General features: G+C 41.8%; 3 protein-coding genes and 1 long non-coding RNA gene across 7 annotated transcripts; 2 read left to right on the top strand and 2 right to left on the bottom strand.

Moving 5' to 3' along the window:
- Nucleotides 1-14,432: 14,432 nt before the first annotated feature.
- creld2 (cysteine-rich with EGF-like domains 2) lies at nucleotides 14,433-20,487 on the bottom strand. Of its 3 annotated transcripts, XM_023969590.2 has the most exons (11): nucleotides 20,137-20,487; nucleotides 19,648-19,730; nucleotides 19,331-19,441; nucleotides 19,013-19,104; nucleotides 18,748-18,924; nucleotides 18,488-18,586; nucleotides 18,291-18,374; nucleotides 18,022-18,117; nucleotides 15,280-15,420; nucleotides 14,947-15,018; nucleotides 14,433-14,747 (listed from the first exon to the last, which is right to left on the bottom strand). In XM_023969590.2, exons 1-11 carry the CDS (start codon nucleotides 20,266-20,268, stop codon nucleotides 14,689-14,691), a joined length of 1,146 nt encoding a protein of 381 aa, XP_023825358.1. In that variant the 5' UTR covers nucleotides 20,269-20,487; the 3' UTR covers nucleotides 14,433-14,688. The 3 variants fall into 3 exon arrangements, with proteins under 3 accessions (XP_023825358.1, XP_023825360.1, XP_023825359.1); XM_023969592.2 differs by lacking the exon at nucleotides 14,947-15,018 and having other exon boundaries at nucleotides 15,324-15,420; XM_023969591.2 differs by lacking the exon at nucleotides 14,947-15,018.
- A 163-nt stretch (nucleotides 20,488-20,650) lies between these two features.
- On the top strand, nucleotides 20,651-30,990 carry alg12 (ALG12 alpha-1,6-mannosyltransferase). Its single transcript, XM_070434735.1, has 9 exons — nucleotides 20,651-20,840; nucleotides 25,910-26,042; nucleotides 26,245-26,418; nucleotides 28,381-28,575; nucleotides 28,815-28,917; nucleotides 29,155-29,379; nucleotides 29,593-29,762; nucleotides 30,027-30,102; nucleotides 30,194-30,990. The coding sequence occupies exons 1-9, from the start codon at nucleotides 20,682-20,684 to the stop codon at nucleotides 30,432-30,434; spliced, it is 1,476 nt and encodes a 491-aa protein (XP_070290836.1). The 5' UTR covers nucleotides 20,651-20,681; the 3' UTR covers nucleotides 30,435-30,990.
- Nucleotides 30,991-31,208: 218 nt separating this feature from the next.
- On the bottom strand, nucleotides 31,209-38,320 carry zbed4 (zinc finger, BED-type containing 4). 2 transcript variants are annotated; one of them, XM_023969588.2, is made up of 3 exons: nucleotides 37,511-38,320; nucleotides 36,160-36,241; nucleotides 31,209-35,955 (listed from the first exon to the last, which is right to left on the bottom strand). In XM_023969588.2, the coding sequence occupies exon 3, from the start codon at nucleotides 35,770-35,772 to the stop codon at nucleotides 31,954-31,956; it is 3,819 nt and encodes a 1,272-aa protein (XP_023825356.1). In that variant the 5' UTR covers nucleotides 35,773-35,955; nucleotides 36,160-36,241; nucleotides 37,511-38,320; the 3' UTR covers nucleotides 31,209-31,953. The 2 variants fall into 2 exon arrangements, with proteins under 2 accessions (XP_023825356.1, XP_023825355.1); XM_023969587.2 differs by lacking the exon at nucleotides 36,160-36,241.
- Nucleotides 38,321-48,077: 9,757 nt separating this feature from the next.
- Nucleotides 48,078-50,447, top strand: LOC111951511 (uncharacterized). Its single transcript, XR_002875610.3, has 4 exons — nucleotides 48,078-48,657; nucleotides 48,766-48,798; nucleotides 49,148-49,202; nucleotides 49,323-50,447. It is a non-coding gene; the product is annotated as an uncharacterized lncRNA (long non-coding RNA).
- The last annotated feature ends 21,642 nt before the right edge of the window (nucleotides 50,448-72,089 follow it).

Consider the following 72,089-nt stretch of genomic DNA (forward strand, 5'->3'; position numbering starts at 1 on the left):
CTTCTCTGATAGAGTTCAGTGTGTCAAATCAGAGGGCCTGTTGTCCGGACCTCTGGCAGTCTCTATGGGGGTGCCACAGGGTTCAATTCTCGGGCCGACTCTCTTCTCTGTATACATCAATGATGTCGCTCTTGCTGCTGGTGATTCTCTGATCCACCTCTACGCAGACGACACTATCCTGTATACCTCTGGCCCTTCTTTGGACACTGTGCTAAAAAACCTCCAGACGAGCTTCAACGCCATACAACTCTCCTTCCATGGGCTCCAACTGCTCTTAAATGCAAGTAAAACTATATGCATGCTCTTCAACCGATCGCTGCCCGCACCTGCCCGCCCGTCCAGCATCACTACTCTGGAYGGTTCTGACTTAGAATATGTGGACAACTACAAATACCTAGATGTCTGGTTAGACTGTAAACTCTCCTTCCAGACTCACATTAAGCATCTACAATCCAAAGTTAAATCTAGAATCGGCTTCTTATTTCACAACAAAGCATCCTTCACTCATGCTGCCAAACATACCCTCGTAAAACTGACCATCCTACCGATCCTCTACTTTGGCGATGTCATTTACAAAATAGCCTCCAACCCTCTACTCAACAAATTGGATGCAGTCTATCACAGTGCCATCCGTTTCGTCACCAAAGCCCCATATACTACCCACCACTGCGATCTGTACGCTCTTGTTGGCTGGCCCTCGCTTCATATTCGCCGCCAAACCCACTGGCTACAGGTCATCTACAAGTCTCTGCTAGGTAAAGCCCTGCCTTATCTTAGCTCCCTGGTCACCATAGCAGCACCCACCCGTAGCACGCGCGCCAGCAGCTATATCTCACTGGTCACCCCCAAAGCCAATTCTTCCTTTGGATACCTTTCCTTACAGTTCTCTGTTGCCAATGACTGGAACAAACTGCAAAAATCACTGAAGCTGGAGACTCATATCCCTCACTAGCTTTAAGCACCAGCTGTCAGAGCAGCTCACAGATCACTGCACCTGTACACAGCCCATCCAACTATCTCATCCCCATACAGTATTTATTTATCTAGCTCCTTTGCACCCCAGTATCTCTACTTGCACATTAATCTTCTGCACATCTACCATTCCAGTGTTAAATTGCTATATTGTAATTACTTCGCCACCATGGCCTATTTATTGCCTTACCTCCCTTATCCTACCTCCTTTACACACACTGTATATAGACTTTTTCTACTGTATTATTGACTGTATGTTTGTTTATTCCATATGTAACTCTGTTGTTGTTTGTGTCGAACTGCTTTGCTTTATCTTGGGCAGGTCACAGTTGTAAATGAGAACTTGTTCTCAACTAGCCTAGCTGGTTAAATAAAGTTGAAATAAATAAAAATAAAATTGTAAATAAGAATTTGTTCTTAACTGACTTGCCTAGTTAAATAAAGGTTAAATAAATGAAATACATAAATATAGGTTGATGCTCCTTTTAATAAATATGGAGGGTCTTATTCTTGTGACATGATGATCGATGCTTGGCTGCAATTTGACAAATAAAAATAATATCACACTTTTGCCCATAATAATCTCATCATGTAATAAACTATACCTGCACTGTATATGCAAGCTGTTGGCTAGAGAGCACGTGCCAATAACAGAGTGGGCATATTGCTATACCTACTCAACATTTTTTTGTCACAAAACAATCAGTAGGCCTAGAGTACAAATGTGATGGAAACCCTTTTAACTTGTATTTTTTATTCAGTACATGGGAATTTCAGTTTTTCAGCGGCATGGACTGGGAGACTAGTCAGGATCGAGGGAAAGATGAACGGAGCAAAGTACAGAGAGACACTTGATGAAAGCCTGCTCCAGAATGCTCAGAACCTCAGACTGTGGCGAAGTTTCACCTTCCAACAGGACAACAACCCTAAGCACACAGCCAAGACAACACAGGAGGGGCTTCGGGACAAGTCTCTGAATGTCCTTGAGTGGCCCTGCCAGAGTCCGGACTTGAACCCGATCTAACATCTCTGGAGAGACCTGAAAATAGCTGTGCAGTGATGTTCCCCATCCAACCTGACAAAGCTTGAGGGGATCTGCAGAGAAGAATGGTAGAAACTCCCCAAGTAGAGGTGTGCCAAGCTTGTAGCATCATATCCAAGAAGACTCAACGATTTAATCGCTGCCAAAGGTGCTTCAACAAAGTACTGAGTAAAGGGTCTAATTACTTATGTAAATGTCAGAGGCAGCTGTTTGTCGTTGTCTCTGATTGGGGATCATATTTAGGCAGCCATTTCCCCTTTGTGCTTTGTGGGATCTTGACTATGGATAGTTGCATGTTAGCACTATTGTTAGCTTCACGTTTCGTTTAGAGATTTATTGTTTTTGGTTTTGGAGTTTCACTTAGAAATAAAAAATATGTGGAACCCAGATCATGCTGCGCTTTGGTTCAGTTATTATGACAATCGTGACAAGTAGAGATGGCTGTGTTTTCTGTTTGTCGAGATTGACAGTCTATTTATTGTGTTGAAAACGCAAACCATGAAATTGAAATGCCCGAAATCGGTATGTTTTGTTTATTAGTTGTGTGGCGCATTGGCATAAATACCTGTTGAAGGAAAATTTGTTGCATATATTTTTTATTATATATCTGGCATCAAAATGTTGAAAATCTGATTTCCCCCTAGCTGATGACGGATTGCAACTGGCTCTGATCATGAAGTAATAAAACAGGCAGGGAGAGTGAGCTCGTCTGTGGTGATCAGCAAACCTTCAACCTTCTGGTCGTAAAGATTATTTTGAGTTCATTCGTAAGCATTATTTTGAGTTAAATATATGAGGGGGGAAGGTGTTCAATTTATTTTACAGTACGAGGGTCATGTGAAAAAAGATATAAAAAAACCATGAAGTAGCAAGTTAAGTGAAGTTGCCATATACCTAATATGTTGACCTTTAGGATATTGGTTAGGCTACAGTGAAATGCTTGTGCTGTTAGATGATAGCCTATAAATACTGAAGCAGCTCAGATGTAGCCCAATGGCTTAATACTAGGTAGGTCAATCGATTGAGCATAAATGAAAGTGATGACAATATTTAGCTATTATAGAATTCAGTAATCTCGTTTTTTTTTTTTTAAGTCAATCCTTTGTGTCCGACTAGTTAAAGAAAAAAATATTCCAGTACGAGGTGAGTAATCGCTGTCCTGATATCTAGAGACGGTGGCAGAAACATTATGTACAAAATAAGTTGTGAAAAAAAACAATAGCACAATTGGTTAGGGGACCATAAAACTGCAGCCATCTCCTCCAGTGCCATTATCATGTGATCGTATACAAATGTAAGCAAGGTTTGAAATTATTATGTTTTAGTCAAATATTATATCCGTTTGGGTTTCTTTCAGTCAATTTGCAGTCTACAAATTATTTGTAATTATGTTCTAGCACCCGACCAGCCGCTCAAGAAAGAAATCTAGTTGATGATCCCTGGTGTAGTCTGTTGTTATTATTTTATTTGTTTCCTATTTATTTATGTTATCCAAAAGTGTCTAGTACGGTCATTTATCATCAAGATTGGGGGTAAAATATCACTGGACTGTCCATATTTTAAATATGTAAAGAAATCAAGCCAATTTGGGGTGGGATTTAATTATTAGTGCCAGAAGGACATGGACCAGAATTGAACCCATGCCAACCTGGTAGGCCTATATGTGCATGCTCAAGTCAGTGACCCTAACCACGAGTCCACCCCAGGCCACGAATTAACTGAGTTTTTACCTTAGGATACACTTGCATGCCGTAACCTAATGGCTATTTAAAATGACGGTTGTTGATGTGTATGGCTGCATTGCAGTAATAGGACCTAGGCATAACGTTTGAGCTTGCAAGAGTGAAAATGATTTTGATGGGAGCAAGCCATGATCCCAATGACTGCCCACTCATGGGGAGAAAGAGAACTGCTCATTTTCAGAGACTCACCAGGCTCATTTGAATTTCCTATGCAGCAGGTACATTTTCAGCAAAAAAGAGTGATCAAGTTAAGATCCGTACTAAGCAGGATCAATGAGTTGGCCAGCTAACTTTGATAAACAACCCAAATTATCTACTGATTTTCAAGAACATTAAGAAAGCCAGACTTCAATGTGTTTTTGGTTGTTAAGTCAAATAGACAATGTTCATTTCAAGCTATCCTTTCTAAAAAAAAGTAAAAAAGGATTTCTGAATATTTAGGCAAGTTAGCTGGCCAACTCATTGATTCTGCTTTGTAGTATACCCCTCAGATGTTGCGCCCCTATCTTATTGTGTGGCTGTTTTATTGTTGTTGTTATACCTGCCAGCTAACCAGGTGTAGAGTGGGGAGGAGAGAGGAGGGGAGCACGGAGAGCCAACTCTCGACCACTTGGTGCCCTGTGGTGAGGAAGTTCATGGTTTATCATGGACTCTGGATCAATGAGGGCACCAAAGGATTTTTCTCTCTGTATAACCGTGTTGTACCTCACGTGCTGTCCGCAGTCAAAGAGCAAATGTACTGCCAGGACCATGACAGAATGACATATAGGATTATAGTACCTAACAACTCAGAGCTTTTTCTGGTCAGGAAAATCTCCAGTCCCTGATAATAAGAGGTGAGAATTTGTGCGAGATGGCTGTCAATAGAGATACAGTACTTTTTTAGGAAAATGTAAGGAGGCCTGGTATAAAGAGGTCATTCAGGTCATATACTGTCACCCAGGATGTCACACACAGAGCAGGCCCTGTCCTGGCCCCACTTCGGCAGGAATGATAAGAATGGACATTTACATTCACTGTTGTGAATGGTGTTTTTTGTTCATTTGTTTGTTTTATCAATTGGACTCAGGCCAGGACCTTCAGAGGGTCTTTGTCATTGGTCAACACCAGTAGGCAGCCATTGTCATTGGTCAGAGCATGTTCTGTGAACTGTGAAAGAACCTATGAGCATCAGCAACATCATCAGCAGCTCTGCCATTATACTGGGCCAGGGCTACATTTCCTGCAACACGGCAGCTGCATTATCACACTTTACAATAACACAACACAGGGACATGAGTGGGTAAGCCATCAAATACAACCCTTCTCTTTCATACCATACTAATCTACCTTCAATAGGTACACTACACTCTTTCTGTTTCACTGAAAACCATGCCGTTCACCTTTGGTTCACCCACCAACCACTGAGTGTTTCCCCTGCTATAATGAAAACAGATAGCGATTGTTTGAAGCAGAGGTGCACTAGAAACACAGTTATTGACCAGGGGAGGGATGGTTGAATGGTTGAACGAACAAGAGCTCTGCTTCAGTTTTCACCAGTGCCGCCAATTACCACCCCATGTGTTCCTCTTTGAATGACAGGATCGACCAGGTGGAGATGTTTGTGAGAGAGGGGGGCATTTTGTGAAAGAGGTGGGTATTCCACTTCAGACAGAGCACAGAAGTTCCCTTCACAAAGACAGATCTTGTGCTTGACCTTGAAACGCAATTGGCAGTGGCAATATAACAAATAAAGGGGGGATTCATGCCAGCAAAGCCACTACACAAAACAACACTAAACAATACATGAATTGCACTATAACAGTGCCCACAAACTGTTAGGGCCTAAACAAAGCTGCTCAAAAGCAGAGCCTTCTTTTCAGCAGCATTTAGTGAATCCTTACCACTGCTACACCTCGCTATAAGCAGAGCCTTGTCTGGCGCCAAAACAGTTAATTCAGCCTTATTTACTGCTTTAAAAAAAAAAGCTAAAAATTAAGACAGCTGATATGGCTGACTTGCTTAAACAAAAGTGGTTTCTACTGACAATTGAGATGTACAAATTATGGCATAAGGGGACAACGAGAAGATAAGAGGCAATCTGTCATTTTGATTAAGACATTAATGAGAGAGCTAGGACGGACGTAGTCAATATAACCATTTGTTCAGGACTTTTGAAATGTACAGCGACAGAATTCAGAACATGGGCCGTTCTTACAGTATTATCCCTGTACACCAAGTTAGAACTGTAGGATAAATAAAGGGGCATATAAGCAGACAATGAAAGCTCTTACAATATGTGATAATAACATTTCTCTAAAACGGGCAATAGGCCACATGTGCACCATCAAGTCAGAACAGTAGGCTAAGTTATGAAGGGGAAAGGGACCAAATTATTAGGGTGAGGCACATGTGCTACTAATGGCTTCCTACACAACATACACTTAGTATTACTGTCTTAGCTACAGTATACATATCTCCCTGGCATATTACAATTTATGTGGTAGCATACAATACATTTTACGACTCACCTTGTTTTGCTGTGCTCACTTTTACAGGAAGGTGGCGCTGCGGTCCTTCTTGTGGGCAAATTTTGTCATCAAACTTTATCATCAAAGTCTGGCATTCTCTGGATTTATGGTGCTTTCAAGACAACTGGGAACTCTAAAAAAAACAAGGTTGAATCATGACATCAGTGATCTTCATGTCGGAGCCTTGGAATTCCGAGTTCGATGACTGTTCCAAACGTATTTTCCCAGTCAGGGTTCCCAGTTGTCTTGAACTCACTGAAGTCTGATATTTCCCAGTTCTGAGTTTCCAGTTCTTTTGAACACAGCATGCTGGATTGACAGCATGGCCAATGTATTCTAACTTTTCTGGCCCATGGTGTTGAATGTTTATCCTTTTAAGCTTAGAAAAGAGACCCTTAAATCCAGACATGGACCACACACTCACTCCACTGAATAGCAGGCTAGTGATTGCTTTGCAACACTTGCAGTTAGCCACTGATTCCTTTCAAACCACTCATTGTTGAATTTGTGATTTCCAACTTGTGTCAACATGTTTATGTCCAGTGGCCGATGAGCACCGATACATTTTATCTATAATTTCTCTTTATATGACAAGGATTTGACAGTAGATTGTTGACGTGATTCATGATGATGAATGCTTGTCTAGCTTTTTAGCTACGATTTTGAAAGTATGATCAGTCCAATCAGTCCAATCAAAGCTACGGTAGATATAACGTGATTTGATGTAATTTTATCTGTGGCCAATGACCTTGAGCCTTCTTGGATGTGCACTTCTAATGTAACTCTATGGCAGCACCAAAGGGGCTTGAACTTTCGAGCTCTCCCCATAGATTTTACAGTGACGTTGTGTCCCCATGAGTGACAGAACACTGAGCCAAACACGGTGTAACGAACGAACATTAAACCCCTACGCTCCATATTTTCCGCTGGCTGGCCCACCACCACAGAAAGCACTGAGCTAGGCGGAAACACCTGCATTTTAGAGCTAGTCAAGAAAGCAAAAAAAAGAGACCATGTTTGTATCCGGCTATATTAAACGCAAAGATTCTTCTTTTTTTACATTGTCACACATTGTCACAGTTTGCAAACACGTGTATTAAATTCCAAAATAACATGCAAAACAGGCAACAATACGTATGTATATTTTTAGCTAAACAGGTGGGGCAGAGCGGGTCGTCACTGCCCCCTGGCTGCAAGCAGGTTATTTGTTTGTGTGGGAGAGATGCTCGGTTCTCTCTGGTCAAGGTCATCAGGTCTACTCCATGTCTCCACCAGGCATATCTCTCTTTATTTATATTTGAGTAATGTATGTGTGTGAGAGTATCCATGACTGAGTGAAAGAGAACATTTGAACCTCAGCTCTCACACAAGCTCCCTCACTTGGCTCTGTTTGTCCAGGCCAGGTAGGCCAGGAGAACAGCCCAGGGAACAGGTCTGGGGCTCTGAGTGTGGAAACTGGGGCCTAGAGCAACAGAGCAAGGTGACACCAGGCACCACAGAGAGCCTGTTAGGCTCACTTAACACTGGGGAGAGCACGATTGTGTGTGGGCAAGAGCCGGATGGAGAGAGTGGGAAGTAAAAGAAAGCACCATTCAGTTCCACATTCAGTAACACACAGACAGAGAGCCATAGTGTTCCACCAGCACCGGCTGCAATGACACACTCATTGTTGAATCCATGCAGAGCCAGAAACAAACTAAATCTTGGCCAAGCAAACAAGCACAAATGCCATAAACAATGATATACATATCTATGATCAAGCTGACTGCTTATTGGCCACACGGACATTCCATTCAGGCATTTCTCTACAGATGATTGGAGGTAGTAAAAGTATTATGACCACCGTGATGCATGCTGAGGTCAGAGTGCAGGAAAAGGCTATGAGGACGTTGTGAAAACACTCACGCTGCCTCCCCAATATGCTCAACATCTTCGCTATTTCATTCACCGCTGACCAATCGCTGATCCCTTTTCCAAGTTGTCAAACAGACCATTGAGAAGGGTTTAGTTTAGGCAATAACATGTAACCACACAAAGGAGAAGAGGGAATGGAGTAGGCATGTGGAAAGGAAAAGCACTTGTTGACCGGACTGGAGGGAGGGGAGAGAGGGAGGGATAGAAGGGGGGAGCGGCTGGATGGCTTGTTCTTCTCCTACGAATTAGGCCTGTGTACACAGATAGCAGCGGTAGGTAAGGCTTGTCCTGTCTCTCCTCTGAGGATTGTAGACTCACAGGGCCCACCTCCTCCTCTTCTACCACTTTACTACTGGCTGGACACGATACACAGGCCAGGCACAGAACCATCCTACTCAGGTAGAGGAGATGAGAGGATGAAAGGAGGAGAAGGGGAAAGGAGAAGGTGAGAGGGGAAGAGGGGGAAATATAGGCATAAAAGAAGAGCAAAGGGGAGAGGAGGATAGGGGGAAATGAAATTAGGAGGGAACAGGGAGGAGAGGGTAAGAGGAGAGCGGTGGAGGGGAGAGAAGGACAGGAGGAGAGATGTGGGGAGGGGGAAAGAATGTTATCCCTGGGGGCAAAGATATGGACTGATACAGGTGTCTGAATGGGAGCTCAGCAGGGAGAAAATGAAGGGGTGTTGGTGACACACATCTCCCATTCGATCCTAGACACGGGTCAGTTTAGCATTTTTTTCTCTAATGGTTTTGGTTATTAAGCTGATCCTAGATCTTTGCCTAGAGGCAAATTCTACCTTGAGCGTTCCAAACGGGAAGCTCCCTCGTCGCTTACGTAAGAGCAGCTAGATCAATGGCTATAAGCTGGGCCACAAACCAAAGTGTTTGGTCCTGAAGCAAAAATCCCAACATAAAAAAACAACAATTCTGACAGTCTGACTAGGAAATGGTCCTTAAAGCGGCAATCAGCAGTTGAAACGATAACAAAGTGCCCTCCCCACCACAGTTTTGTTCGACGCTGAGGGATAGGGCTGGAGAAATGTAACCACTCTTAAATTCACAGAGCTATGGCTGCAGGGACTGATCACCCATGATATCAAAATATAGTTTTAACCAGTTTGGAGTAAAACAAGCTTATATTTAGGGTTCTGATGAGGTACGAACATTTTACGTAGCTCAAAAAGTTATTATCTTCAAAAATCAATGGGTACATATCAGTGGAGGCTGCTGAGGGGAGGACGGCTCATAATAATGGCTGGAACTGAGTATTATGGCTGGAATGGAGTGAATGGAATGGTAACACGTGTTTGATACCACTCCATTGACTTCATTCCAGCCATTATTATGAGTGGTCCTCCCCTCAGCAGCCTCCACTGGTACATATCATTAATTTATAAATAAATACAAATTATGTAATGACTGCAGATTGCCCCTTTAAGACCACTGCGGTCTACGGCTGGTTATAAATTGTTAATGTGCCCAGATTATATTAGTGACACTGACGTTTAACTCACTGGGTTACAGTATGTTTGTGTAAACAACTTTGCCACCTAGTGGAGAATAGGCACTTGAACAGGATCAATGCCAGCGTCAAATTAGTCCCGTCCACCAGCCGGATACTGTATCTCGCTGTCGAGAGTAATTAGCCTGGGCACAAGGTTAGGATCAAATAGCCTTGGAGAGAGAGAGAGTATAAGGATGATACTCAGATTAGCAATAGGATGACATGTTTAAACAAGTGTGCCCAAAAGAGCTGCTGATATATGCCCCGAATTGCTGACCTGTTAGAAGGCAGCTAGCTGACCCAGCATTGCTCCCTGCCTCCCTCTCTACCCGGCAGGAATGGGACTGCAGAGTCATCACTGTCTTTCTCTCTCTCTGCCCCCTAACCCACCCAACCCCACTCCAGTACACACATGCAACACACATGCGCATAAACACGTGTACAGTACATGCTCATAAAATGTGATTATTTTGTACATCACTTTCATTACAGCTGCTGATTAATTTGCAATGACAATACACCAACATGCATGGTGACATAGCAGTATGAAAAGTACCTTGAACTCTTGAAGTACTCTTCTGAAGGGAGAGGTAAGGTACACATGACATGGTGGAGTGGCTATACTACTATGTGACTAACAGCAACACAATACAAACCTACATACTATTTTCACAGGATTGCATGACAGTGAGTTGTCATAAACACAGTCCTTTGAAATCTCATTCAAATCTCATTTTGGGATTTCCGTTTCATCTTCTTTAAAAAAATGTAAACAGTCAAACGGTATGTGCTTTAAGTTAAGTAACATCCAGTAGTACATCAAGGTGGTCAGAATGACGATTGTGTGTGAATTACTCCGCTAAACCCTCTTATTCTCAATCTCACTCAGGGTCACTGTGGAGATAAAACCGAACCAGATGATATTGATATTGGTCAGGAAATGAAAGAGAAGGGATAACGCAGAAGCAAAAGGCTAAGTCCCAAATGGCACCCTATTCCCTATGTAGTGCACCCACTTTTGACCAGAGCCCCAAGTAATGCACTATATAGGGAATAGGATGCCATTTGGGACACATACACAAGATCTGGATCACTATAAAGCCTGTTTTAATAAGCAGCATAAGAACTGGTACCTGCTTTGAAACTGTTGTGGCAGTGGCTTTCTGTGATGTGGTGGTTGGGGTTATTACAAACAGGCTTTACACAAAAGTCAAGACTAATTTCCCTTCTTTTACAGTCTCAATATTACGAAGTGATGCAATAAACAAAAAAAGTATAAAATAAAAAGGCCTAACACGGTATGATTAAAGAATGTTGTCATGGCATAATTTAGATCATAACATGATAACACTGATGATTCAATGTTATAATTTGATGGCTCGATGTTATGCTGACTAAACATTATGATTGCATCCGACACACCATTCCATAAAGTAGAGGTGAGATTTTGCCCAAATGCCTAAAACAGACTGATGACCAGTCTCGAGAAAATACTTAAAACATTTTGTACAAATGTCTGAAAGATACTGAAGGCCACAAAGAAGCTCATCAAACACCCTCCTAGTGCCTCATGGACTGGACACATCATCTCATCTCACACAGCTTCCTTGTTCCTGCTCCTCCATGTTTGTTTACATCTCCCATCATCATAAACATGGCCCAGACACCACGCCAACACTTCGACCAACCAATGCAGTCGACCAACCAATGCAGTCGTTTCCACCTCTAGCTCTTGTCTGGAGGTGGAAACCAGACAAAGCCTTCCTGAGAGATCAAAGTCAAAGTACTTTCATTCCTGATGTGTGTGTGTGTGTGTGTTAGAGATCAGAGGTGACACACACGCAAACATGTAAGGGAGTGTGTGTACACACACACACACACACACACACACACACACACACACACACACACACACACACACACACACACACACACACACACACACACACACACACACACACACACACGCTGAGATCAGAGAGAGGGGCAACATCAATCCATCTGACCATTCTGTCCACAGAGTCTCTCAGTAGCGTTGCGCAGCAGAAGTGTGTGTGCCAACGCCACTCCCTCCAGTCTCCTAAGAAAAATGCTGCTGTCTGCCTCTGACTCAGGTCTGGGCTCACATCTGCATCAGACTGCAGCAGACAGCACTGGTTACATTCAGACTTACTCCTAGGAGCAGAGCACAAGTCTCAAATCACTTTCTATTCCCTGCATAGCGCAATACTTTTCATCAGCGTAATACATCCTATAGTGCACTACTAATGACCAAAGTAAGCAGCTGTGAAAAAAGTGAAAAGATTATGGATATTCGTCATAGTTATCACCTTAATTTAGCTAGAAGGGAGGGTGAGTGACTCATAATGGGGTCATGATGGAAAGGCAGAAGGGTTAGTAGTCCACTGCAGGCTGTGCTCAGCTGCTCGTGGGTGTAAAATCATAACACAAAGCTCCTTGTATCTCAACACTAGGGGTCAGCCATGTTACAGAGGTAAGGACATTAATTCACATCACACAATACAATTTCCCAGCAAGCAGCTCCTCTACTCTGCCTCAGGCCACAAAACAGGCCCCAGCTGGTTTCTCCTCTACTAAGACTCAGGGTCCGTCCCAAAGGCACCCTATTTCCTATGTAGTGCATTATTTTTGACCAGCGCCAATAGGGCAGCGGTGCACTATATAGGGCATAGGGCGCAATTTGGAACACTGACTTGGACACATCCAAGGCTTCTGACTGTATCCATTATCCAACTGTGTCTGCAGGGCTTTAAATTTGTCCAGGCTTTCTTGATGGACGGCGGTTTCCAGCTGTGTGTAGAAAAAGCAGACCTGACCACATCAGAAGAGTACAGAGGAAAGAAGTGAGCCACATCACAGGCAGCAGCCTGAGCGAAAGCACATGGTGCAACTGCTTCACTTCTCTGCAGCGATCCGAACCCCAAACCACAGCTGGAGGAGGGGTGAGAGGAGTGGGAAGGACAGGGCACAGGGTTTGATGCCAAAGAGAGAGAAAAGGGGGGAAACGAGTATCCTGCATTGCACTTCCGTGACCCATCATTGACACTACTTCGATGGACACACTGCCCTCAGAGAAGTGAGTTCAGATTATAGCATGACATTCATTAAGGTCAGCCCCATCCAAAACTCCACAACCAAAGAGTCATCATCATGCCCAACCAGCTGGTCAGCCTAGTCTCAGACAATTTAATAAGGGGTGATGACACCAGATGCATGTAAAGGTATCAATGGATGACCCCTGTCTTACTTGAACTCATTTCTGAATAAAAATACAACAATTTTCAGCATCTCCATCTCATTATACCTTGGGAAGTCAGTCTGTACTCCCTGTCCTTGTGGTCACCCTGAGTACAACCAGACCATGTGAACCACAGCTGGCCTTTACTGGCAGCACACAACCACAACAGAGAGGTGGATGAGAGCCTAGCAACCCTTCAACCAACACACACACACACACTTGTGGACTTCTGAGGCTATTTGACAGGTCAGGCAGGGATCTACTCCACAAAAGCGTTAGAATGCAGGCTAATAAGAACATCTGAATGGAGCGTACTAGTTCCTTTTGAAGTGCCTGGTTCTGGGAAAGTCAGCTGCAAAGACATCCATGTCAATCTTCACAGTATTGTTGTTTCCGATCTTGAGAGACAGAGCGAGAAATGCTGGAAGATCAAAGTTGAAGGACTACTCACGGCATCACTAAGTATCCACAGCAACCTGTAGTGACACGAATGCATACTTTCTTCACTGACTGCAATACACTGTTCGAGTAGTGGAGTGTTGCAAGTGGAGCTTTCCTTGTATTTCCGAGCAATATTAGGGCATCATCTGTACACTACTCATCTATACAATCCTGAATTACATTTATATAGCATATGTAGGGAGATCTTGGCCAATCTAATTTTGCAATGCTGACATAACATCTTGCATCTGGGTGCAAAAAAACAAAACCATTATGCACACAGACAGGGAATATCATTGAAGTTTCTTGTAAACTCAAATCTCATCTCACTTTTGGCACACATTTTGGTTTTGAGCAGATGAAACACTGGAAAAGTACCACAGACAGAGGAAATGTGGGCAATAAGCAGTGTGTGTATGGGGGGGGGGGGGGGGGGGGGGTTTTTTTTGTGTGGAAAGCACCAGCCAGGGCAGGTTTCAACTGGCTCCTCATCCAGCTCTAAGGCTGCAAAAACAGTCATAACAACTTACGTCATTCCTTAGGTGGGTGAGAAGCAGGTCAGTGGGATATGCGGCCTTTGATCAGGAGCAGATAACAGTTGATTTGATGATTTAGGATCAGGTTCATACTAAAACATACATTTCACTAGTTCATCCACAAGTCATGGTCTTCAATCTTTTCAATTGCCTAACCCTAAAATAATACCACATTTGATCCATTTAATCTCAAACAAAACAAAAACAGTATGTTTCATTCTGCCGATTCATTTAACTAACAGCTGATTTGAGATTTATTCTATGTGGTTAGGGTGCCACTCTGTGTTCAATTTTGAAAACTACAACAACAGTATTTGAATTGCATTGACTGCCCCCAAGAGGATGTTTTAGGCACTGCTAATCCAGACAGATCCATAATCAGACCTATGCGCGCCATCATTTCTGTTCTCAAAAACTGAATTTGAATTACGTTAAAATCCTGCATGAAAATAAAAACCAGACAGTAATAGACAACACTTGTTCAGTTAACCACAGCAAAAACAAGAACCAGAGTACTTGGGGGTTGAACCTTTATTTTCTCAGCCATTCTGTTGGCTATCCATCCATAATCCACAGGTATAAAAGTCTGTAAAGAGTGCAGTATGCATGTCAAGTGTTCAATAACTGCCATGTTGTTATTTAAAAGTAGTGGCCTCAAGATATTTTGATGCTGTGAGCTATAGGGGTGTAGTCTCACAGGTCACACCCATCTAATACATTTACTCCAAATGCTCTTCCTGGTTTGTTCCGATTGGTTCTTTTCCTGAGGTCAAAGGTCCACGTGCTCTTCTGGACGTTTCACTGTTTCAGACGCCTCCACATTCTCCTCTGAAGGTAACAAAGACAAAACCACAAGCACTTGAAAATAACTGACCAGCGCTGAAAGTCCCACACCCCTCAACTCATGTACTGTACAAGGCAACACAATATCCTTTCGGTGTTAATTTTGTCTTTATGTATAGTGTATGCTGCAAAAGGAATGACCTCATTTTGGACATAGAATTTGAGAAAAACTTCAAACACATACTTGCTTGATCATGCACTGATGTGAAATACAGTGTCAACCAAGAGAACCAAGAGTCATCTGATACAACTGCACCTGCAGTATTTCATAGAGAGTATACTGTTACTGTAGTAGTAACTACAGTGTACTTAACCTACCAAGTCAGAGTGATTTGATTTGGATTTAATTTAATTCATGGTTGTGGTCAACATGACTTATTATGCAGAACGCAGTTACATAAAACAATAATTCAATAACACAAGATAACTAACTACACTCAATTAAAGTGTATTGTCATGTATAAAATGCATTTTAAAATCATCAAATCAACTAGTCAAGACTGTTATTATTGATTACCTGGCTCGGGTATTTTGACACAGACTCCCTCCTGTTCCTCGTACCTGCTGGCACAGATACAGATGTAGCTTCCTTTGTTGTTCACACACTCCTGGTTCTCCGCAGTACACACGGCGTCAGGCTGCTCACACTCATTCACATCTAAACAGAGAACAGATCAACCATCAAATTGGTTTTCAGCACTGTCTGATGACTCAATTTCTGCCAATTATTAAAATTTTGTACATTTATTGAAAGTATTAACTTCCCTCGGTGTACTAATTTCATGACTATAACCAAGAATGTATTCAAAATAGCTTCTGAAGTTTTATAATTGTATGTTCGGTAATGGGAAAATATGGTCATTGTTTTCAATTTCCTGAAAAATTTGCTTTGGAGATGAGGTTCAGACAGAGACGTTTTATAAAGCCCTTTTACATCAGCAGTTGGCAAAGTATTTGTATAGTAACAAACAGCACCATCCTCAGTGAATTTCATAAAAAAGTGAAACATTAAAAACAAGTTACCTTTTTACATAAAACTATACAAAATATAATCACGTCACCAAATAATTGATTAAAACACACTGTTTTGAAATGAAGGTCTACAGTTGCCCCAACAGCACTCTGTAGGCTAGCACGATGGTGTAGCCGGAGGTCAGCTAGTTTCCGTCCTCCTCTGAGTACACGGACTTCAATACAAAACTTAGGAGGCTCATGGTTCTAGACCCATTCCAAAGACTTGCACAGTAATGCCGGCAACTTCCAGAGGACGTCCTCCAACCTATCGGAGCTCTTGCAGCATGAACTGACATGTCCATCCAATCAAAGGATCAGAGACTTAATCTAGTACCGAAAGCATACGCTACAGCTAGCTAGCACTGCATAAAAAGTGGTGAGTAGTTCACTCAAAGATAGAAAGACAATGAAAAATGAAGGAGAATCAAGAGAGCTAGCTATATATAGTTGTATTTCTTTCATTTTCCCTTTGCTGGCGAATGCAGCTAGCTAGTTTAGCCTACACTGAAACAGAGAGGGATGCTATGTTAATTAGCTAGCTATGGCTATCCAACAGTGGAACTCTTCCAAGTCAAGGTAAGCTTTAAGTTTTATTAATTTAATGCCACCAGGACCCGCTGGTGCAACTGCTGAACTGCATGATTGTAGCAGATTTACTAATGTGTTGGCAATGACGTTTGCTAATATGGTGACAACAATGTAAGCTGTGTGTAGCGGTTATGATATGAAGGTCCTGCTTGGAAAGTTTGTCTTCCGCCTGGTCACAGACAGCTGATGTGTTTTGCACTGAAGTCCACAAGTGAAAAAGTGAAGAGGAGAGTACGTAGACGCGAGAAGGAATTATACAAAGCGCAAAATTATCATGCTGTTCGTATGTGGCTGCTATGAAAGTGCTATGTGCTAAGTGCTATGAAAGTATCCATTCCGGCAATTCTGTTGAAAAACATTTCAAACGGAAGCGAACGGAATGGGGATAAATATACCTGAATTTGTCCAAAAGAAACTCTTGTTTGCTAAATTTGAGTATTATGTAGTAGCCTAAACCTATCGATGTTACATTGCGCTGGGTGAATAAAATATGAATGACAGTCATCCAATACGCTGTAATAGAAATAAGGCCATGCTCATAAAACAAATAATCGTCCTCCCTCATTTTAAACGTCACAGACCGTCAAGGAGTTACGAGCATGTCATTAAGCATTCAACAACATCCATGTCATTCCCATTTCATTAAAAGATGCAATATGTTACTTTTTGGGTGACCTGGCCAAATTCACATAGAAATGTGAGTTGCAGATCTGTCATTCTCATTGGAAGCAAGTCTATGAAGCGGTAGATCTGTTCCATGTGTGTTATTTCTATGCTTCCTGTTTTTAAATATTTTACTTTCGGTCTTGTACACCAGCTTCAAACAGCTGAAAATACAATATTTTTGGTTATGGAAAAGATATTTCACAGCAGTTTAAATGGTACAACGATTCTCTACACTATACTTGCCCGTCATCTCACAAACTGAAATTAGGCAAACAAATAGAATTTCAGCAACCAGGCAATGGCGGAGCGATTTCTGCATAGTGCATCTTTAAAGCATAAAAAGTATATTTAAGCAAAGTATCTGACTGTTAAAACATGGATCTAGATTTAGCATGTAGAGAAATGTAGGGATAGCATTGCGAGTGGTAATGTACTGTATCGTCCTGCCTTTAAGGTAGTGTCCAGACTATGGACATACCTCCATTGTGGACGAGTTACTCTATGTCCAAGACTATTGCCTCTCTGTTACTGGCCAACAGGGTACACAGGCTGGACAACTGATGGTGGCAACATCAGGGAGGGAAAGAAGGATAAAATAATGAATAAAATGACAAAGAAGTGATGAAGGGAGGGAGAGAGGAAAGGAAGATACTTCAGGGCCATACTGTAAGGTGAGATGTCCTAGCTCCATGTGTGGGTAACTGCATATGTGGAATGTGACAAAGTGGGCGTTGCGTGAAAGAAAAATGGGCAGATTGGTTGCCACTCAAGACTTTTGCGTGGCTGCTCCCTTGTATGTTAGGAAAAGTAACATGGCACGTTAGGAGAATGAGGTTTAGGTTAGGAAAGGGGTTAGGCTTAGCTAAAATGCTACAAGGACGCAGCAAGCAAGCGGTTACTTTTCGATACACCTCGTGTTGATCCTCCCACTTGTTTTGCAAAGCCCACTTTCAGACACACTCCACGTACGCAGTTACCCATGACTCCCTACCTGCGCAGGTGCCCTCTGTGTCCTGGTACCCAGGAGCACAGCTCTGGCACTTATCAGGCCCTGCCTCAGTACAGCCTGAACACACCTTGTCACAGCCTGCCAGAGAGGAGAACACAGAGGTCAAATGTTAATACTTGTTTAAAGTTTAGTACAAATATCTTAGTCAGTATACATATTTATATTTTCAGTCCCTAATACAATAGCTGTATGCATCCAACAACATAGTAAATATGGTCCTCTCACTAAATAGTAAACCAGCTTTACAGTACCTTTACAGGAGAATGAGCCATCTGTGTTCAGACAGTACTGATCCTCTTTGCAGAGAGGAGGGTCGTTCAAGCACTCGTTCACATCTAGTGTCACACAATGAGAAGCAACAGGAAGAGTGAATTTGATCTTGATGTCAAATTCATGACAGGGAAAGTACTTATTATGCCACGGAAAAGTATAAAAATGTCTCTCTCACCAAGACAGGCCCCCTCGTCATCCTCCCCCCAGCCAGTCTTGCACTTCTCACAGTCCTCATTGGTTAGACCAGTGCAGGTCTTGCAGGAGGAATGGCACTCTGTAGTGTATGGGATTGAGTGGGAAAGGTGGTCTGAGATGCATGCCCTGCTCCAAATACACCCCTAGTCTGTCCCCTAGGCACATTGCTTAGATCTGAAAGGAATGGATTTGTGTAAACCATTGTTAAAAAATAACATGCAAACATAATAAACCAAGTACCTGTGCATAGTGAAAATGTGTCGTTCCTAATTTCATTGAAGTATCCGTCGATGCAATCCAGACAGAACTCCCCCTTGTAACCACGGTCACAGTCGCACCTGCCATTACCCCCTCGTGTTCCATCACCATCACACACACCGTTGCCATGGCAAGGCCTCTCGGAACCCCCCACACAGGCTGTCAGACGGAAACAGATGATTCTCATTCACCCATGGCTGGTTGGTATTAGTCAAATAAATGTGGTGTTGGAGGAGTATGTCTTTACCATTGCAATCAGGGCCAAATGTTCCCTTCAAACAGCACACATTGATGGTATCAATGCAGAACCACTTATACAGATCAGGATGCTTCTTTTGCCTGGATTGGAAGAGTGAGATGTCAAATCACAATACACCATTGACTTGCAGCCTGGAAGTTCAGATATTCCACAAGGACAAATATAGTGATAAGGGGTCATGAAATCTGATGTCAATGGCCTATGCTCCAGGAGAAGTAAAAGGTAAGTAAGTAAGTAAGGGGTTTGGCGCTAATGGGACATGTGCTGCCCTCTTGTTCTAGCTGAGCACTCAGGTCAAGTACTCACCTCTTGAACCACCAGGTCTCAAAGTGGTCCTCATGCTCCTCTACCATGTGGTTACAGTCAAAGCTGCTGCTGTCACACAGATTCTCCAGAATCTCAACTAGGCGGATCTCACTGAGGAGAGGGGGAGGAGGGAAAGGGAAGAGACAGAGAAATCAGCTTCTATTGTGCCACTGGGTCAACAGAGAATACGTGGTCTTGGTCAGCATGACAAATAGGTTTAGCAATCACTGATCAGAGCAAACAGATGTGATAAGCAAAGCAACAGTCCAGCATTAGGAGGAATCGTTTGTGTGATGAGTGGTGTATAGGAATCTTACCTCGTCTCATATTTGGAAAGTGCCCTCTCCTCCCAAGCGGTGTTTCCTCCACCAAAGTTCAGTTTTTTTGTTAGGTCCAATCCCTGTTGGTACAGTAGTGTGAGGATGAAGACTAGTTAACCAGACACAGACTATGGCAGTCATTTGATCAATGGTGAAAATGTACTACAGCACTGGTAATCTGGGTGTAAAGAGCACACATATGTTAGCTAGTTATTTGGTCTGGCTCCCACATTATAAACTGGTCTAACGTTAATTGACTCACTAGTATACTGGTGTTATGATGCTCAGTCATATTACATAGCCTACATCAAGGTCAGAAGAGGAGGGCTTAGTTACAGTAATGCATTTCAAGCACAATACACCATCATTGGTTGCCCACTGGTAAATAAAAGCACATCAATTGATTGTTGTTTGAATCAGACCAATTGATAGTACTGCCCAGCTAGCCAAGGCAAATTATGCTCAGAAGAACATTTCAAACCTTACCTTAATGAAGTTATCAGCTATCTGTTTGCAGGTATTACATGAGCTTTTTAAGTCTTTTGCATAGGTGCATTGTGAGAGTAAAATAAAAGCTAGGCTAAAAAATAGCCACAATAATTGACGGAACGATAGCATTCTGGCTAACTACAGTAACGTTAGTTGGATAGCAGTTGAATGACTCGAAGTTTCACATCATAGCTAACGTTATACCTTAGCCACTTGCCAGCAAACTTCCTATCCCTAAAAACATGCAGCACAAAGTCCGGCCACATATAAAACAATTCATTGGAAGTTAGCTAGCGTTATCTATGCAAAGCATTCGAAAGAAATATGTACATGCAGGTAGAAAGAAATAGCTACTTTTTCGGGACAGGCTGTTGGTACGGTTGTGGCTTGTCGTGATTTGCCATTTTGCCTATCAATCACTGTAAGTACCAATGATATTCTGCCACGCGCGGGACACCCGTCTTCATTCTACCCACGTGGAAAAAGAAATTAACATTTCCATATTCTTGCGCACGCGTCAACTTCCTATATACTTTCACGTCATGGCAGAGAAGAGGACTGCGTCTGGGAAATCACTGTTGTTTTTACTCATTTCGGTGACTCTATTACATTTGTTTATTTGTCCTTTTACAAAAGTTGAAGAGAGTTTCAACTTACAAGCAGTGCATGATATTCTTTATCACAGACTTGATTTTGAAAAGGTAAGACAGAGCTACGCATACAACAGCCAACTAACGTTAACGGTAGCTAGCTAAAAGTTAGCTAACGTTAATCTTTTTTACACATGCATGGTGCAAATGCTTGTTGACAGTGTTACACTATCTTGTTCATCTCTTGATAACGCGTTCTACAACATTACCTGCCCGTAAGTCATATTGTGCCCACCTAAACAATGACAAATAGTTTAGGCTCCCGGGTGGTCTAAGACCCTGCATCTCAGTACAAAAGGCGTCACTGCAGTACCTGGTTCGAATCCAGGCTGCATCACATCCGGCTGTGGTTGGGAGTCTCATAGGGCAGTGCGCAATTGGCACAGCGTCGTCCGGGTTTGGCCGGGGTAGGCCATCATTGTAAATAAGAACCTGTTCTTAACTGACTTGCCTAGTTTAAAAAATATACACTGCTCAAAAAAATAAAGGGAGCACTTAAACAACACAATGTAACTCCAAGTCAATCACACGTCTGTGAAATCAAACTGTCCACTTAGGAAGCAACACTGATTGACAATAAATTTCACATGCTGCTGTGCAAATGGAATAGACAACAGGTGGAAATTATAGGCAATTAGCAAGACACCCCCAATAAAGGAGTGGTTCTGCAGGTGGTGACCACAGACCACTTCTCAGTTCCTATGCTTCCTGGCTGATGTTTTGGTCACTTTTGAATGCTGGTGGTGCTTTCACTCTAGTGGTAGCATGAGACAGAGTCTACAACCCACACAAGTGGCTCAGGTAGTGCAGCTCATCCAGGATGGCACATCAATGCGAGCTGTGGCAAGAAGGTTTGCTGTGTCTGTCAGCGTAGTGTTCAGAGCATGGAGGCGCTACCAGGAGACAGGCCAGTACATCAGGAGACGTGGAGGAGGCCGTAGGAGGGCAACAACCCAGCAGCAGGACCGCTACCTCCGCCTTTGTGCAAGGAGGAGCAGGAGGAGCACTGCCAGAGCCTTGCAAAATTTTTATTTATTTATTTATTTAACCTTTATTTAACCAGGTAGGCAAATTGAGAACACGTTCTCATTTACAATTGCGACCTGGCCAAGATAAAGCAAAGCAGTTTGACACATACAACAACACATAGTTACACATGGAGTAAAACAAACATATAGTCAATGATACAGTGAAAAAAAATAAAGCTATATACATGGAGCAAGTGAGTGAGATAAGGGAGAAGGCAAACAAATATATGTATAAATAGATAAAAAAATAAAAGGCCATGGTGGCGAAGTAATACAACACAGCAAGTAAAATAAAAATAAAAAACACTGGAATGGTTGGTTTGCAGTGGAAGAAAGCGCAAAGTAGAGACAGAAATAATGGGTGCAAAGGAGCAAAATAAATAAATAAATACAGTAGGGGAAGAGGTAGTTGTTTGGGCTAAATTATAGATGGCTATGTACAGTGCAGTAATCTATGAGCTACTCTGACAGCTGGTGCTTAAAGCTAGTGAGGGAGATAAGTGTTTCCAGTTTCAGAGATTTTTGTAGTTCGTTCCAGTCATTGCAGCAGAGAACTGGAAGGAGAGCGGCCAAAGGAAGAATTGGTTTTGGGGGTGACCAGAGAGATAAACCTGCTGGAGCGCGTGCTACAGGTAGGTGTTCTATGGTGAACAGCGAGCTGAGATAAGGGGGGACTTACCTAGCAGGGTCTTGTAGATGACCTGGAACCAGTGGGTTTGGCGACGAGTATGAAGCGAGGCCAGCCAACAGAGTGTACAGGTCGCAGTGGTGGGTAGTATTTGGGGCTTTGTGACAAAACGGATGGCACTGTGATAGACTGCATCCAATTTATTGAGTAGGGTTTTGAGCTATTTTGTAATGACATGACACCGAAGTCGAGGATTGGTAGGATGGTCAGTTTTACAAGGGTATGTTTGCAGCATGAGTGAAGGATGCTTTGTTGAGGAATAGGAAGCCAATTCTAGATTTAACTTTGGATTGGAGATGTTTGATGTGAGTCTGGAAGGAGAGTTTACAGTCTAACCAGACACCTAGGTATTTGTAGTGTCCACATATTCTAAGTCAGACCGTCCAGAGTAGTGATGTTGGACAGGCGGGCAGGTGCAGGCAGCATCGCGTTGAAGAGCATGCATTTAGTTTTACTTGTATTTAAGAGCAATTGGAGGCCCGGAAGGAGAGTTTATGCATTGAAGCTCGCCTGAGGGTTGTTAACACAGTGTCCAAAGAAGGGCCAGAAGTATACAGAATAGTGTCGTCTGCGTAGAGGTGGATCAGAGATCACCAGCAGCAAGAGCGACATCATTGATGTATACAGAGAAAGAGTCGGTCCAAGAATTGAACCTGTGGCACCCCCATGGAGACTGCCAGAGGCCCGGACAACAGACCCTCCCGATTTGACACACTGAACTCGATCAGAGAAGTAGTTGGTGAACCAGGCGAGGCAATCATTAGAGAAACCAAGGCTGTCGAGTCTGCCGATGAGGATGTGGTGATTGACAGAGTCAAAAGCTTGCCAGGTCAATGAATACGGCTGCACAGTATTGTTTCCTATCGATGGCGGTTAAGATACTGTTTATGACCTTGAGCGTGGCTGAGGTGCACCCATGACCAGCTCTGAAACCAGATTGCATAGTGGAGAAGGTATGGTGGGATTCGAAATGGTCGGTAATCTGTTTGTTGACTTGGCTTTCGAAGACCTTAGAAAGGCAGGGTAGATAGATATAGGTCTGTAGCTGTTAGGGTCAAGAGTGTCCCCCCCTTTGAAGAGGGGATACCGCAGCTGCTTTCCAATCTTTGGGAATCTCAGACGACACGAAAGAGAGGTTGAAAAGGCTAGTAATAGGGTGCAACAATTTCAGCAGATAGTTTTAGAAAGAAAAGGTCCAGATTATCTAGCCCGGCTGATTTGTAAGGGTCCAGATTTTGCAGCTCTTTTAGAACATCACGCTGACTGTATTTGGGAGAAAGAGAAATGGGGAAGGCTTGGCGAGTAGCAGAGGGGAGGGCAGTGCTGTTGTCCGGGGTAGGGGTAGCCAGGTGGAAAGCATGGCCAGCCGTAGAAAAATGCTTATTGAAATTCTCAATTATAGTGGATTTGTCGTGGTGACAGTGTTTCCTATCTTCAGAGCAGTTGGAAGCTGGGAGGAGGTGTTCTTATTCTCCATGGACTTTACAGTGTCCCAGAACTTTTTTGAATTTGTGTTGCAGGAAGCAAATTTCTGCTTGAAAAAGCTAGCCTTGCTTTTCTAACTGCCTGTGTATACTGGTTTCTAGCTCCCTGAAAAGTTGCATATCACGGGCTGTTCGATGCTAATGCAGAACGCCATAGGATGTTTTTCTGTTGGTTAAGGGCAGTCAGGTCAGGAGAGAACCAAGCTATATCTGTTCCTGTTCTAAATTTCTTGAATGGGCATGCTTATTCAAGATGGTGAGGAAGGCATTTTAAAATGTCCAGGCATCCTCTACTGACGGGATGAATCAATATCCTTCCAGGATACCTCGCCAGGTCGATTAGAAAGGCCTGCTCGCTGAAGTGTTTCAGGAGCGTTTGACAGTGATGAGTGGAGGTCGTTTGACCGCTGACCATTACGGATGCAGGCAATGAGGCAGTGATCGCTGAGATCTTGGTTGAAAACAGCAGAGGTGTATTTGGAGGGCAAGTTTGTTGATGATATCTATGAGGGACCCATGTTTACGGAAGTTGGGTGGTACCTGGTAGGTTCATTGATAATTTGTGTGAGATTGAGGGCATCAAGCTTAGATTGTAGGGTGCTGGGGTTAAGCATGTTCAAATTTAGGTCGCCTAGCAGCACGAGCTCTGAAGATAGATGGGGGCAATCAGTTCACATATAGTTCCAGAGCACAGCTGGGGCAGAGGGTGGTCTATAGCAGGCGGCAACGGTGAGACTTGTTTTTAGAGAGGTGGATTTTTAAAAGTAGAAGTTCAAATTGTTTGGGAACAGACCTGGATAGTAAAACAGAACTCTGCAGGCAATCTTTGCAATAGATTGCAACACCGCCCCAAAATGACCTCCAGCAGGCCACAAATGTGCATGTGTCTGCTCAAACGGTCAGAAACAGACTCCATGAGGGTGGTATGAGCCCGACGTCCACAGGTGGGGGTTGTGCTTACAGCCCAACACCGTGCAGGACGTTTGGCATTTGCCAGAGAACACCAAGATTGGCAAATTCGCCACTGGCGCCCTGTGCTCTTCACAGATGAAAGCAGGTTCACACTGAGCACATGTGACAGACGTGACGGAGTCTGGAGACGCCGTGGAGAACGTTCTGCTGCCTGCAACATCCTCCAGCATGACCGGTTTGGCGGTGGGTCAGTCATGGTGTGGGGTGGCATTTCTTTGGGGCCGCACAGCCCTCCATGTGCTCGCCAGAGGTAGCCTGACTCCATTAGTACCGAGATGAGATCCTCAGACCCCTTGTGAGACCATATGCTGGTGCGGTTGGCCCTGTGTTCCTCCTAATGCAAGACAATGCTAGACCTCATGTGGCTGGAGTGTGTCACCAGTTTTGCAAGAGGAAGGCATTGATGCTATGGACTGGCCCGCCCGTTCCCCAGACCTGAATCCAATTGAGCACATCTGGGACATCATGTCTCGCTCCATCCACCAACGCCACGTTGCACCACAGACTGTCCGGGAGTTGGCGGATGCTTTAGTCCAGGTCTGGGAGGAGATCCCTCAGGAGACCATCCGCCACATCATCAGAGCATGCCCAGGCGTGTTAGGGAGTCATACAGGCACGTGGAGGTCACACACACTACTGAGCCTCATTTTGACTTGTTTTAAGGACATTACATCAAAGTTGGATCAGCCTGTAGTGTGGTTTTCCACTTTAATTGATTGTGACTCCAAATCCAGACCTCCATGGGTTGATAAATTTGATTTCCATTGATAATTTGTGTGATTTTGTTGTCAGCACATTATGTAAAGAAAAAAGTATTTAATAAGAATATTTCATTCATTCAGATCTAGGATGTGTTATTTTAGTGTTCCCTTTATTTTTTTGAGCAGTGTATTTAAATGCCAGAACTCCATTGCTGATGTTGACAGTATCTTCCCACTGTCTCACCAGTATGACCACCATGAATTCCCTGGTGTGGTGCCACGGACATGCCTTGGTGCTGTGTTCATATCAACAGTATGCTCCCCATTGTTCTACCTGCTGTCACTACTGGAGGCTTCTAAATTCTACACACAACTGATGGGTAAGTCCTGCTGCTATTATATGATATCCATAAACAACAGCAGTGCAATAGAGAAGACCTGGGTCCAATAGAATTTTCACTTTTGGGACTACTCAATTGTTTCCATAGTGCCAGACAAACTAAATCAAGTACAGCTTGACAGGTCTGGTACAAATCAGTCCACTTACTCAAATGTATTGATGTGTACCTTTTTGCTATCCAGTGCGAGGTTGCCTGGGAGTGTGTGTGACATTAGCTCTATGGCGCATGCAGAGGGAGGTTCGGAGGCAGTTCGGGTCGACAGTTGCGGGACTGTTCTGTCTCACCTGCGCCTCACAGTTCCATCTCATGTTCTACAGCACGAGACCCCTCCCCAACGTATTTGCACTGCCAATAGGTAAGAGACACTGATATATATTGAAGACATGACTATAGTATAACAATTTATTGGATGAAAATCTTGATGGAAATACTGTTGGAGAAGCCTCATGTAGGATAAAATCTATAATAAAAATGTCCACCAATGTGTTAAAGGTGCTACAGAAAGGATTTTTCCCCCATTGTAATTTCAGATAATGTCCATAATATATCTGCAGTAATAGAGGAATGATGGTGTTTCACAGTATTACTTACCTGCAGTGTTGTGATTGGCTGTGATATTCGCCTATTGCTTTCTCCCGCCGAGTGGCACCTGTTGTCAAAATGGGAAACCTGTTTTGACTTTGGCTTTGTTATGTAGTGGATATTGGATCAAGTGGCCAATGTAAAAATCACTCTGCCATTTCCTGGTTGCTACAATTCTACACTGTTTTCTCAATTTCAGTGAGAAAACAAGCACGGCATATTGTAGGGAATCATTGTACCATTTAAATCAATGTGAAATATATTTTCGATAACAAAAAATAAAATTTGTACAGCTGTTTAAAGCTGGTGGACCAAAACTGAAAGTAAGGCTCAATTGCGAGTCTCCCATGTTACATGAAAATGGGATGCGGTGAGGGGGGAGATTTGTTTTGACTGGAGCCTAGTGCTGTTGCAATTAACCTAGCTTACACATACTGTTGGTGAACAATTCTAGGTGTAGCACCTTTAAAATACACTACATGACCAAAAGTATGTGGACAACTGCTCGTCGAACATCTTTTTCCAAATCATGGGTGTTAAGGAGTTGTTTCCCCCCTTTGCTGCTTTAACAGCCTCCACTCTTCTGGGAAGGCTTTCCACTAGATGTTGGGACATTGCTGTGGGGACTTCCATTCAGCCATAAGAGCATTAGTGAGGTAGGGGACTGATGTTGTGCGACTAGGCCTGGCTCGCAGTTGGTGTTCTAATTCATCCCGAAGTGTTCGATGGGGTTGAGGTCAGGGCTCTGCAGGCCAGTCAAGTTCTTCCACGCCGATCTCGACAAACCATTTCGATATTGATCTCGCTTTGTGCACAGGGGCATTGTCATGCTGAAACAGGAAAGGGCCTTCCCCAAACTGTTGGAAGCACAGAATCATCTAGAATGTCCTTGTATGCTGTAGTGTTAAGAACTCCCTTCATGGGAACTAAGGGGCCTAGCCAGAAACATGAAAAACAGCCCCAGACCATTATTCCTCCTTTACCAAACTTTACAGTTGGCACTATGCATTGGTGCAGGTAGTGTTCTCCTGGCATCCGCCAAACCCAGATTCGTCCGTTGGACTGCCAGATGGTGAAGTATGATTCATCACTCCAAAAATCGCGTTTCCACTGCTCCAGGGTCCAATGGCGGCAAGCTTTACACCAATCCAGCCGACGCTTGGCATTGCACATGGTGATCTTAGGCTTGTGTGCGGCTGCTCGGGCAGGGAAACCCATTTCATGAAGCTCCCGACAAAGTTATTGTGCAGACGTTGCCTCCAGAAGCAGTTTGGAACTCTGTAGTGAGGACAGGCAATTTATTTTTATGTGCTTCAGCACTCGGCGGTCCCGTTCTGTGAGCTTGTGTGGCCTACCACTTCGCTGCTGACCTGTTTGTTGCTCCTAGACGTTTCCACTTCACAATAACAGCACTAACAGTTGACCAGAGCAGTTTAGCAGGGCATAAGTTTGATGAACTAACTTGTTGGAAAGAGGCGTCTTATGACGGTACCACGTTGAAAGTCAGTGAGCTCTTCAGTAAGGCAATTCTACTGCCAATGTTTGTCTATGGAAATGGCTGTGTGCTCGATTTTTATACACCTGTCAGCAACGGTTGTGGCTGAAATGGCTGAATCCACTAATTTAAAGGGGTGTCCACATAATTTTGTGTATATAGTCTATTTTAAGTCCTTTCTTCCAGCAGTTTCTCTGATAATCTTATGCAGTTAAATGGTCTGTTCTGTTTTCTTCCTAGTTCTGTTGGCGTTCACTGCATGGATGGGGCAGAGGTATGGGTCCTTCATCTGTCTCTCTGCGCTCGTCATCATCGTGTTTAGATCAGAACTGTGTCTCTACCTGGGTCTTATGCTGCTCATGTCACTACTGAGCAGGAGGCTGGGGATCCTTCAACTGTTCTACTATGCCATTCCTGCAGGTGCTCTGTCATTAGGTAAATCTGTTATCAGCAACACTAACTATGGTCCTGGATAACTACAGAGTGTGCAGGCTTTTGCTCCAGCCCAGCCCAGCACTAACACAGCTGGCTAGGCTATAGTAGTTAGATGAGTCGGGTGTGCTGTAGCTTGCCTGGAACAAATGCATACATACCCTGTAGTTTTTCAGGATTTGAAGTGTTATAAATATATGTGCTCTTTAGATGAATGTCTAATTTTATCTGCTCTCTTTCAGCTTTGACTGTCTGCATTGACTCATTCTTCTGGAATAAGCTGATTTGGCCCGAGGGCCAGGTACTCTGGTACAACACCATCCTGAACAAGAGCTCCAACTGGGGAATATCCTTCACTTCACTAAATGCTTGTTATAAACCCATAACAACAATGCCCACACAGTCAACTAATTAAATCATGCAACGCAGCTTGACACCTGCTTCTCCTTGATCGATTCTGAGTTAGTATCAATGTTTGTGATAATATTACGAAAGTAATGGGGTCATTTTCCACTCATCACGGAGAGCCCACTTTTGATCTGAAAACAACTTGCTATCTTTCCTTGACTTTCTCCCCCAGTAAACCTCCCCCTTTCTGTGGTACTTCTACTCTGCTCTACCCCGTGCCCTGGGCTGCTCAGTGCTGTTCATCCCCCTAGGCCTGCTGGACAGACGGACGCGCACCCTGCTGCTGCCTACTGTAGGATTTATCCTGCTCTACTCTTTCCTGCCCCATAAGGAGCTACGCTTTATCCTCTACACCTTCCCTGTGCTGAATATAGTGGCTGCACGGGGCTGCTCCTTCATGTAAGGAGAGAGAGGCTGTTATTGGCATGAGTGTTGTCTGCTCAGGGAGGTTTAGTATAATGTTGAAAAAACATGGTTAGTGCTTATTGACATTTTTGGCCTTCAGGATGGAGTCACAGTTCAATTGTCTTTCAGGGGACATACGGTGGGCTTAAGTGTGGACAGAGAAACCACATTATTTAATGTTGAACCTTTTAATTCTCGGTCCTACAGCCTGAACAACTACCACAAATCTTGGATGTATAAACTTGGCTCCTTAATCGTGGTTGGCCAGTTGGTGACAAATGCTGCATACTCCAGCATATCTCTGTACGTGTCCCATCACAACTACCCTGGAGGCAGGGGGGTGCAGGTACTACATAAACTAGTACCATCTACATCAGGTAAGAGCAGTGATGTAGTGGAGGGTAAACAATGTTTACACACCTTTCTTACTTTTAGCGAGCGTTTCACCACCTTTTGCGGAATAATGTATTATGTATAGTAGGGAGCATTAACTTACTTTATCAGTGTTTACCCACTTTTTTTTACCACTATATCCCTTGGTAAGAGGTTATACTTTCTTTTTTTTATCAGACAGTAAGGGAAGTATCATGGTTGCAGAAACACTGATTAAAGGCTGTATGTAATCCATTGTTTCTCCTCAGATGTCTCTGTTCATATTGATGTATTTGCTGCCCAAACTGGAGTGTCACGTTTCTTAGAACTGAACAGAAACTGGAGGTTAGTTTGACTAGGTATTCTATTCTGGAATATAACTGTTTCCAACCTTCTAAAGGCATTCTAAGGATTCAGCTTTGTGTTCTATTGTCAGATATGACAAGAGAGAAGACGTTGGCCCTGGACACCCTGATATGAAGACCTACTCCCATGTTCTGATGGAGGCCAATGCCACTCAGATAGCACTACTCAAAGATTCCCACATGCCTTTGGCCTTCATCCAAGGTTACAGCAACATGTTGTTGAATGCCTTTCGGTTTCCTTTCTTCAGTATAAACCTGGGAGACAAACTGGTGTTGCTAGAAAGAGTACCCGACCCTGAGCGTCCCAGTTGAACTGACAGGGATGTCGTTTTTCAGGATTTAGTTTTTTCTTATGACCAAATTGTAAATAACCAAAACTAAATTGCAGTGTATTGAAAACAGAACACTCAATCACTCTTTTGGGCTATAAGTTGGTTGGAGCCAGGTATTGGTAGGGTACACTGATAGGATCACCTGCTTTATTTTTAATATGTAAATGACTAGAACGTGTCTAGCTTGGCCAACTTAGATCTCCATTCACATGCAAAGAAAGTGTGTGTGTATATAGGCCTTTCATTACTTCAACTGAAAATGATCCATTACAATATACTTATCCAATTTTACTCCACCAAACCAGGTAACTTGTTTACTGTCTAACACTTCCTTCAAACAAAGTGGTCAGATAACCCCAGTTCAATAACTGCCATCCTTCAAAACAGTGCATTTATTTTTCTGAAATAAGTTCAAAGATGTCATTATGCTATTGATCCATTTTAATGTGTGTAGTTTCCTATATGAACAAAACTGCTCGTGAGTTTTGGAATAAAACTGCTCGTGAGTTTTGGAATAAAACTGAAGAGGAAACTTGTCCTGGGTGTTGACTTACAAGGAAGTACTTGAGGCACTATTACATGTTTCTAGGGACCACTGTTTACAGAAAGGTTACAGTTAAACATTCCCTGGGTCATGTTTTGTAGGGAGAATACTAAGTGAAACTGGCAGGTGGTGCCTGAACTTTTCTTGCTACAATGTTCACTACCGAACAGGTCCAATTTTGTATACAAAACATAAACCAGGAACAAAGGATTACATAAGAAACCTTTATTTACAAATGACGACAATTTGCATGGTTCCAGTCTGAATGCTTCCACGTTTATCAAATTAAGTTCAGAAATCATTATTTATACATATGTACATTACTTGACAACCCATAATTTAATCCCTTAAATAAGCTTAAAATTGTGCTAGACATTTTCAAATAAATTGCTTCAAACAACATCTTGCATAATATTAACTATTTCAGCAAGTTAAAGCAATTTCTAAATCAACAGTACCATGAGCCACAAATTCACAATGAAATAATTAAATAACAAAACTTAACATCTTTCAGTCACAGCATTTATTTTTGGGCCATGTGTTCATTTAGAAAAAACACCCAGCATTGTTTCTAAAATTAAGCCATGTAAATTGAAAGACTTGATTTGCACAAGTATTTACAGCATTTGACCTGAATTAGTTTTGGATAAGGCACAAGGAGAGAGAAGACAACTTTGACATAAAAAAAAAAGACAGGAACAAATATTCACAACCCCTACTGCTAAATACACCCCTCCCTCCCTGACACGTCACTGAGTTGCTGACTGATGCAAATTCTAAAGTGTTTCAACAGTAGTACACAAAAATGCAATTAACAATTCCAAATGCACTCATGTTTTGAAAATGAACCTCGGTATATCTATTCTCCTTTAGTTACCCCTGAATCCAAAAGGGTCATTTCACAGTTCTATGAATTGGACCTTGATAAGGAGCTCCTCATAAGCAATGGTTTTAATCAGTGCTGATAATAAATTAACGGTAGGTTGACCTTTAGAAAGAGAAGCCCCTCCATGTTTTCTAGTAATGGCATGGGCTGATTCAGAGTGCAGTTCACACTGGCTGTGCTGAACAGAATCTCTGCTGGGACAATGCTGGGAGGGCAGCCCACGTAGCGGACAGCGACTTTGGCAAGGTCAGGCCACAGTAACTTCTTCAGGTTCCAATAGTCCAGTGGATCACAGCTTTGATCAAGTATGTCCTCCTCCAAGTATTCCAGCACTGCCAGCTCAGATGATTTTGGCTTGTCCTCCTGTTTTATCTTGTGTCTGATGTCATCCATGAGTGCCCAGAGGTTGTCCTTGTTGTTTGAGGGAGAGCCATTTGATGACGCTGGGAGCTCTCCACCACATCCGTTGGATAGTGAAGGCTTTGTCTCAATTGAGGTAGAAAGGGACACCTGAAGTTCACTGATGAGGTCTTGTTTGCATTGCTCCGCCTCTTCCTCCGTGAACAAGGAAGCCTTGTACCGCGGGTCCAACATTGTCGCCCAAGTGTACCTGGGGTTGCGTAGGGTTGATGACATCCTACTCACCATCGCTTCCTTCAGAGACTTGAGCATGTTGTCGATGCCCATCGTCTCATCGAAGAGCATGTCTATCTTTCGGTTGAGAATGTGTATCAGTGGTATGACTTGACCCAGACTGGCAGTGCGATTGCTCATCTCCCTGCAGGCCACTTCGAAGGGCTTCAACGCATTGCACACCGACTGCATCACTTCCCATTGGTCGCAACTGATCATTTCCCTGAAGTTGCACTCTATCGACATCTCGTCGACCGCTTTCTTTTGTTCCACCAGACGTTCAAGCATGAAGAAGGATGTCCTCCATTTTGAGGGAACGTCCTGGATGAGGCAATTTTCAGGTAACTGGTAAACCTTCTGCAGTTCGGCCAACTTTTCCTTTGCTTTGTCTGAGCGATACACTCGCTCACAGATCTTCCGAGCGATGCTTAGAAGGTTCTGAACCATCCTCTGACTCTTTATGGCTTCGCTCACAATTAGGTCTATGGTGTGTCCAAAGCACTGCACGATGACATGGTTGTTGTCCTCCAGGACGTTTGCAATGGCATTGTTGTCGGTTACAGTAAATCCTTTCTTCAGTCCTAAGGAGCTGATCCAGGTGTCCCAGAAGTATTCGAGCTGCTTCTGTATATTGAGCATGTCATGGTCACAGTCTATCTGTGACACACTGAGGAGAGCAGAGCAGTGAAAGTCCTCGCCCTGAGGTCTAACACATGATTCATATGAAACCCAGTGGGCGGTAAGAGTCAGAAATTCCCGAGTCTGGCTAGTGACCCAGATGCTTGTTGTGAAATGGACGATACCACTCTCAGCCTCTTTCAGGTGTGTGAGAACAACCTCCTTCACCCTCTCATACATGTCTGGTATGGCAATGCTGGTGAAATATGAAGAGGAGGGTAGAGAATATTGAGGTTGAAGGTACTCCAGTAATCGGTTCAAACCAGTGTTCTCCACTAGGGCTGATGGCTGAAGATCCAGTGCAAGCATTTCGGCAACGAGTGTGGTGATTTTTTTGGCAACCGGATGGTAGTCATCAAATCTTTCACAGTTTTCGTCATACACAGAAGTGTCCATGAGTTCGTGTTTAACGTGAATTTCAGCAGACGGCACATCACCTGAGATAGTACTGTTACTTTCAAGAACATTTCCATGAAATCTCTGCATGTGCCTGAATAAACAACTAGTTCCGAGGTTTGTCGTCTTTTTGCCCCGACTTATTGTGCGGCTACAGTGCAAACAAACCACCTTAGTGGGATCRGAAGGGGAAATAGAAAAATGATTCCACAACTTTGATGTCTTTTTACTGAACACAGAGTTRTGTGGCYTTTTCTCTTTGGCAGGGCTGTTRGWCAGTTTGGCTGGAACAGCCTCAGCAGCAGAGAGARTAGCGTAGGGAWGAGGTGAGGAGTCCTTATCRTTTGTGCTTTTTTGGTTTTTGAGKACATCAGGGTGCCTTCTCATTAGATGCCTCATCAAACAGCTGGTTCCGAAGTCKCCCCGTTTCCCCCGGCTGATGACACAGGGGCAGTATCGRCAGAGGGCTTTAAGCTGATCCMCTGGAGAGACRATGAAATGGTGCCACACTTCGGATTTCACMCGTTTCATGATTTTTTTRTTTTGTTGGAARATTGAACTCGCCGGATCCTCTTTCAGGCCTGAGCCCTCTAGRGAYAGATCRCACRGTGAGGRAGGTAAAGGAACATCCTCATCTYKAAGTCCAAAGCAGAGATTGAGGGAGGAATCCTGTTCTGATTGGTTTATTGTGTCATCAGACTCCTCCTTCACATCCATGCTTTCATCTTCGTTATGGGGCATTTCGCCAGATATTGTTTCTGGGGAGGATGGAGCGAAAGGGGATTCTTTTTTAATGTCCACTACTGAGTCCTGATGCAGCTGAGAGCGAGACAATAGTGTTGGTGGGTTTGTATATGGTGGTGGAATGTTCGAGCCCTGTCCATTTTCTTCAATGACAATTTCTCTGTGGGCTCTCCACATATGGCGAATCAGACAGCTAGTGCCCAAGTCCTTTCCATTTTTACCCCTGCTAAATTCATTCATGCAGTGTATGCATACTGCTTTGGAACTGTCAGCAGGTGACAGGTAGAAATGCTTCCACACAGCTGATCTTCTACGAGAACTTGAGTTTTTAGGAGTTGCAGCGAGGCGCTCAGACCCACCTCCATCCATCGCTTCTTCATGGTTGTTGTTGGAATGTGAGGATGAGACTGTGCCAGTGTTGTTTTTGGCACCCTTTTCTAGTTTTGGTTCAAGTTTTGGTAACACTTCTTTGGATGATGATATGTCAGAGCCCTCTGCTGAAGAGGTGGACGGTGAGGAGTTATTTTGTGCGGCGGGAGTAGTAATGCTAGCTGCCAGGCTTCCGTTATTTGAGGGGGATATTAACGATGAGGCAGCAGAAGCAGTCAGAGTATTTGAGGAGAAGTCGCCATCTTGTAAAAGCACAGTGGGGTGAGCCCTTCGTACGTGCCTCATTAAACAACTTGTACTGAGGTCCTTCTCGTTCTTACCTCGACTGAACTCTTTCATACAGTACATACAGATTGCTTTGGTACTATCACGTGGAGATATGCAGAAATGGTTCCAGGCAGGGGATTTCTTCCTGGGATTAGCATTAGCGGGACTTCTCATGGATGACAATAGACTTTGAGTGACAGCATCCATCGCAACATCATAAAGAGTGCTTGTGTACCCACTAAGCATACTACTGTAATCATCTGTATTGTCTCTAGTAACAAAGGGGCCGACAGAACTATCATATGATAACCTTTCATCCTCTTGGGTCCCCTCCTCCATACTGTTTGGATCGTCTTCCTCAATATGTTCAGATGTGTCATTTTCTATCTTGATTTCAGTGTTTAGATTTAGGCTTTTGTTTGAAATGGCTGGAGAAGTAGGCCTAAGAGAGTTCTCTTTGTCACATGCCTCACCTGTTTCATTGACAGACCCATTCATTTTAAATTGTCCATCAACCTGAGAAATAGATAAATTGTCTGGTTCCTCCTCGTGAATTGAAGCCACGGGGGAAGAGTCTTTAGCCAGTGTTTTAGATGGACAGGTCTTTGCATCTGCAGTGTCATGGGGGGTAATGCTGTATGATTTAAACACGTAGCCATCTTGCCCCTCAATTTTTAGACATGTTCCTTTCGCCTCTCTTTTCTTGTTTTCTATGCCATTAGTTTCTGAATCTACGACATCTTCTTCACTCTTAAGAGAGAGGTCTTCCCCTCCATCCATGTTAGCTGACCAAAGTTCTGCGAGAAAATCAAATTCTGATGCAGCTTGACAAAAAAAGTTAATGAGTCATGGGTGTGAGAGCATTTCTCACACCAACGTTTCAGTCTGCTTGTCCAGATCAGAAGGAGCAAGCTTGTAGTCCATTTTCGAATGCACCGAAGTTTCCACCTTTTCTAGTAGGATCTGGAATGAGAGAGAAATTCAATAAACATTGATATTTCATCAAATAGCAGATAAAAACAAGTTGACAGACTAGAAACTGTTTAACATGTCAGGCGGCAACCTAACGGACCTCACATTACCCTTAACAGATGTGTTAGGTTATATTATATATATTAGCCATGCTTAGCAGTACGACAGTGTAGAGCAGGGGTATTCAACTCTTACCCTACGAGCTCCGAAGCCTGCTGGTTCTGTTCTATCTGATAATTAATTGCACCCACCAGGTGTCCAAAGTCTAAAGCAGTCCCTGATTAAAGAGGAAAAACAAAAATGCAGTGGAATGGGCTTTGAGGTCCAGAGTTGAGTTTGTGGAGTGATACTAGCCTACCATTATTCAGGCTGTACCCCACCCAAAACATTTTAATTTAAATGGGTTTCAATGTTGGTGTGCATTGCTTCCAGCAATGAATTTAACTTTGGGGTCCTTTAAGCCCCATCTATGACAAAATGTATAGTCTGACATTAATTTGTGACATTTTCTTAATATTCAAAGTAGGTATGATGATAATTTAATGTAATTATATCATGAGTATAATTTCCCAATGTAGGATTGACAAATAGCCTAGATCACAATACATTTATCAAATTAATAATCGGTTTCATGGTTGCAACAGTAAGTAAACCTTATTTTATTAGCAACAATGCCTTTAGTTAGCCTACAAATAAAACTGCTTATTACACAGGCACATTGAGTGTTCATTATGAATTAACTAACCCAGAACGAGACAAATGGGGAATTAATCGTTATTCATGCATGCAGCTACCAGCAAACCACAACAAATGTTTCACCAAGACTGTAGCAACTACAAACATAATCCGATCTCACAGGTGATCGGACCATATCTATGTCTGGAATCTAAACAAAATAGCTACCGCAGTATCATACTCATTTTCTAGCTTGAACGTTATCTAACTGCTAACTAGCTAGTTAGCGTGAAAGCTAGCTAGCTACAGTAGCCTTATTTCCTGATCCAACGTTAGCTAGCTGGCTACTACTTTTCCGGGTAGTTAGCTAACGAGCAAAATCCAGGATTAAGGTGACACATTAATTTGCCTTAAAATAGTAGCTACTTCAAACTCAACTCATAATTTGGAGCCCATTTAGGTAATGCCAAATGCTAGCCAGCCAAGTTAATAACAATGTCAGTGTCAGAGGCTAACAAGGTATCACATTAAACCTAGCTACACAAAAACAAACATATACCACACACTCGGTTTTCTAAAACAGAAATCTGAAACCATAATTTCACAAACCGACTAACTAGCCTTTCAACTACATATATGAAGCAGCCTATTTATTAATTGGGGACAGTGTCTGATACAGTACGGACCCTGGTCGTGCCAGCTAGCTAAACCACACAGGGCATAACCTGTCTAGTGAGACAGAACCAGATCGTGCCCTGGTAATGGAACAGAAGGACCAACCGAATCAGCCCAGAACATTACTCACGACGTTATTTGGAGAGAAAAAAAAGAGACCCCTAGAAATCATATTAGACCAAGATAGTATACATACCTTGAAATTGTGGCTTATGTTTCAGTTACTAAACAGTTAAATACGACACATTTGATTGATCCGGGGGGATTACTTCATTGCTTTGTCTCCTAGCAGTTCACATTCAGTTGAATCGGGTCCACACAGCATCGGACGGAAGGAACACGCTTTATGATGTCACTGGGTTGAAGGGTTTTCCAATATGGCGGCAGGGACAATAAAATACGAAACATTCGTCGATAAAGCAACACTTCTTTAATAGATCAAAACGTGAATATTACTTCTTGACAGACGCCATGGTGCATTCTTAACATTGTGTGCATATGCCATCGCCAATACACAGACACTAATCATTTTTTACCAACGGTGTTGTTTGTTTTCCTCCTGTTATCACTGCTCTTACATTTTAACCTTACCAACGGGGTTTCTTGACCTGAAGGGTCTCTCACAGGGGCACTGAAACCATCACGTTGGGCAAATGATTTACACAACAAAACTCGACACTTATGCATATGAACACATTTCACTTCTATAAGCACAGGCAAAACAAATTGTTATGAAAGGCTTGCTGTATAATAGTCTGAGAACAATGTGAAATCTAAATGTTACAATGTGTGGAATGAGTCTACATTTAGACACTGTCTCAGACAGCATGAAACTCAAATCAAATGTGAATTTGAATTTTAACACAGACCGAACTTTGAACAAATTACTAGGCTACATGTATGTAAATCTTCATGCATGCTTTGAAGCTTCACAGGACAGGGGGCAGATGAGGTAAAAGATGGTGGATAGTTTACTAAACGTGATCTGCATAACATTCCAATACCAACAGACATACCGTTTGTATGCCTCCTCATCTGTATACCTGCAGACACAGACAAAAGTGAGCAGTTCAGTCATCTGCACTCAATACAGCTAGCCTTCAACATATTCTTGTAGCCTACATATTCTTACCTCTGTTGATTGATATCCATTGAATTGTGTCCATTTTCTGTTTTAGAAAGATTTGCACAAATATGAAAAGGTAGAGGGTATCATCGTAAAACAATAGGAATTTAGATACCAGGGACAAACCTTAACTTAAATTGAGGAGATCTTTACATTTTTCAGTTAAGTGCCTGCACCTGCTGTCCTTTCAAATCCAAATGTTTCAGTTGGGCAGTTAGGTTACTGCAAGAACTAATGAGGTTCCTCAATGAACCCCACCTCCAATGGGTTCTTGGAATAACCTTTTCCTATGGGTTCTTGGAAGAACCTTTTGGCGACACTTTTCAACCTTTTGGGGACAACAAAGAACCCTAAGGTTCTTTGAAGAACTTTTAGGATCTTAGAAGAACCCTTGTTGAACCCCTCATTTTTAGAGTGTAGCCGTTTGTTAACCATTGTACATTTTTCAAAGGTTCCTGTCGCTGTAAGTGGAGTTTCCCTCTCTCGCGTGCGCATGCTTTCCCACGTGAGCTCATGGTTCCTCCATAATATCTGTCATGCTCACGCAAGAGAGGCAACAGCTGGCTCAGAGGTATTTTTGTTTTTATTATGATCCCCATTAGCTGTTGCGAAGGCAGCAGCTACTTTTCCTGGGGTTCACACAAAACATTAAACATGACACATTACAGAACATTAATAGACAAAAACAGCTCAAGGACAGAACTACATACATTTAAAAACGGAACACAGCCTACATATTAATACGTACACACAAAATATCTAGGTAAAATAGGGAAGAGGCGTTGTGATGTGTTGCTTCATCTTTTTTTAAACCAGGTTTGCTGTTCATTTGAGCAATATGAGATGGAAGGGAGTTCCATGCAATAATGGCTCTATATAATACTGTACGCTATCTTGAATTTGTTCTGGATTTGGGGACTGTGAAAAGACCCCTGGTGGCATGTCTGGTGGGGTAAGTGTGTGCATCAGAGCTGTGTGTAAGTTGACTATGCAAACAAGTTGGAATTTTCAATACATTAATGTTTCTTATAAAAATAAGAAGTGATGCAGTCAGTCTCTCAACAACTCTTAATCAAGAGAGACTGGCATGAATAGTATTTATATTAGCCCTCTGTGTAATGAAGGGCAGCCTGGTGCTCTTGAGCGCCAGAAAGGGAGCCAGAGAAACAAAAATTCCCTGATGCTTCCTTTAGTGGTGTCAACATTCTGTAAGGATCACCGCTGGAGACAAAAAGCAGGTACAGGGAGTGAATATATAATGAAACATGGACATGAAACAGAACAGGACCAGCGTCTGGACAGGAGGAAAATAACGAGATCAATGCTGACACAGGGAACAAACTGAGGAGCAGACAGATATAGAGGGGGTAATCAACAAAGTAATGGAGTCCAGGTGTGTCCAATATTGCGCAGATGCGCGTAATGATGGTGACAGGTGTGCGTAATGAAGGGCAGCCTGGCACCCTCTGATTACAATGAAGAGCAAGATGTGCCACTCAGTTCTAGGCCAGCTGCAGATTAACTTGGTCGTTCTTTGCAGCACCTGACCACATGTTTGGACAATAATCAAGATAAGACAAAACTAGAGGCTGCAGGATTTACTTTTTGGAGTGTGATGTCAAAAAAGCAGAGCATCTTTTTAGTATGGACAGACCTCTCCCCATCTTTACAATAATTTAATCTACATTGCCCTCTGTAATTATTGGAACAGTGATGCATTTTTGCATGCATTTTTGCATGCATTTTTTGGCTCTATACTCCAAAAGTTTGGATTTGAAATCAAACAATGACTATGAGGTTAAAGTGCAGACTGTCAGATTTCATTTGAGGGTATTTTCAAAGCATGCAATGCCTACATCAAGCTTGTGACTACAATTTTTTTTGTATACAAATATTCTACCCCCCAAAAATGCTAACCTCCCCTGTTGTTGTAATGCTGAGAGGTTAGCATGTCTTGGGGGTATGATATTTGTGCGTCTGTCTCCCTCATCATTATTCACGACTCATTCAGGATTATCCGAAATCATGGTAGCATCCACATTAATGTAGAAGTGTTTAGAAACATATTTTATTCTTAATTCAAATAAAAGTGGCTTGACACAATACATTATTTACCATTCATTTCTATTGGGAAGAAAATAATCAGAAACATTACCAAAACAAACAGCAAATGCATCCAACACATGTTCAGAGTCACAAGCTTGATGTAGTCATTGCGTGCTATGAATATCGGTCCAAATACTTTCATTTTTACTACTTGAATACACATATAAGTGAATTTGTTCCAATAGACTTGGTGCCTTAAAATGGGATGACTATGTACAAAAAGTGCTATAAATTCTTAACAGTTAACCCGATATGGATGAAAAATACCCACATATTAAAACTGACAGTCTGCACTTTTACCTCATAGTCATTGTTTGATTTCAAATCCAAACTTTTGCAGTATAGAGACAAAATAAAGGGTGCTGTATATGTTTTGACCATGACAGTTTACAATCTAAGGTAACACCAAGTAATTTAGTCTACTCAACATATTTAACAGCCACCACATTCATTACCAGATTTAGCTGATGTCTAGAGCTTAGGGAATTATTGTTCCAAATACAATGCTCTTAGTTTTAGAGATGACCAGGACCAGTTTATTACTGGCCACCCATTCCAAAAACTGACTGCAACTCATTGTTAAGGGTTTCAGTGACTTCATTAGCTGTGGTTGCTGACATGTATATGGTTGAATCATCAGCAAACATGGGCACACAGGCTTTGTTTAATAATGCCAGTGGCAGGTCATTGGTAAAAATAGAAAAGAGTAGTGGGTCTATAGAGCTGCCCTGCGGTACACCACACCCTATATGTTTGACATTAGAGAAGCTTGCATTAAACAAAACCCTCTGAGTTCTATTAGATAGATAGCTCTGAATCCACGATATGGCAGAGGTTGAAAAACCATAACACATAAGTTGTCTCAACGACAGGATAAGATCAATAATATCGAAGGCTGCACTAAAATCTAACAGTACAGCTCCCATAATCTTCTCATTATTCATTTCTTTCAACCAATCGTCAGCTATTTGTGTCTGTGCAGTACATGTTGAGTGCCCTTCTCTATTAGCACGCTGAAAGTCTGTTGTCAATTTGTTTACAGAGAAATAGCATTGTATTTTGTCAAACACAATGGTTTCCAACAGTTTGCTTAGAGCTGGCAGCAAGCTGAAATGTCTGCTGTTAGAACCAGTTAAGGCTGCTTTACCACTCTTTGGTAGTGAAATGACTTTGGCTTCCCTCCAGGCCTTAAGACAAACACCTTCCTCTAGACTCAGGTTAAAGATATGCCAGATAGGAGTGGCAATAGAGTCAGCTACCATCCTCAGTAGCTTTCCATCTACAGTAAGTTGTCTATGCCAGGACGTTTGTCACTATTGATGGATTACAATATTTTTTCCACCTCTTCCACACTAACTTTACACAATTCAAACTTACAATGCTTTTCTTTCATTATTAGTTATTTTTATGCATGAACATGATGGCTCACTGTTCATTGTTGGCATTTCCTTCCCAAATTTGCCCACTTTGCCAGTGAAGTATTCACAAAAATAGTGAACATCAAAGGGTTTTGTGATGAATAAGCCATCTGATACGATGAAAGATGGAGTTGAAATTGTCTTTCTGCCCATAATTTCATTTAAAGTACTCTAAGTTTTCTTTAATATCATTTATCATTTATTATTTTTACATCACTTTATATCATTGATCATTTTGTTGAGTTTACAATTTTTGTTGAGTTCACAATTTGCAGTAAGTCAGCCAGTCAGATGTGCAGCCAGACTTATTAGCCACTCCTTTTGTACCATCTCTTTCAACCATACAGTTTTTCAATTCCTCATCAATCCATGGAGCCTTAACAGTTCTAACAGTCCGTTTCTTAAAAGGTGCATGTTTATCAATAATTGGAAGTTCATCAAGTAAATCCAGAGTCTGGATGCTCCTTATTAATCACACCAGATCAACAGATATTTTGGGGTGTTGCTATAGGCCACCAAGTGCTAACAGTCAGTATCTAAATAACGTGTGTGAAATGCTTGATAGTGTATGTGATGTAAACAGAGGTCTACTTGCTCGGGGGACCTGAATATTGACTGGTTTTCATCAAGCTGTCCGCACAAAAGGAAGTTTCTCACTGTAACCAGTACCTGTAATCTGGTTCAGGTTATTAATCGACCTACCAGGGTGTTTACAAACACTATAATAACAAGATCATCCACATGTATTGATCACATTTTTACTAATACTGTAGAACTTTGTTCGAAAGCTGTATCCGTACCGACTGGATTTAGTGATCACAATATAGTGGCTACATCTAGAAGAGCCAAAGTTCCAAAAGCTGGGCCTAAAATAGTGTATAAGAGATCATACAAAATATATGTGTATGATGTCACGTCGCTTCAAAGTTTCCATTCAATTGAAAGTTCCAGGACATAAAAACATATTGAACGCAGCCCTGAGGTGCGTTCAGTTCACTTGAACGTTTGTTACGTTGTGGAACGGTTGTACTGAACGTCATGTTTCCCCAAAATGTTCTTGTATGTTCTTGAACAGATTTTGAGGTATGTTTACTCCCGTTTGGTGGGTGTGTCGAGGTGTGGCTTAATGCCGCGTTCAAAACTGCTGGGAATTTGTAAATCTCAGACTTAAGTGCGTTCATGACAACTGGGAACTCAGAAAAAAACAAGCTAGTTTTGAACGGTCATCCACCTCCGAATTCCTAGTCGGGAACTTGAGCATCTTTCTAGAGCTATGACTTTCCCACCTGAAGATCACTGATGTCATGATTTGACCTAGTTTTTTTTCCAGAGTTCCCAGTTGTCTTGAAAGCACCATAAAGCAATGAGTGGTGTATTTAAAGGGCAGTGGCCATTTTATTTTATTTATTTTTTATTTCACCTTTATTTAACCAGGTAGGCAAGTTGAGAACAATTTCTCATTTACAATTGCGACCTGGCCAAGATAAAGCAAAGCAGTTCGACACATACAACAACACAGAGTTACACATGGAGTAAAACAAACATACAGTCAATAATACAGTTGAAAAATAAGTCTATATACAATGTGAGCAAGTGAGGTGAGATAAGGGAGGTGAAGGCAAAAAAAAGGCCATGGTGGCAAAGTAAATACAATATAGCAAGTGTAACGGATGTGAAATGGCTAGCTAGTTAGCGGTGGTGCGAGCTAGCAGCCTTTCAGTCGGTTACGTCACTTGCTCTGAAACCTAGAAGTAGTGGTTCCCCTTGCTCTGCAAGGGCCGCGGCCTTTGTGGAGCGATGGGTAACGATGCTTCGTGGGCGACCGTTGTTGATGTGTGCAGATGGTCCCTGGTTCGCGCCCAGGTCGGGGCCAGGGGATGCCGTAAAGTTATACTGTTACATTGGTGCCGTGACCCGGATCACTGGTTGCTGCGGAAAAGGAGGAGGTCAAAAGGGGGGTGAATGTACCCGATGTGAAATGGCTAGCTAGTTAGCGGTGGTGCGAACTAGCAGCCTTTCAGTCGGTTACGTCACTTGCTCTGAAACCTAGAAGTAGTGGTTCCCCTTGCTCTGCAAGGGCCGCGGCCTTTGTGGAGCGATGGGTAACGATGCTTCGTGGGCGACCGTTGTTGATGTGTGCAGAGGGTCCCTGGTTCGCGCGAGGGGACGCCGTAAAGTTATACTGTTACACAAGTAAAACACTGGAATGGTTGATTTGCAGTGGAAGAATGTGCAAAGTAGAGATATAAATAATGGGGTGCAAAGGGGCAAAATAAATAAATACAGTAGGGAAAGAGGTAGTTGTTTGGGCTGAATTATAGATGGGCTATGTACAGGTGCAGTAATCTGTGAGCTGCTCTGACAGCTGGTGCTTAAAGCTAGTGAGGGAGATAAGTGTTTCCAGTTTCAGAGATTTTTGTAGTTCGTTCCAGTCATTGGCAACAGAGAACTGGAAGGAGAGGCGGCCAAAGGAAGAATTGGTTTTGGGGGTGACCAGAGAGATATACCTTCTGCAGCGCGTGCTACAGGTGGGTGCTGCTATGGTGACCAGCGAGCTGAGATAAGGGAAGACTTTACCTAGCAGGGTCTTGTAGATGACCTGGAGCCAGTGAGTTTGGCGATGAGTATGAAGCGAGGGCCAGCCAACGAGAGCGTACAGGTCGCAGTGGTGGGTAGTATATGGGGCTTTGGTGACAAAACGGATGGCACTGTGATAGACTGCATCCAATTCATTGAGTAGGGTTTTGGAGGCTATTTTGTAAATGACATCACCGAAGTCGAGGATTGGTAGGATGGTCAGTTTTACAAGGGTATGTTTGGCAGCATGAGTRAAGGATGCTTTGTTGCGGAATAGGAAGCCAATTCTAGATTTRACTTTGGATTGGAGATGTTTGATGTGAGTCTGGAAGGAGAGTTTACAGTCTAACCAGACACCTAGGTATTTGTAGTTGTCCACATATTCTAAGTCAGAGCCGTCCAGAGTAGTGATGTTGGACAGGCAGGCAGGTGCAGGCAGCGATCGGTTGAAGAGCATGCCTTTAGTTTTACTTGTATTTAAGAGCAATTGGAGGCCACGGAAGGAGAGTTGTATGGAATTGAAGCTCGCCTGGAGGGTTGTTAACACAGTGTCCAAAAAAGGGCCAGAAGTATACAGAATGGTGTCGTCTGCATAGAGGTGGATCAGAGACTCACCAGCAGCAAGAGCGACATCATTGATGTATACAGAGAAGAGAGTCGGTCCAAGAATTGAACCCTGTGGCACCCCCATAGAGACTGCCAGAGGCCCGGACAACAGACCCTCCGATATGACACACTGAACTCTATCAGAGAAGTAGTTGGTGAACCAGGCGAGGCAATCATTTGAGAAACCAAGGCTGTCGAGTCTGCCGATGAGGATGTGGTGATTGACAGAGTCGAAAGCCTTGGCCAGGTCAATGAATACGGCTGCACAGTATTGTTTCTTATCGATTGCAGTTAAGATATCGTTTATGACCTTGAGCGTGGCTGAGGTGCACCCATGACCAGCTCTGAAACCAGATTGCATAGCGGAGAAGGTATGGTGKGATTCGAAATGGTCGGTAATCTGTTTGTTGACTTGGCTTTCGAAGACCTTAGAAAGGCAGGGTAGGATAGATATAGGTCTGTAGCTGTTAGGGTCAAGAGTGTCCCTCCCTTTGAAGAGGGGGATGACCGCAGCTGCTTTCCAATCTTTGGGAATCTCAGACGACACGAAAGAGAGGTTGAAVAGGCTAGTAATAGGGGTGGCAACAATTTCAGCAGATAATTTTAGAAAGAAAGGGTCCAGATTATCTAGTCCGGCTGATTTGTAGCCATACTGACAGCGTTCCCCAATCCACAACCCGTTTTTCAACTGGTCGTTCAGTACAGCACCGTTTGTTTAATTGAACGTTCCAGAATGTAATAACTTACTGAACGCAGCCCTGGTCTATTTAGTGTCCCCTCAGTACTGATAAGGCATACTTGAGTGGCTCCGTTACCATGCTAAGCTTAAAGGAGCAACTGAACATTTTTGTCTCATCTGTGATATTTTGGCTAAAAGACTCAGGTCACAAAATATTAAATTGAGCAATATACCACATTACTTCTTATTAGTCATACAATCCTTGGTTTATAAGCATTACTAAGCATGCTCATCCATTTTTATTCGTTTTTTTTGTGTAATTAATGCAACAAAAAATATTTATGTTGGCTGGTAAAAAATCAGAGTGGCTGGTAGATGTTTGTATCTACCTGCAACCGTGGCTGGTAGACAAAAAAGTTAGTTGTAGGCCCTGGTAGCAAGGACTGAGAAGTGAGAATGAGATAGTCAGGAGAGAGAGAATACAGTAGACGGCACACGTCAAACGTGTGATCTATGACCCTATGTCATGGTCACGTGTGTATGCCCATATATGGGCATCCTGTCAGGACATCCTGGCGGGAAGCTATCACATGCTCTAGGGAGTGCCTATACATATATGGGCATTCTGTCATTCCTGTTCTCACGCTTTAGAGGGAGTGTTAATTTAGGCATATATTTCATCTGTTCCTTTGAAGCTGTCATGATGATTGATGTGTAGGGACCTCTGTTGACCTTTGGGATGTGTTTGAACATTTCAAAGAGTATGGCCCCCACCCTGTTTTAGTGACCTTAGGGCTGTTGTCTATGAAAACAGGAATGTCCGGGGGTATTGGGGGGGCAGACACATTATAAATAAGCCCCAGAACACCACAAGCGCCCAAAAGAACACTAACAAGAAATTAAAAATAAACCCAGAACATTAAACCGAAAATTAAACATGTCGCCTAGGCCAATTCTGGGTGTACTTTGTGCCTCGTGTCAAGAACCCAAAGACAAAAGAATCGAGGACATTTTTGTGTGAGGCCCCTGAATGTTTTAAAGGAGTTTTGGATATGAGTGATGGACATATGGCTTACATATTCCAACTGGAGGATTCAACTGTGAAGATTTTCACAGACAGCGGCCCCAGCACCCTTTATCAAACAAAACCCTGGAGTTTTTCTCCTGCGCTGCGTATGAGAGAATGGCTTAAGATACGGCTAGCGCTATGTCAGATCGAACACGCCCTGAGTGGTACATCCCTGCCCGGCTACGCGTTGGAAGAGAAGGTGTGCGAGCGCGATGATTTGAAAGCCATAAGAATCTCTTCAATGGCGTATAGCCCCGACTCCAAAGTGACAATTTTAGCCTGTGAACAATATGATAGTTCAAATGCTACAAAATCAGTTAGTTCATATRTATTTTCCAAAGCCTGCAAGGATGTGAACTATTTTATGCCCGTCTTTAGCTTTAAGTGGGGAGATTATCATATATTCCTGGCCATGATGAAAAAGCTGGACAATCTTTWCCAAAATTGTSAACAATTACGCCGCTGGGCGCGTCTATCCTTAAGACATACCCAGGGTCTACAGGCACGACGTTTGATCTATCCATGGAACGAAAACTTWCAGAAYGTGGAATGTGCGGGATATCTAGCGAGCAAGAGAGCCTGTCTTGACGACGGTGAATTGGAAACGGATGGATGTCAGGGCTAACCCTATAGCCGGCGCCTTTATCTGTAAGAAAGGAATAGTAAAATTGTTTGTAGTAATTATAGCATGTTTTAAAAGGTCTGTACTAAATATTTTGAATTAAATAAAGGGTTTTAAAATTGTATCTCACCTTTAACGCCTGGAATATCACGCTCCCTCTCTCCCTGTGTGTCTCAGAAAAAAGGCTTTCAGGAAAGACGGGTGTGTGTGCGTGCGCGTGTATGTGTGTGTGTTTCAAAAACAATGGGTTTTTCAAGGGTGTGTGTCTGCATGGGGTGTTTGAAACCAGGTAGGCACTTTTGTGTCATTAGCACATAAGCCTCTCAAATCCAAATGTATTTACCCCCCAGAGGATGTGGGGGCTCAAAGGTCAAACCCCCACAGCCAGAATATAATCGGTCTAGACAACCCTTAAGGTTTAAAAACAATGTTATTTCTAATCAACACCGTTACTAACGGTTCATTATGCATACTGAGTGTCACCAAGGATGTAGGAAGCAAAAGGCAATGCCGCCAGCCCTGCATATAATAGGTCTAGACAGCCCCCCTAAGGTTGAAAAACAATGTTTATTTCTAAACAATACCATTAATATCGGTTCATTTTTGCATTGAGGATGTCGCCCAAAAAACACTAAACTTCCCCATCGCTCTGTAAACATCATTCCATACTTTGTCTCAGTCAGGACACAGCGGCCCAGCTGAAAACTCGTTTCCTGCTTTTCTGCAAAGCTATACACATGGAGAATTTTTAAGGTGAGGATGTGTGTCACGACTTCCTGCCGAAGTCGGCCCCTCTCCTTGTTCGGGTGGTGTTCGGCGGTCGAAGTCACCAGCTTTCTAGTCACCACCGATCCATGTTTCATTTTCGTTTTGTTTTGTCTGTATTACACACACCTGATTTAAATTCCCACATCATGTTCCTTATTTTACCCTCTGGCTTACCTTTCTGTTCTGTCCGTGATTGTTGGTGTCTTAGTGATTGTTGTAGGTGTTAGTTTTGTATTTTCCTTATTGGAATATTGCTTGTTTGTTTTATTGAGTAAACTCGGTTGTTTTACTCTAAAGTGTGTCCTGCGCCTGACTCCGCTACATCTCTGCACCCAATCGCTGACAATGTGAAAGTAATATTTTTGCTTTTGGGTGCGTTAGGTATTTTCTGGGAATTGTTTGATATTTCGAAATTAATGGACTGTTGGGAACTATCTCTCTCTCTCTAATATTAAACCGGTGTTATATATGTTTTTACAGATATTCTAAAACGGGTGGACATCGTATTTTCAGGTATGTATTTATGTCAATTGCACGTATTTTTATAAGTTAAAATATATATTTCGTATAATTTATATGTTAATATTATCTAACGTCTATAGGATACCCAGCTGCTACTGGGAATAAATGTTTTGGATAATTTAAACGTCTATAAGACACACATCTGCTACCTGGAATAATGTATTTGGATCATCCAACATTAGATGAGAAATCTAAGGTTCAAACCGAGACCGCGTCTTCTTTACGAAGCCCGTCCCCATCACGCTATTTTCGACGTAAATCCAAAAATAATATATTTATACATTAAAAACAAAAAGTGTGTAGCTATTTAAAAACCTAATCTTTTGTTTACATTGGACAGCCCCCCACAACAAGGATACCTGAAGCATTATGGACTCTAACTATGAACGACTTCGGTAACTATATATATATTATCTATTGTTAATATGTTCATCTATCTGAAATGTATTATAAAATTTTGTATACAATATATATTTCATTTTTAGTACCCTATTTTGTATATATTTTTCTTTCAGACTCCTCCCCGGCGTATACCGGCACAGAAGGCCCTACACATCGAGAGGGCGTGTTCGAGGTGGAATTCGGCGCCCAGGACATACCCAGTAAAACACTGAAACCGGATGATTTCAAAGCTTTAAAGTACAATTCTGAGGTAGACGATTTGTTGCTGAATGAAGCGGCCAGACAGCTTGATACAGCCAATTTTGAGGAATAAACAATAATCAATCAGGATATTTTAAAACTGGAGGACACCGAATTTTCCGATATGTCTCTATGTCAATTGTATGTATTTTGTATGATAAAATGTATAAATATAGTTTAATATTATTGTAGAAAAGGCCCATGGAGTTGGTGGAATCGTCCTTGACTTCATGGCCACTTACTCAGCTGGACCAGGGGGCGCTTTAATTAGGTCGGGTGGAAATGTCCGACAGATCTCAACCCCAATAAAAGGAGGGAATCGCCAACTACCGATCTCGCTGCTTTCTCTTCCTTAACTCTGTCTAATCCAGAAGTTCTGTGCGTCCATGAATCCAAGGAAATCCACCGAATCTGTTACATTTCAGCGGAACTATCTGTTGCGATCGGGAGAGTGGGCCATCAGTTATTGTTTATAGTTATTACCGCGGAGTGCGGCTTGGAGCGCACGCTTCAAATCTATTGTGTAATGTGAATGGTCAATGATCACGGCCCTACGGATCATCACAGGCCAATTAGGCCAACGATATATGGTTAATATGTTATGAAATTACATGTACACATGAAGACACTTGAAAGGGTGAAATATGAAACGTCATTGTTTGCTTAACTGATCGATTCTGATATCAAACTAATGGGGATTATAGATTGAATAACCGATCACTGTATGTATTATTCTTCTAATGATTATGATAAATAGTTTCGAGCATAAATGACTCAAGGATGATTCCTATTGACTTCTTAATGAACTGGATTGTTGAATTCCCTTATTATGGTAATAATGAATGATTGTTATGATTTGATATTTTTGAATTTGATAGGATATATCTTATGAATTTGATTGGATACATGTTATGAATTTGATAGGATACATGTTTTGAATTTGATTGGATACCTGTTATTCTGTTTCCTTTGTTATGCAGCACAGACTACTCAGTAAATATACCACTTTATGGTTAAAGGAATTCCTGCCTCAGTCTCATCCATTCCTCTGTCACCTGTTCACCTTCACTGTCAGTCATCCTACCTGTCCAGCTACCAACACAGATTCCACTAATCTTTCAATTATTAAAAACGTCTAAAGGATACCCAGCTGAGACCGGGAATAATTGATTGGGGGTCATCCAGCATTAACGGTTGTAACTATTGAAGATGCAAAAAGGGGTTTTAAGAAATACATTTGTTTGATTGACAGATATTATTATTTAAAAAATAATAACATTATTATTATCATAATCTTTATTATTATTATGTTACATGCAGTGATGAAAACATTTTAAAGGAGCTCTAATTCAAACATGCAAAGATATATATTTGATACAATTATCCCGTTAAAAACTGTTGTTACAATATCACTTCTCATTGTGTACATTTCAAGGTTTCACAAACATAAAACAAATATCTAATGAATGTTTATCGGACTAACACACTGAGTTTCCTATTTACTAAAGAACAATCACTGAAACAAAACACAACAAGTTGTAATATAATCTGTATACATGTCATTCTATACTGAAAACAGGTACATTCTGAAAGATTTTGATGTTGATGTGATAACACATTTTCTTAAATTCATCTCGCAATTTAGGATAATACAGTTTATTTTATACTTAAATTGCATTATCTATCTTGTCTCATACCATGCTAATACACTACCAAGCAATGCAAACAGATGTGGAATTAACCCATAACAGGTGTGTGTCTTTTTAGGATCAAGAATTGATCAAGAATACCAATAGGCGTGATCACATGCTCTTCCCTATTACGGCATCATATAATGCACAGTCATATGCAAATCCATAAAACTCTGTCAATAAAACATTGAAAACCTTAACAGGACTACATGCAATGTCATTATTTTCATCACCATCCATCAATGGTTGAATTGTGTTATTTTTCTTTGTACATGCACCAAGCTTCCAAGGGGCTGGAGCAAGCAAACAGGCTAAATTAAAAATACCCAAATAAAACATATGTGAAAAAATGTGTCCTCGGGCTTTCGCCAGCCAAATCAGTTCTGTTATACTCACAGATATAATTTTAACAGTTTTAGAAACTTTAGAGTGTTTTCTATCCAATACTACCATGCATATCTAATATGCATATCCTAGCTTCAGGGCCTGCGTAGCAGGTTGTTTACTTTGGGCACCTCAGTCATCCAAACTTCCGAATACTGCCCCCATATCCCTAACAAGTTAATTTGACCAGTTTATTCGACCTGGAATATAACTTTTTGAAGTTTTCGTCCGAGTTCGCCTGGACCGGCGCCAGCGTTTGGACATGTGAACTAAACGTGCTAGCAAAAGTAGCTAATTGGACACTAGTAATGGACATTATCGAACAAAACAACAATTTATTGTGGAACTAGGATTCCTGGCACTGCATTCTGATGAAAGATCATCAAAGGTAAGGGAATATTTATGATGTAATTTTGTATTTCTGTTGACTCCCCAACATGGCGGAGAAATGTTGTGTATTTCTGAGCGCCGTCTCAGATTATTGCATGGTATGCTTTTTACGTTAAGTTTTTTTTAAATCTGACACAGCGGTTGCATTAAAAACAAGTGTATCTTTAATTATATGTAAAACATGTATCTTTCATCAAAGTTTATGATGAGTATTTCTGTTATTTGACGTGGCTCTCTGTAATTACTCCGGATATTTTGGAGGCATTTCTGAACATGGCGCCAATGTAAACCGAGATTTGTGGATATAAATATGCACATTATCGAACAAAACATAAATGTATTGTGTAACATGATGTCCTATGAGTGTCATCTGATGAAGATTATCAAAGGTTANTATCGAACAAAACATAAATGTATTGTGTAACATGATGTCCTATGAGTGTCATCTGATGAAGATTATCAAAGGTTAGTGATTCATTTTATCTCTATTTCTGCTTTTGTGACTATCTTTGGCTGGGAAAAATGGCTGTGTGTTTTTTGGATTTGGTGGTGATCTAACRTAAATATATGTTGTGTTTTYGCTGTAAAACATTWWAMAAATCGGACACGATGGGTAGATTAACAAGATGTTTATCTTTCATTTGCTGTATTGGACTTGTTAATGTGTGAAAGTTAAATATTTCTAAAAAATATTTTTGAATTTCCCGCGCTGCCTTTTCAGCGGAATGTTGGGGGGGGTTCCGCTAGCGGAACGTGTGTCCTAGAAAGGTTAAGTAGAGAATCAATCTTCAGGATGTTGTTATCATATATATCCAATAACGTTCCAACCGGAGCATTCGTTTTTGTCTACAGAGTAATGGAACGCATGGCGATATCATGAGTAATGCGCATAACCAGGAACTAGCATTCTGCCAGACTACTGACTCAAATAGCTGCCATCCAGCCCCACATCACACTAGAGGCTTCATTCCACGTTCTACTGACTGTTGATATCTAGTGGAAGGCGTAGGAAGTGCGAATAGATCCATATCTTACTGGGATGTGAATAGACGATGAGTTTAACATCAACAAGCCCCAGAATTTCCACTTCCTGTTTGGAAGTTTGCCTGCCATATGAGTTCTGTTATACTCACAGACATAATTCAAACAGTTTTAGAAACTTCAGAGTGTTTTCTATCCAATAGTAATAATAATATCCATATATTAGCATCTGGGACAGAGTAGGAGGCAGTTCACTATGGTCACGCAATTCATCCAAAAGTGAAAATGCTGCCCTCTATCCCTAAAAAGTTAATTAACTAACACATCGATATGTTTTTTGAAAGTCAGCTTAACATCTATACTAATACAACTTCAATCATTAGAATAATTTTTGGACACTCTAGAAAACAACATATACTTCGTTTTACACGTATTCAATATTAATTTAAGGTCAATAAAGATTTTTTGCAAAATAATGAAAGCATAATGTACTTCAGGGCGGCCGATAGAGTACACAACTGTTTTGTTGGCATGCATGTGCAGGTAAAACTTTATTATTATTATATTTATATATTTCTGACAAAACAATATTATTAATGTATACAATATGGTTGTTTACTAGACATTCTAACATATAACACAATATCGAGATACAATTATAATTTTTTTAATTAAAAAAATGTATATGCAACACTTGAACAACTGGGAACCCCTTTGCTTTTTGCTTTATAGGTATGCTCTGCTAGTCCTAAATCCAGACATATGTGATTTTTATAAAGGGTATACGTTGTGGGGGAACAAACATATGTGTTCCTGGAAGGTTGAGCTTTCAGAAATGAGGTCAAAATAAATATGCTAGAAGCGATAGAAACAAGGATGTATTTCCCAGAAACTAATAGTGTATATCATTGGTAACTTACGTTATCATGGTTCAATGATAGGTGTTCCATTCTGTGGACTGAGAATAAAAATACTTTGCACACCACACACACTCAGATTATTTTAGAGTTGTAAAACTACATATAATTGACCAAAATTTGTATAATTGTCTGTAGTTCTTGAAATTAGAGAAAATAAAAGGACATCTAGAGAAAATTTTGTAATTTATACATGAAAAACGTAAAAAAAATCAATACATTTATTTGTTAACCCCTCGCCAACAACCAATTAAATTGCAGGGCGCCAAATTCAATCAACAGAAATCTCAAAATTCAATTTTCTCAAACATACAAGTATTAGACACCATTTTAAAGATACAATTCTCGTTAATCCAACCACAGTGTCCGACTTCAAAAAAGCTTTTCGGCGAAAGCAGTACATATCATTATGTTAGGTCAGCAACTAGTCACAGAAAGTATACAGCGATTTTCCAACCAAAGAGAGGAGTCACAAAAAGCAGAAATATTAATAAAATGAATCACTAACCTTTGATATTCTTCATCAGATGACACTCCCGGGACAACATGTTACACAATACATGTATGTTTTGTTCGATCAAGTTCATATTTATATCCAAAAACCTCAGTTTACATTTGGCTTTGCCTCCAAAACATTCCGTGAATTTGCACAGAGTCACATCAAATCACAGAAATACTCATAATAAACATTGATAAAAGATACAAGTGTTGTTCACAGATTTAAAGATATACTTCTCCTTAATTAATGCAACCGCTGTGTCAGATTTCAAAAAAACTTTACGGAAAAAGCAAACCATGCAATAATCTGAGTACGGCGCTCAGAGACCAACACAACCCAAGAAGATATCTGCCATGTTGGTGTCAACATAAGTCAGAAATAGCATTATAAATATTCACTTACCTTTGATGATCTTTGTCAGAATGCACTCCCAGGAATCCCAGTTCCACAATAAATGTTTGATTTGTTCCATAAAGTCCATCATTTATGTCCAAATTCCTCCTTGTTGTTCGCGCGTTCAGTACACAATCTAAACTCACGATGCGCGGGCAGGTCCAGGCAAAAGGTCAGGCGAAAAGTCATATTACAGTCTGAAGAAACATGCCAAACGAAGTATAGAAACAATCTTTAGGATGTTTTTAACATAAATCTTCAATAATGTTCCAACCGGAGAATTCCTTTGTCTTCAGAAAAGCAATGGAACAGAGATCGGTCTCACGTGAACGAGCGTCACGAGTGCAAGGCATTCTGGCAGACCTCTGACTCATTCCCCTCTCATTCGGCACCACTTCACAGTACAAGCATCATACAAGGTTCTAAAGACTGTTGACATCTAGTTGAAGCCTTAGGAAGTGCAACATGACCCATATCCCACTGTATCTTCAATAGGGAATGAGTTGAAAAACGACCAAACTCAGATTTCACACTTCCTGGTTGGATTCTTTCTCAGGTTTTTGCTTGCCATATGAGTTCTGTTATACTCATAGACATCATTCAAACAGTTTTAGAAACTTCGGAGTGTTTTCTATCCAAATCTAATAATGATATGCATATATTAGCAACTGGGACTGAGTAGCAGGTAGTTTACTCTGGGCACACTTTTCATCCAAACGTGAAAATAATGCACCGATCGGAAGTTGGCGATTCCCTCCTTTTATGGGGATGAGATCTGTCGGACATTTTTTGGGGATATAAATATGCACATTATCGAACAAAACATACATGTATTGTGTAACATAATGTTCTATGAGTGTCATCTGATGAAGATCATCAAAGGTTAGTGATTCATTTTATCTATATTTCTGCTTTTTGTGACTCCTCTCTTTGGCTGGAAAAATGTCTGTGTGTTTTTTTGACTTGGCGGTGATCTGACATAATCATATGTTGTGCTTTCGCTGTAAAGCATTTTTTAAATCGGACACGATGGGTAGATTAACAAGATGTTTATCTTTCATTTGCTGTATTGGACTTGTTAATGTGTGAAAGTTACATATATCAAAAAAATACTTTTGAATTTTCCGCGCTGCCTTTTCAGCGGAATGTTGTCGAGGGGTTCCGCTAGCGGACGCCTGCCCTAGAAAGGTTAAATGATCCAAATAATTTATTCCCAGTAGCATCTGGGTATCCTAAAGACGTTAGATAATATTAACATATAATTATATGAAATATATACATTTTAACTTGTAAAAATACGTGCAATTGACATAAATGCATACCTGAAATATCGATGTCCACCCATTTTAGAATATCTGTAAAAACATATATAACACCGGTTTAATATTAGAGAGAGAGAGATAGTTCCCAACAGTGCATTAATTTCGTAATATCAAACAATTCCCAGAAAATATCTAACGCACCCAAAAGCGAAAATATAATTTTCACATCCTCACCTTCAAAATTCTCCATGTGTATAGGTATGCAGAAAAGCAGGAAACGAGTTTTCAGCTGGGCCTCTGTGTCCTGACTGTGACAAAGTATGGAATGATGTTTACAGAGCGATGGGGAAGTTTAGTGTTTTTTGGGCGACATCCTCAATGCAAAAATGAAACGATAATAACAGTGTTGATTAGAAATAACATTGTTTTTAAGCATAAGGGTTGTCTAGACCGATTATATTCTGGCTGTGGGGGTTTGACTTTTGAGCCCCCACATCCTCTGGGGGGGAAATACATTTGGATTTGAGAGGCTTATGTGCTAATGACACGAAAGTGCCTACCTGGTTTCAAACACCCCATGCAGACACACACCCTCGAAAAACCCATTGTGTTTGAAACACACACACATACACGCCCGCACGCGCACGCACACACGCCCGTCTTTCCTGAAAGCCTTTTTTCTGAGACACACAGGGAGAGAGGGAGCGTGATATTCCAGGCGATACAATTTTAAAACCCTTTATTTAATTCTACATATTTAGTACAGACCTTTTAAAACATGCTATAATTACTACAAACAATTTTACTATTCCTTTCTTACAGATAAAGGCGCCGGCTATAGGGTTAGCCCTGACATCCATCCGTTTCCAATTCACCGTCGTCAAGACAGGCTCTCTTGCTCGCTAGATATCCCGCACATTCCACRTTCTGWAAGTTTTCGTTCCATGGATAGATCAAACGTCGTGCCTGTAGACCCTGGGTATGTCTTAAGGATAGACGCGCCCAGCGGCGTAATTGTTSACAATTTTGGWAAAGATTGTCCAGCTTTTTCATCATGGCCAGGAATATATGATAATCTCCCCACTTAAAGCTAAAGACGGGCATAAAATAGTTCACATCCTTGCAGGCTTTGGAAAATAYATATGAACTAACTGATTTTGTAGCATTTGAACTATCATATTGTTCACAGGCTAAAATTGTCACTTTGGAGTCGGGGCTATACGCCATTGAAGAGATTCTTATGGCTTTCAAATCATCGCGCTCGCACACCTTCTCTTCCAACGCGTAGCCGGGCAGGGATGTACCACTCAGGGCGTGTTCGATCTGACATAGCGCTAGCCGTATCTTAAGCCATTCTCTCATACGCAGCGCAGGAGAAAAACTCCAGGGTTTTGTTTGATAAAGGGTGCTGGGGCCGCTGTCTGTGAAAATCTTCACAGTTGAATCCTCCAGTTGGAATATGTAAGCCATATGTCCATCACTCATATCCAAAACTCCTTTAAAACATTCAGGGGCCTCACACAAAATGTCCTCGATTCTTTTGTCTTTGGGTTCTTGACACGAGGCACAAAGTACACCCAGAATTGGCCTAGGCGACATGTTTAATTTTCGGTTTAATGTTCTGGGTTTATTTTTAATTTCTTGTTTAGTGTTCTTGGGCGCTTGTGGTGTTCTGGGGCTTATTTATAATGTGTCTGCCCCCCCCAATACCCCCGGACATTCCTGTTTCATAGACAACAGCCCTAAGGTCACTAAAACAGGGTGGGGGCCATACTCTTTGAAATGTTCAAACACATCCCAAAGTTCAACGAGGTCCCTACACATCAATCATCATGACAGCTTCAAAGGAACAGATGAAATATATGCCTAAATTAACACTCCCTCTAAAGCGTGAGAACAGAAACGACAGTATGCCCATATATGGGCATACACAGGTGACCCATGACATAGTGTCATAAATCACCTGTTTGACGTGTGCCGTCTACTGTATTCTCTCTGTCAGGTGTCATACATACGCTCACTGTCACTCCCCAAGGCAGGATAGCACGGGTATGGCGTGAAAATTCTACACACGGGACACTCAAAGTCAATTATAAATTAATATTTCTTTATTAACAGCAAGCTGGAGAGGTCACTGTCTAACTTAGATGCATAAAGTACCAGTCTGAAGTGAGCTCCACTGGGGCAGTTCCGTTAGTTCTCTTATATGCTGCTTACACCGACAAGTTATATTTGCATGATTTAGCTTATTCATTATTCATAATTAATTAATCATTAACATTTAGTTCATGCATGTGACCGACCAATACCTCACGAGGCTTCTTCTCTCCAAGCTGAGACCTTGAAGCTGAGATATCTTTCGTTCTCAAAACAAGGTTCTGGGCGTACTGCCAAATTGCAGATACTGATAGTGAGGATTACTCCCAGGCACGATCAATTAGTCACTTGCATTAACCCAGTCTAATATATTATTAGAAAAGCACAAACATCCACATTTCCATCACCGGTATCCGCTACATTTTGCCCTAACTAGCTTTAGAGGTTCCAGAACAACTGTTGCATCACTAGGAGGCATCCAAATATTGCTGTTGCCGACTTCTATGGAAGCTGGAATAACAACAATCAAGTTAGGAGGGGTAAACTGTAAATAGTGCAAAACACTTCCAGAGCCATTCTAATAGTGACAGTATCAACGCATCAACACACAGGTTAAATACGTCACAACTCACTGAATTTGATATTACAAACATAATACAATTTGAACTGTAAATCATGGACAGAATTGCTTGAATTAATGCATCATAGTATACCCCTCAGGAAAACTCTAGGCTCTGTTTACATCCTATAGCTAGGGCCAGGAGTTTTGAGGCACGTTTTGAGATACTGTGCTTTTACTGGTATTTCCAGCACTGTCAGGGCTGAAAGTAAGGTGGTACAGTCCAGCAAGTTGTCCCACCCATATAAATAGTGGGGGTACACCATACCGGTAAAACATGAGCCTATCACAATTAATACAACATGCTGTCACGTCCTGACCATAGTTCTTATGTGTGTTGCTTGTTTTAGTGTTGGTCAGGACGTGAGCTGGGTGGGCATTCTATGTTGTGGGTCTAGTTTGTCTGTTTCTGTGTTCGGCCTAATATGGTTCTCAATCAGAGGCAGCTGTCAATCGTTGTCCCTGATTGAGAATCATATATAGGTGGCTTGTTTTGTGTTGGGGATTTGTGGGTGGTTGTTTCCTGTCTTTGTGTTTTCTATGCACCAGCTAGGACTGTATCGGTTTGCCACATTTATTATTTTGTATTTGTTAAGTGTTCACGTTTATTCGTTTGTATTAAACATGTTGAGCACTGGCTACGCTGCGTGTTGGTCCGATCCCTGCTACACTCTCTCTTCTTGTGAAGAGAGGGAAGGCTGCCGTTACACATGCCCAAAAAACTATAGGCTATTACACAATTATTTAACATTACTACATGTCAGCCGCATGAACAATTTGAGAATTGAATGGAAACCAGGTGGTATATGCTCCAAATTGCATTGTGGTTTCGAGGAGAACAATTACATTTTGTCAGAGATGAGTGGCCGTGACGCTCGCTGACAAGGCAGAGATTACGTGTGGACCACAGTGGATGCATCAATTCAGGCTATAAGTCTAGGCCTAACAGGGTTGCCATGTTCACGATTTTACCGAAAATTGGGCTACTGTGAAAACGATATTGAGGGTGAAAATGTATTGGTCGCGGGTTGCAGGTTTTTGAGCAACTTATAAGTTGCACAACAGCCGCCATGGCATTTCTCTTTAAAAAAATTGTATTTCACTGTGACCTGCTGCTGATGACTATCAGGCAGTGAGGCAGGCTGTTGCTGAGTGAGTGGTTGGGAGGGCCGGAAGGGTGTGTTTGCGGGGTGATTCATGCCTGAATTAAGCCTTGTGAAGCTACTGATACCTCTCACCAAGTCACCTACCATCTTGCGAGAGCCATCAAATACCACCATGAATTAACATGGGCTGTCAATGGAGACATGGAGACAAAGTTTTATTCTATGGCTTCAAACTGCTGAAACGTTCACTTCACGTGACACGTACACATCATGTAGGCGTAGTGTTCACGTCGTGTAATGTGGCACTGACACGTCACGTGTCAGTTTGCTTGTAAGTTTATTACTAAAGATCTCACCATGAACGCCTGACAAACGTCGACATGGCATCTACATGTACATGATTTTGTTTAAAAAGAATGCCAGGGTAATCAAATTTCATTTGTCTATTTAGCTAAAATAGGCCTATCACCTCAATACAAAATGTATTAGACTAGTTGATTTGCAGCCAGCCACCATTACTGTGTAGATATGCCTATTTCTCACATCAATACGGACACAAGGGCTTCTTTGTTGGAGGTTGCCCTATCCAGAAATAAGAGGTAGCCTAGGTCTCTAGTGGCGCATTCAAAACCACTCGGAACTCTGCAATCTCTGACTTCCGACGTCAGTGCATTCAAGACAACTGGGAACTCGGGGAAAAAAACTAGCTCAGACTGGGAAAAATAGTTTCGAATGGTCATCCAACTCAGAGTTCCAAATCAGAAACTCTGGCATCTTTCTCTGACCTGAAAATCACTGATGTTATGATTTGACCACATTTTTCCCCCAGAGTTCCCAGTACCGGTTTAACAGACACAATCTATCACGTTTCAGGTAGGACCCAGATGCAGACAGTGTCAAAGAAACAAAAGTTTATTTCTAATACAGGGGCAGGCAAACGACAGGTCAAAGGCAGGCAGTGGTCAGTAATCCAGAGAAGGAGCAAAGGGTCCAGAACGGCAGGCAGTCTCAGGGTCAGGGCAGGCAGGGGTCAATAATCCAGTGAGGTGGGGCAAGGTATAGAACGGCAGGCAGGGTCAGGGTAGGCAGAATGGTGAAAACCGGGAAGGACTAGGAAATAGGAGCAAGGAACAGACAGGCGCACGGGAACAACCACTGGTCGGTTTCACAAACAAAACGAACTGGCAACCGACAAACAGATAACACAGTATAAATACACAGGGGATAATGGGGAAGATGGGCGACACCTGGAGGGGGGTAAAGACAAGCACAAAGACGTGTGACACAATCACTGTCACCATGCAATCCTTAGGCTATACATTTCTGTGGATATGTCTTATGGTTAAAAGCAGGCCTTGAATTGAGGGGGTATGTGAGGATATAGGCCTAACCCTTGTTATTTAGACAGGCAAAAAGCATATGCTACCCCTTGTTTGCTTATCCTTAGAAAAAACAATGGTCCAGATTATATGAAGCGATCTAGGCTATAACAATGATTAACTCCACGATTATTTCCACATAGTCTACTAGCCCATCGAAGGTCTTGCTCAGCCTCAACATCACAGGAAAAATGTGGTTGTTTTATTAAATGCTCTCTAATTTAGAATATTAGTGGTAGGCTATGCATACAGCAAAAGACCAAAAAGATGGAATCGGTATGGGTATATCCATAGACCAAACAGCTATACAGATACACTTTTTTATTTAGGAGAATCACATTGAATCAGGCTATTGATTTCAGTGTAGTTGCGTTCTTACACATAAGCTTAGCCTTAACGGAACCGAAAACATCCCAGCCTATTTTGATCACAGATCATGATGAAGCCTGAGCATTTCAGCAGTTTGTCATTGATTTAGCCCACAATCGCCTACAGATTTGATACAAATGAAGATCTATGTTAAATCTGGATTTGACAAATAGCCTGACTAGGATGTTATGTTTGTTCCCAATTAGGCTAAATGTAGTACTATTAATACGCTTTTAATGTTTTCCTATTAATTTGCATAAGCTAACCATTGCGATTAATGACATTTACTATCTTCTGTTTTTTATGAATAAACAGGCATCGGGAATTTAAAAAAATTATAATTAATAACACAGTAATGTTACCTACCTTACAGATCTCAAAGTCAGCTAATTTCCACTTCATTCATATGCAAATACATTTGATTCATACACTGGCTTGTCTGGCTGGCATGTTTTCATTTTAAAACGGGCCTTCCCTTATCTACACTGAAATAATATATCAGTAGTCCTCTATTATGATTTAAAAAAAATCATAGCTCATTAGTACACCCTTGTGGTTGAATATATATCTATTTTAGGTCCTAGGGTATAACAATTAATAATGTAGAACTAGCAAATACCATCAAGGGATAAGTTCAAATGTACAATAATGAACACCTTGTGAAACAGTTGTTGAAACCAATCTGGCAATATTTAAGATTTAAATATAAACGTCTGTATTTTTTTGTACGCGTGTCAATTTACTTTCACAGATTTGTTGTACACTCACATGGCAATCAAAAACTGAAATACTGAATTCTGGTGTGTGGAATAGAGAGGAGGTGGGTGCTGTGTGGGTGGGAGGTTTTGCCTGTCACTTGTTCTCAACAGGCAGCCAGTCTCAGAAGGGGGACTCGGAAGAGGGAGACTGCGAAGTCCAGGCACTGATGCTCTCTTTGTTCCGAGTGTTCGTAGTGCTAGTATGTGCATCTGTATATCACACAATATGTGCCCAGTATGATAGTTTTCTTGCTCTTTCTTAGAAGCTAATGACAACATGACAATAACAATAGCTGTAGATACCTGTCTGTAATTTGTGAGAGAAACTCCAGGGTGGTGTCATGACCAGTGGAGTCATACACCTTAACAGTACCTACCAGGAAGTTGAGGTTACTTAACGTGACCCAGTAGTTGGCCAGTGTTGCTACTGCTGACAGCATGGCGATGCCGCCCACCACGAGGAGACAAATGCAAAGAGTTATCATCTGAGATTTTTATATTCACCTTAACAGATGGGGACCCCAGCTAGGAGCAAAAGAGCAGCAAGGTTTCCCAGGTCTCACCCTCCTTTTGTCCTTCTTCCAAGCCAAGTCATTCACCCGGATGTCAAAGCACTTGGTCCCCTTCTTGATTCTCCTCCGGTGGCTCTCCTTCTGTTTCTCCTGCGCCTTGTCCATGTTCAGTCTCACCTTGATTGATAATAGAAATTAATGCAATTATATTTCATATTCTTACTAATACATCTCTTATATATCTCTTGAAGGGCCATAAAATAAATTAACAGTGGACAATCATTTTTACCGGGTCAATAACCTCCACATGCTTCTCAGTCCATGCCTGAAGATGGTACTCGAAGGCGTTCTGATCTGGTTTGACAACTTCCACCACATCAGGTGGGGTTTCAGTGATCTCAGTGATTTCAGTTATAAAAAATAACAATAGACAAACAATCCTAAGTTAATCAAAAATTCTTATACTACAGTATATGCAAAAATTGTATATACAATTGCGTTGTTTACCTCAGTAAACAGCTGCGGCTCCCGCCCGTACACCAGGCGATAGGGTGAGTACTCTGGAGGCCTGGACACTGCTGTTGTGTGCAAAGAGAATTACCTTCAGGTTGTCCTGCCACCATTCCTGCCCTTCAAGGGACTTGCCCATGGCAGTCTTGAGGGTCTGGTTGGTCCATTCATCCAAATCTGGAGTCACCATAGATTTCCACGTTCACATTATATAACTCACTGTACTAGCAGTGTCAATTTCGAAAAAGTTATAAATTACTGGAGGCCTATGCTACAACCATTACATTATTAACCACTAACATGTAAGCTAAGATTGACAGAATGATTGCCTAGAGCTAGCTAGCGCTTAGCCAAGATGCATTTAGTTAACATCAAGGTAGGGAACTGTTAAACGCTATTTTCATACAAATATTAACACTTTAACACATTTGATCGTGACATCACATATTTACATATATTACCTGAACTAAACTGAGCCTTCCTTCATAGAAAATAAAACAAATAGGATCGAAAACGTTGAAAAAAAAGTACAGAAAGTTTGGATGTACAGAAACCTTCATTAAAATGGGGAAAATTCCAACCAGTTTTTCCACTCAGTTAAAACTCCCTTCAGTTGCCTTCAAACATCACCAAACTCAYGGACTATGTAGTTAACCATGTCACCTCAATATTTTGAAGGTCAAATTTTACTTTTGCACATTACATACCTGAATGTAAAATGATGAGAAGGAGAAACGTTAGTTAGTAGTTTTCAGTAGTAGGCAATATCCAAGATCAAAGAAGAATCCTCTAAGACCTCACAATCTCACTAAAGCTCCCCATTGACGTCACAGCACCACCTAGCGGCAGTAATCATATACATTACTTTAAATGCAAATAGTTGGGAGGCCTACAAAATGGTACAAGGGATGGCTTGATAAAATAACAAACAAAACAAAACATAAAAAATATAGCCATACATATTTGTGTGTATCACATGTACACATGGCATATGCTTGGGTATCACCTTGACATCTCTAATCTGCTTGCCTCAATAAATATATGCAAGAACATTGGAAGCCAGGATTAGCTATTTATGTCAAGTCTCTGCATAATTGCATAACGGTGCAAGTTAGACACATGTTATCTTTTGTTTGCATGTGAGCATGTCTTTGTCTGTGAGTCCTGTCAATGTTGAGGGATCACACATGCCTCAGCATGCATAGAAGGTTACTTTSCCTGCTTGAAAATGTGTGCTAAAAGTGGGGATGTTTCATATTATTTCTGRTTATCTTAACTCCCCACAACCAATTAACAATAAAAAAGTTGAAAACCATGGAAACACCACTGCAATATAGGCCTACACTCAGAAAAAAGGTGCTATCTACAACCTAAAAGGATTATTCCGCTGTCCTCATAGCAGAGACTTTTTTGGTTCCAGGTAGAACCAATTCTGTGCCAAGATAGAACCTCTGCTCAGACTTTAATATGTATACTGGAAACCACATATCCTTAGGCTGCATTTATTGTAGCTGGGGATTTTAACAAAGCTAATSTGAAAACAAGGCTCCCTAAATTTKATCARCATATCGAATGTGCGACCTGGGCTGGCAAAATTCTAGATCATTGCTACTCTAATCTGATTCCACGCTTCAAGATTGCTTCGATCACGTGGACTGGGATATGTTCCAGATAGCCTCAGACAACAACATTGATGTATACGCTGATTCGGTGAGCGAGTTTATTAGCAAGTGCATCGGTGATGTTGTACCCACGGTGACTATTAAAACCTTCCCCAACCAGAAACAGTGGATTGATGGCAGCAAWCGCGCAAAACTGAAAGCGCGAACCCCTGCTTTAATCATGGCAAGGCAACCGGAAACATGACCGAATACAAACAGTGTAGCTATTCCCTCCGCAAGGCWATTAAAYAAGCTAAGTGTCAGTATAAAAACAAACGGCTCAGACMCGAGACGTATGTGGCAGGGTCTACACTCAATCACGGATTACAAAAAGAAAACCAGCACCGTCGCTGACACCGATGTCTTGCTCCCAGACAAACTAAACAACTTCTTTGCTCGCTTTGAGGACAATACAGTGCCACTGACACGGTCCGCTACCAAAAYCTGCGGGCTCTCCTTCACAGCAGCCAACGTGAGTAAAACATTTAAACGTGTTAAYCCTCGCAAGGCAGCCGGCCCAGACAGCATCCCTAGCCGCGTCYTCAGAGCATGCGCAGACCAGCTGCCTGGTGTGTTTACGGACATATTCAATCAATCTCTATCCCAGTCTGCTGTTCCCACATGCTTCAAGAGGACTACCATTGTTCCTGTTCCCAAGAAAGCTAAGGTAACTGAACTAAATGACTATCATCCCGAAGCACTCACTCTGGAACCGTCCAGAGTAGTGATGMTGGACSGGCGGGCAGGTGCAGGCAGCGATCGGTTGAAGAGCATGTATTTACTTTTACTTGTATTGAAGAGCAGTTGGAGGCCAAGGAAGGAGAGCTGTATGGCATTGAAGCTCGTCTGGAGGGTTGTTAACACAGTGTCCAAAGAAGGGCCAGAAGTATACAGAATGGTGTCGTCTGCGTAGAGGTGGATCAGAGACTCACCAGCAGCAAGAGCGACATATGTATGATGGCTGCTTGGTCCCATGGTGTTGATACCTGCGTACTATTGTTTGTACAGATGAACGTGGTACCTTCAGGCATTTGGAAATTTCTCCCAAGGATGAACCAGACTGGTGGAGGTCTACAATTTTTTTTCTGAGGTCTTGGCAGATTTTTTTTGATTTTCCCATGATGTCAAGCAAAGAGGCACTGAGTTTGAAGGTAGGCCTTGACATACATCCACAGGTACACCTCCAATAGACTCAAATTATATCAATTAGCCTAACAGAAGCTTCTAAAGCCATGACATCATTTTCTGGAATTTTCCTGTTTAAAGGCACAGTCAACGTAGTGTATGTAAACTTCTGACCCACTGGAATTGTGATACAGTGAATGATAAGTGAAATAATCTGTTTCTAAACAATTGTTGGAAAAATTACTTGTTTCAAGCACAAAGTAGATGTCCTAACCAACTTGCCAAAACTATAGTTTGTTAACAAGAAATTTGTGGAGTGGTTGAAAAAAAGTGTTTTAATGACTCCAACCTAAGTGTTTGTAAACTTCCGACTTCAACTGTACATACGGTCACTGTGGGGACGACGTAATCAATGCACTTATTGAATGAAGCCAGTGAGTGATGTGGTGTAATCCTCAATGCCATCGGAAGAATCCCGGAACATATTCCAGTCTGTGCCAGCAAAACAGTCCTGTAGCTTAGCATATGCGTAATCTGACCACTTCTTCATTGACCGAGTCACTGGTGCTTCCTGCTTTAGTTTTTGCTTGTAAGCAGGAATCAGGAGGATAGAATTATGGTCAGATTTGCCAAATGGGGTGTGAGGGAGAGCTTTGTATGCTTCTCTGTGTGTGGAGTAAAGGTGGTCTAGAATTTTTTCCCCCTCTGTTTGCACATTTAACATGCTGGTAGAAATGAGGTAAAACCTATTATAGTTTCCCTGTATTAAAGTCCCCGGCCACTTGGAGTGCCGCCTCTGGATGAGCGTTATCCGTTTTCCTTATGGCCTTGTACAGCTCATTCAGTGCAGTCTTAGAGCCAGCATTAGTTTAGACACAGCTACGAAAAATATAGATGAAAACTCTCTTGGTAAATAGTGTGGACTACAGCTTATCATGAGATACTGTACCTCAGGTGAGCAAAACCTCGAGTCTTCCTTAATATTAGATTTTGTGCACCAGCTGTTGTTTCCAAATATACACAGACTGCCACCCTTTGTCTTACCGGAGGCAGCTATTCTATCTTGCCAATGCAGCGTGAACCCCGCTAGCTGTATTTTATCCATGCTGTCGTTCAGCCACGACTCGATGAAACATAAGATATTACAGTTTTTTATGTCCCGTTGGTAGGATATTCATGATCGTAGCTCGGCTACTTTGTTATCAAATTATTTTACAATGGCAAATAGGACTGAGGGTAGAGGCAGATTACCCACTCGCCGTCGGATCCTTACAAGGAACCCTGACCTACGTCCCCGATATCTCCGTCTCTTTATCATGCGAATGATGGGGATGTGGGCCTTGTCTGGTGTCTGAAGTAAATCCTTCACGTCCGACTTGTTTAATAAAAAAATCTTTGTCCAGTACGAGGTGAGTAACCGCTATCCTGATATCCAGAAGCTCTTTTCGGTCATAAGACGGTGGCAGAAACATTATGTACAAAATAAGTTACAAATAATGCGAAAAAACACACACAATAGCACAATTGGTTGAGAGCCCGTAAAACGGCAGCCACTAGAATCCACAGGAAGAAAGGACTAAAATAGACTATATACAAAAGTATGTGGACACCCCTTCAAATTAGTGGATTCAGCTATTTTAGCCATACCCATTGCCGACAGGTGTATACAATTGAGCACACAGACATGCAATCTCCATAGACAAACATTGGCAGTAGAATTGCCTTACTGAAGAGCTCACTGACTTTCAACGTGGTACCGTCATAAGATGCCACCTTTCCAACAAGTCAGTTCATCAAATTTCTGCCCTGCTAAAGCTGCTCTGGTCAACTGTTAGTGCTGTTATTGTGAAGTGGAAACGTCTAGGAGCAACAAACAGCTCAGCCGCGAAGTGATAGAGCCACACAATCTCACAGAACGGGACCGCTGAATACTGAAGCGCGTAGCGCATAAATATCGCCTGTCCTCACTACTGAGTTCCAAACTGTCTCTGGAGGCAACGTCTACACAACAACTATTTGTCAGGAGCTTCATGAATGGATTTGTGAGGCAGGACTGGTGAGGTAGTTTCCCCATGAGTGACAGAACCAGTGGCAACCTGTTATTCAGGGGAGGTGGGGATCTTTTGAGACCCACATTTACAGCAAAAAAAATCTAATAACTAATAATATATTTTTTGGGGGGGGTGGGCTTGCCTGTTTTGCATGTTATTTTGGCATTAATATGAGTCACATATCCGTTTGCAAACAATGTAAAAAAATTATATATATATCATTGAGTTAATAAAGCCACATACAAATATGGTGTCTTTATTGTTTTCTTGAGTAAGGCTGCTCCAAAATGTAGGTGTTTCAGCCTAGCTCAGTGCTTTCTGTGGTGGGGTTAGCCAGCAGAAAATAGGAGCGCTGTGCCGTGATTGGCTCAGGGTTCTGTCACTCATGGGAAAACTTAGTAAGGGTAGACATCGAAAATTCTATCCCTCTGCATCCTGCCATATAGTTACATTAGTAGTGCCCTTCCAAGAAGGCTCAAGGTCATTGGCCACAGATAAAATTATTTCAAATCACGTTATATGTACAGTAACTTTGATTGGACTGATCATGTCAAAATCTTACATTCAAAATCTTAGTTAGCAGTCATCATCATGAATCAAGTCGACAATCTACTGGCAAATCCATTTAATCCTGGTCATATGAAGAGAAATAATTAAGATAAATTATAGATAAAACGTATCAGTGCTTATTGGCCATTGGACATAAACATTACACAAGTTGGAAATCACAAATTCAACAATGAGTGATTTGGAAGGAATTGGTGACTTGGCTAACTGCAAACATTGCAACTGAGAAGTTGGGAATAAACGATATCGGGCTGAGAAAATACGTTTTTAGCGGTCATCCAACTTGGAATTGTAAATCTTTTTCTTTCTTTGATGACAAAATTGCCCACGAAGGACAGCCGCGCCACCTTCCTGTTCAAGTGAGCACATCACAACCAGACGAGTCCATGATGTAATATGCCAGGGAGATATGTATACTCTACCTAAGAAAGTAATACTAGGTGTATGTTGTGTAGTAAGCTGTTACTAGCCCATGTGCCTCACCGTAATAATTTGGTTTATTTTCACCTCTTAATTTCCAGCTAATATTACTGTTCTGACACAGTGGTGCACATGTAGCCTATAACTTGTTTTTGAGAAATGTCATCATTGTCACACCCTGATCTGTTTCACCTGTCTTTGTGATTGTCTCCACCCTCCTCCAGGTGTCACCCATCTTCCCCATTATCCCCTGTGTATTTATACCTGTGTTCTCTATTTGTCTGTTGCCAGTTCGTTTTGTTTCCTCAAACCTATCAGCGGTTTTCCCCTCTGTTCCTGTCTCTCGATTTGTTCCTGTTTCCCGGTGTTGAAAAAGTGCTGAACACATACGTATATTGACTACGTCAGTCTTAGCTCGCTCATTCATGTCTTATTAATCAAAATTACGGAATGCCTCTTATCCTCTCATCATTCCCTTATGCCATAGTATGTATATCTCAATTGTCAGTAGAAACCACATTTGTTTAAGCAAGTCAGCCATTTCAGCTATGTTTTTAAAAGGGCATTAATGAATTGTTTCGCTGCCAGACAAGGCTCTGCTGATAGCCAGGTGTAGCAGTGGTAAGGATTCACTCCATGGTGCTGGAAAGAAAGCTCTGCTGTTGGGACATCTTTATGTAGGCCCTAACAGTTTGTGGGCACCGCTTGTCACCGTTATAGTACAACTAATGTATTGTTTAGTGTTGTGTTATGTAGTGGCTTTGCTGGCATTCATCCCGCCAAAAATTGGGGAGTTTGCCCAACCAAGAGTTTTTATTTTTATTTTTTTTTTACATTGTTTGAAAACTGATATGTGACTCGTATTAATGCCAAAATAACATGCAAAACAGTTAAGCCCCCCAAAAATATACACTACCGTTCAAAAGTTTGGGGTCACTTAGAAATATCTTTGTTTTCCGTGAAAACATACATTAAATAAGTTGCAAAATGAATAGGAAATCTAGTCAAGACAATGTTGACAGGGTTATAAATAAAAATGTTTAATTGAAATAATGATTGTGTCCTTCAAACTTTGCTTTCGTCAAAGAATCCTCCATTTGCAGCAATTACAGCCTTGCAGACCTTTGGCATTCTTGTTGTCAATTTGTTGAGGTAATCTGAAGAGATTTCACCCCATGCTTCCTGAAGCACCTCCCACAAATTGGATTGACTTGACAGGCACTTCTTACGTACCATACGGTAAAGCTGCTCCCACAACAGCTCAATAGGGTTGAGATCCGGTGACTGCGCTGGCCACTCCATTATAGACAGAATTCCAGCTGACTGCTTCTTCCCTAAATAGTTCTTGCATAGTTTGGAGCTGTGCTTTGGGTCATTGTCCTGTTGTAGGAGGAAATTGGCTCCAATTAATTAAGCCCCGTTTACAGGGTATGGCATGGCGTTGCAAAATGGAGTGGTAGCCTTCCTTCTTCAAGATCCCTTTTACCCTGTACAAATCTCCCACTTTACCTCCACCAAAGCACCCCCAGACCATCACATTGTCTCCACCATGCTTGACAAATGGCGTCAAGCACTCCTCCGGCATCTTTTCATCTAACGAATGTTCTTTTTTTGTGATTCGAACACCTCAAACCTAGATTTGTCTGTCCATTTAACTTTTTTCCAATCTTCCTCTGTCCAGTGTCTGTGTTCATTTGCCCATCTTAATCTTTTACTTTTATTGGCCAGTCTGAGATATGGCTTTTTCTTTGCAACTCTGCCTAGAAGGGCCAGCATCCCAGAGTCGCCTCTTCACTGTTGACGTTGAGACTGGTGTTTTGCGGGTACTATTTAAGAAGCTGCCAGTTGAGGACTTGTGAGGCTTGTGAGGTTTCTCAAACTAGACACTCTAATGTACTGTTCCTCTTGCTCAGTTGTGCACCGGGGCCTCCCACTCCTCTTTCTATTCTGGTTAGAGCCAGTTTGCACTGTTCTGTGAAGGGAGTAGTACACAGCGTTGTACAAGATCTTATAGACTGACGGATAGACTGACGAGTTTCAGAAGAAAGTGATTTGTTTCTGACCATTTTGAGCCTGTAATCGAACCCACAAATGCTGATGCTCCAGATACTCAACTAGTCTACCGAAGGCCAGTTTTATTGCTTCTTTAATGAGCATAACCGTTTTCAGCTGTGCTAATGTAACAGGGTTATATTGATGATTCCCCTTGCAACTTTATTGTTAAGCCAATGGGTTTTTGGTTTTTAGTTTTGTCTTGCCTTCACCTACTCAACATGGCATCTTATTGGCTGGTTTGCGTAGCTTGCTTACAAGGGAGGATGTTTCAGTTAGAATCGTCCCAGTGAACAAGCACCAAACCAACAGTAAGTTGTTGGTTGCAAAGCACTGTACGTCGAAAGTGATTTTTATACTCCCAAGTGAAGATTTGAATGTACAATTTATATCAATTTGTTTGTAAATGTTATTAGAACACCACACATAAGATGCAGCGTTTTTTGGTGCATATTTGTTGTGCATTTAGTTTAGAGAATTTATTGTCATTTCATTTAGAGAATTCCAGCTAATACTAGCTAGCAACTTACTGTGTCTGGTGGGGGGGTTGTATATTTTGTAAGTGCAGAGCTGGGGGTGAGCCGTGCATTGCATGACGTGCAATTTTGTGCTGTTTCTATCAGAATAAATCTCCATGACTGGTGCTACATGTTGGAGTTTGTGTTGATGATTGATTGTACACAACGCAAGAAGAGTGCTGTTACACTAACATAATTACAAAAGGGTTTTCTCATGATCAATTAGCCTTTTAAAATGATAAACTTGGATTAACTAACACAATGTGCCATTGGAACACAGGAGTGATGGTTGCTGATAATAGGCCTCTGTACGCATGTAGATATTCCATTAAAAATCTGGCGTTTCCAACTACAATAGTCATTTACAACATTAACAACA

This window comes from Salvelinus sp. IW2-2015, linkage group LG24 (assembly GCF_002910315.2).
Source record: "Salvelinus sp. IW2-2015 linkage group LG24, ASM291031v2, whole genome shotgun sequence".
Lineage (NCBI taxonomy): Eukaryota > Metazoa > Chordata > Actinopteri > Salmoniformes > Salmonidae > Salvelinus > Salvelinus sp. IW2-2015.

Excerpts from the sequence above, each read along its gene's own strand:
- creld2 (XM_023969590.2), bottom strand. The coding sequence starts at position 20,268 with ATGCTATCGTTCCGTCAATTATTGTGGCTATTTTTTAGCCTAGCTTTT. Across the intron at positions 18,375-18,487 it reads TGACGAGGGGGCCTGTCTTG|ATGTGAACGAGTGCTTGAAC; the intron begins GTGAGAGAGACA and ends GTGTGACACTAG. Across the intron at positions 18,118-18,290 it reads TGGCTCATTCTCCTGTAAAG|GCTGTGACAAGGTGTGTTCA; the intron begins GTACTGTAAAGC and ends CCTCTCTGGCAG.
- alg12 (XM_070434735.1), top strand. The coding sequence starts at position 20,682 with ATGGCAGAGAAGAGGACTGCGTCTGGGAAATCACTGTTGTTTTTACTC. Across the intron at positions 20,841-25,909 it reads ACAGACTTGATTTTGAAAAG|TATGACCACCATGAATTCCC; the intron begins GTAAGACAGAGC and ends CTGTCTCACCAG. Across the intron at positions 28,918-29,154 it reads AACAAGAGCTCCAACTGGGG|AACCTCCCCCTTTCTGTGGT; the intron begins AATATCCTTCAC and ends TCTCCCCCAGTA.